This window comes from Rhamphochromis sp. 'chilingali' (assembly GCF_963969265.1).
Source record: "Rhamphochromis sp. 'chilingali' genome assembly, chromosome: 10".
NCBI lineage: Eukaryota > Metazoa > Chordata > Actinopteri > Cichliformes > Cichlidae > Rhamphochromis > Rhamphochromis sp. 'chilingali'.
In genome coordinates this window covers 15,746,067-15,807,014 of record NC_137937.1, presented here as the reverse complement: position 1 = coordinate 15,807,014, position 60,948 = coordinate 15,746,067, and the positions used below count along the sequence as shown (strand labels likewise).

Sequence of the window (60,948 nt, the reverse complement as noted above, 5' to 3'; positions counted from 1 at the left end):
ATGCTTTCCTACTGTCGTCTGGAATGAAAAAGCTCCCGTCTATAAATACTGAATAACAGATAATATGAATAAGAGATAGTCTGTTTATATTTGACTGTTCTTTTCCTGTGTTTGCAAAGGTTCTTCAACAAACTTACTTCAAACAGGGAGCATTCAAGTCCTCTGGTCTGTTACTCCGTCTTGCACGTCCTGGGTAATCTCTGCCAGAACACAATTTAACTACAGTGGCCTAAAAAAACAGGTTTACAGAGCTGAGCTCAATTAGCAGTATGGATAAAAGGTCAGTCATCAAACAAGTGTGTCAGGCCACACAAGGCTCATGCAACATGGTGCTGAATAATAAATAAAGAGAAGGAAGGAAGTGAGCAACAAAGTATATTCAACACTGACCATTGGCTATACATTGGAAGGCAATTATAAGGCTAACTTCAGAAATACCTCCCCCCCCATTACATTATATATGTAATCACTATGACAATAAATACCCAGGCTCATTTGGTTCTTGAGAAATACTTCATTGTAGCAAGAAAAAGGCATTTTCTCTGGAGAGAAATTATTTTACATCAGACGTGTAAATCAACACGGAAACATAAGTCATATCTTTATTACCCCATGTTACAGGGCACACACAATGTTCAAGTATGCCTGAGGAACTAAATGGAGCAATTACAAAAAAAATATATATATAATAACAGAATAAGAGATAAAATGCATTTAAAAACAAGTGAACTGGCATTGCATTTCACAAAATTCCATAAGCTCATGATTTTGGAACAATTCACTGTAAAGTGCTAACTGGTTCGAGCTGAGAAAAGCACACGTTCCCTTTGAAAGATCAAACATTACTTTATACACGGAGGTACAGTAATAGCCAATCATCAGGCAAGCAATTACCAACCAGAAGATATGGACCACATTTCATTTATTAGTCCTTTGATAAGATAACAGATTCCTACATTTTCTTGTTAATGGTAACAACGAGAATCTTGCCGCTGGTTGTCAGGACAAAGCCAATTACAAATGCTGGTGTTGTCACGGTACCGTTTTCCTCCTTGCCTTGGAATTACATGCACTTGACTGACATACAGTATCGATATCTCAAGTCAAGTCCTTTTAATCCTCTTATGGATAGGAATCCTTGAATCAAAGGGATGAGAGGAGAGTGAGGTGAAGAGAGCCTTTACTGAGGAGTGCAGGAGATGTTCCCCATATGCCTCCTCCTCTTCTTCTCCTCCCCTTGCATGTGGCAGGCTGGCCTGACAAAAGCAGGGATCTGTCCAGCTGATGCCCGCCTTCCTACAGGTCCTGAGAATCCACTGTTTTCCTTTGTGCCTTTCTCGGCATGTATTTAAAAAAAGAAGAAAAAAAAAAAAGAACAATAAAAAAACAAACAAACAAACAAAAAAAAACATATCTGGTGGTATTGGGTCAATACATTTTCCCCTACTGTCCACCTAAAGCAGACATCCACCCTCCCACCCCAATCCTAACCATAGAAAGGTAAAAACAAGGTGTACTGCAGAATGGCTTTTACTCCTCACAGTCTGTGGGGGGAGCTAGAGCCCCTAGGAGCTGAGGTGCGGTTGGTGGTCTTGCGGCTGTTCTGTCGTGTCTGATTCATTTTGTTGGCCGAAGGGATCCGAGCGTCTGGCTGGCGCCTCCCTTGGGGGCCCCTCCGTTTGCCCCTTTGCCCTGCACGGCCCCTTCTGGCCTCCGCTGGTCACTTGCGTGAGTGCAGTGTGTCCTGGAACTTGGTGCTGGTGTAGCGGACGTGAAATCCCTTTTTGTTGATTGTGTCGTCGGAGTGGAACTTGATCACAATGGAGTCACCGGCCGAGTAGATCTCCTCTGGAGGCTGTCAGGAGGGACAAAACAACAGATTCGTTTGTGGCTTTCTGCTTCCCTGAACTTCAATTCAAACTAAAAGGACTTCACACATGCTGAAGTCCAATCAGTGAGTCTGACAGAGAGCTTCTTGACTGCTACTGCTGTAAAAGCCAGGGGCCATGTGAGGGTCTGGGTCCAAGACTAGCCTTCTGCAGCTTTCTCCTCTTCTTTTTTTTTTTTCCCCTTTTGTTTGTTTTTTGCTTGAGCTTCATATTGAAGTGCACCGCTGCAGAAAGCTTATTTCTTCCCTGAATAGAGCCATATAATGTGTTGCTACACACATGCTTCAAAAAGAGGTAATTGCATTACGTGAGCACAAAAATATGAAACATTTGACCTAAGTGTTTTTCAGAACACCATTATCATGTGAAAATTGATTTTAAAAAATTAATTCGAGCAATCATTAGTTAAGGCGCCGAATCAGCTGCCCTGTGGTTGTCACAAAGACGAGCGTTGCAGTGTCAGAGCAGTCAAAGCCCGCGCAACCAACTGTAAACACACCGGACTGCCGATTAAAGCCGCCGGTGAAAATTCGCCACAACATAACGCCCTGTAAGTCTTGGTTTATTGGGAAAGGGATTTTAAACAAGAAGAAAGCGGCCCATTCTATTTTATTGTAGACCCAGAAACAATCTACTGTGTAACTGAGAAAAGCCTCGGGGCTGAAAGTAAACCTCCCCCACAACGTAATGAGTTTTTACTCTACTTTGGACTGAACTGTGTCAGTTTATTTCAACCTGTTTTATAAAAGGAAACTTGATTGAGGAGCTGCTCCCCGAGGAACCCGGGGTGTTACGTCCCCTACAGCGAATGACTCATAAGAATGTGCGTGAATAAGAGGCCAAAGCTTATTAGAAAATCTTGTAAATGAAATCAAGCTGTTCTCTAACCTGATGAAACTCGAGTTACTATTCCCCACAGGACTCATTGTTTCATAGACCAGCTGCAGCCTCCATCGGCTGATTATTTCACCGCTGGAAGTAAGTGCCAGAGAGTCCAGCGACACCCAGGGAGTGACCAGCTATGTTGACCTGTAGCCACCTCCCAAGCAGCACTCCTAAACTCAGGAGGAGCCCGCTGGCTTAAAGCCAGAATCAAAATCCCCAGGCCGGGTCAGAAAAGTCACCCCATTACAGGCGACAGGATCAGTTTTGACAGGATTAATAATTCCAACAACTCCCTGATAATTACATCCGGGCAGTCACGGTGCTTCCCTGCAGAAGGAGTTACCCAAAAAAGAATCTCAGAGAATTATTGGATAATGTTCTTACCCCTGAGCCACAGTAACGTCCCAGCCGTGGAGACTTTGTGTCAGGGCCATCGAAGAGCTCCATGTAATCGTAGCCGCAGTCCGCCTCTTCTTCGATCTCAAAGGTCTGGAAGATGAGCTCCACGCCGTAGCCTTTCTCCGCCGAAATCACCCACTCGCAGTCAGAGGCTCCGGGGTAGTTATTGTCTCCAAACTGGGCATGGGAGAACAGGTCCTTGGTTTTGACTTCCGCCTTTAGTTGACCTCCACACTCTGAACAGAAAAGTTGAGTTAAGCATTTTTGCAGAGAAAAAGAAGTGGGCTGATGGGAATCAGGGCCAGCTGTGCTTTTGTGTCTAGAGTCATCCTGTTACAAAAGGAGAACATGGTCTGAATCATCCCATTTTGAGACAGGGTGGTGAACATTGACCTACAAATCCTGGAAGAACATCTAAAGCCCTTCATGAGGTTTGATATGACTAATTGACTTAAAAATAACAAAAACCGATGTGAAACTGTACACTGTTTTTTTTTAGGAGAAAAACCCCTGAATGCTGTAATATAACTCTCACCCGCAGTATGGGAAGCCTCAAAGCCTTTTTTCTGCACAGAGTTATCAGAGAAGAAGCGAATGAACAACTTGTTGCCGCTGGATGTGATGGGTGGAGGCTTCTTAGTCCCACAGAAACGACCCAGTTTCTGCGCTTTTCCATCGCGCCCGTCATAAATGTCAATGTGGTCATAGGCACACTCCAGGTGGGCCTCCATGTCAATCTCATTGAAGGCCTGTTAGAAATGAAGAGGAAGATCAACTCGAATGATAAGGCTTAGACATTAAAGCCCTTTGTCTTTTAGCGAGATAGTAAGGGAATATTTCTAGAAGATAAGAACTTAATTAACTCGGCACACGGAAGATCAACGCACGACATTGTTTCAGCAAATAACAGACTCTATATCTGTGGCACAGTGGGCAAAAATGCAAAAATAATAACAGAAGGGGGAGCCACACATCATCATTAGGAAGGCCATAACAGTTTCTGACATGAGCACAGTAAACACAGATGTCCTCAGCGGATTTAGCAATTCAATTATGCAGATAAAGCTGCTAACAAATAAATAAATGACTGACAAGCAGGAGGTTGTGGCACGTACGATTTTGATGCGGTGACCTGGAGTGGTGGTGAGCACCCAGGTGCATGCCTTTTTGCTGGGGTATTTATCTGGCCAGTTGGGGCTGGTAATAATGCCGCTCACACTATTCACAGTGTGATCACAACCAGCTGCAAAAAAAAAAAAAAGAAAAAAAAGAAAGAAAGAAAGAGATAAAATGTCGACACGGTGCTCTGCGTCAGGCTAATCTACAATGGGCTCAAGCACTGCACTCAGACTGTTTATCGCTCTCACCAAAATCTAAGAAGAAGACGAGTAGATAGATCTATTCAAAAAGACAAAAGACAAAAAATGTTATGTGCAATACCTTCTTTGCAGTCGTGTCTGTTCTCATGCAGCACAAAACCACTCCTACACTGACAGCTGTAGCTCCCAAAGGTGTTGACGCACTCATGCTGACAGCCACCGTTCTCCTTGGAGCACTCGTCCTTATCTGCAGGACCACAGAGGACACAACAACGCTGACGACTGCTCGCTTTGAAGACTTGACAGGTTGCAGATCTGAGTGAGTGAAAGCAGAGACCGTGCAGAACCCTGCCAGAAGACTTACCTGAGAAGAACTGCGCTTTAAATCCCTTTTTGGACACCGTGTTGTCGGATTTGAACTCGATGCGCATGTTGTTGTACTGCGAAGTGATAGCTTCTGGTTTCTCTGCCCCACAGAACTTCCCGTGTAGCTTCGAGTCGGCCGACAGCCCGCTGCGTACCTCCACGTAGTCGTACTTACAAACCTGCACAGAACGTGTTATTTGGTTTAAATTACAAAACTCAAGGAGGAGAGAAATGCTTCATTTGCTATGATTAAGGAGAGATGCGTCGCAGTGACAAGGAGCAAAAGTATAGAACAAACCCACCCATTGTTCATTTAACATAACCCCAAATCTCACATCATTGCCCTCAGTCTCGAAGACGTCAAAGAGCAGAGTGATACGGTACTGCGTGGGGGCAACCAGCTGCCAGATGCAGTTCTTGTTTGGGGGGTACTCTCGGGGCCAGCCTGGACTGGTTATCGAACCGTTCAGCTTGGTGATGAAACCTCCACAAGCAGCTGGACACAAAAGACAGAAAAATAAGCAGCTTGATATGCGTGCAGGTGTCCACACACAAAAATAAATAAATACATGATATCACTGTATATTTCTCAAGGATTGGTTTCAAATGTTACGCTGCCATCTGAGATTTCCTTTGAACATAACAACCCTCGGAAAAATGTGATTACTGCCTGACCTTTCTGCCAAAGCTTTGTAGTAGCAACGCAGGATATAACACAACAGCAGCAGCTGGTGATACTCATTAGATCACTTGGCTATTCTTAGTTAATGACTGACGGAATTAACTAAGTAAAACAAAAAGCTGTGCTGACACATGGACTGTGTTGAAATCCAGAAATAATAATAGTGCACAATATCTAACAGATATCTATATAAGCACAGGTTTTAGGGATCATTTTAACTCAATTTAAACGCAGGTTTAAAATATAAAAAATGTATTTTAACCATGTAAAGCCTGAACCCTGAAGTTTACTGAAGCAAGAAATTGAATATTTGCGTATACGAGTGCATCAGTCATCTAAAACATATCAGGGGGTTAGTGCTAAAAAAACAAAACAAAAAAAAAACTGTCTGCAAGCTTCATGTGGAAATATTGCACGTACACCATGAATGTATATCCTTTCTAATATGCATTATTTTAATATTAACACATTAATAAGAGAACTACATTCAGTTATGTGCATTTTTAATTCATTTTAATGTGTCCGTCTTTAATTTCAGGCCCCGTTAATTCAACATCAGCGAAATATTTGTACACACAGCAAAGAGATGGGTAGCTGGCTGACTTCCTGTAGAGGAATGGTAATGTTGTGCAGCTGTGTGTGCTAGCAGTTGGGTCTTAAACAACAACATATAATTTGAGGTAAAATAAAGCTTTCATTGTTGTAACACAAATCAGAAAAGGCCGTGGCTGGCCAGCACCACTATTAATGCTGGCTGTTAGGAGCAGGACTGACTGTACTTATTGTATTTGGGTGGCTAACTGTGTAAAGTGCTTTAGCATGTAAATGACATGGTGAGCAGGGCTGGTGACTTTTCTCCCTGTACTTACCCTCACAGCTGCGCTTGTCAGCAGCCAGCTCATAGCCTGGGTCACAGGCACACTTGTAGCTGCCTAGTGTGTTGACACAGCGTTGCTCACAGCGACCGTTGTCCGGCTTGGAGCACTCATCCATCTCTGAACACACAAAGATATGGCCCTTTTAGCTGGCCCCCCTGGCTCAGTGGCTTACGAGAGAAAACCCTCCAAAACAACAGCAGAGTCGGGCAAAGAGGGTCGCACAGAACGCAAAGGTGCAAGAAGAACAAGGATATATGAAAGAAAATTTAAAAAGGTCATGACCTACAGAGTGAATGTTGGAACATGCTTTAATTCAGATGCTGACATTCTCTCCTAGATGTTGTCAGCACTTAAAAAGTTCACCTTTGAAGAAGTTTGCAGCAAAGCCGGCCTTGTTGACAGAGCCATCTGAGACAAATTTCATCCACAGATGGTTTGAGCTCGTTTTTATGTCATCTGGCTTGTCATAGCCGCAGAAGCGGCCCAGCAGAGGGCTGTTTTCAGAAATCCCATCGCGCACTTCTAGATAGTCATATGCACAGCTGTCGTGTCTCTCAATCTAAAGAAAAGCAGAAGATTTGGTGTCAAAAAGGGGAAAAATTAGTCATGAAATCCAGAAGAAAGCATGAACACTATTCTGTTAAAAACATTAAAAATGCATTGGTGTCTTACCTCAAAAGACTGGAAGGTGAGGCCTACGTGGAAGCCCTGAGCGACAGAAATCTTCCACACGCACACTTTGTTTGGCCTGTAGTCATCGGGGTAGTTGGGAGACTGGATCTGGCCATTGTCCTTCTTCACCTCCCCGCCACAGATGGCTGCATGTGACAGTAAAAACAACACTGAGCTATTTCATTGCTATATCATCAGTATTTTCCTTTGGAAAAAAAATAAGGTGCTCACTGCTGATTCACTGATTTATGCATTGGGGATTAACTGAATGCCTTCACACTCACACACATACATCATCCCTTTGCACGGTCTGCAAACAATAGAGCTGAATGTGAAACCTGGCCAAGATCTGATTAATGCAGCATAAAATGCCTGACACATCAGCAGTAGGAGAGCCAAAAAGGGTTTTTTTGGGTTTTTTTTTGCTACAGCCTCTACACATATTGTTGGATGTGTGATCCGACCCTGCGTTCAGCATGCATGGAAGAAAATGAGTGCTCACCTTCATAAACAGCAGAGAAACCTTTTCCCACCCAGTTACTGCTGCTGCGGAACTCAATCCACAGGCGGCTGTCAATGGAGATGATCGGCTCGGGCAGCTTATCGCCACAGAAACGACCTGGGTCACAGGTGAAAACATAAAATCAAACATTTGAACCTCACAACATCCGCAGTACTGGCAGAAATCTGTCTCCAGAGCTCTACAGAACTTCACACGAAGCACACTGCATCCACCAAAGACTGCACCCAGCTTTCACTTGCAGCAGTTGTTTTCTGAAACTGAATGTCTTTTAATTTTTTTTCCCTTACACAAAAGTTGACCAGGAGACATCTGGAGGTTTGTTGTTCGTTAGCTGCTCTCTGAATTCAGTTAAAACTGACCTTTAAGTGGTGCCTTCCTCCAGTATCCATCTCTGATCTCCACGTGGTCATACCAACACAAGTGACTCCTGTACAAATCCATGGAGGTGAAGTTCAAAATGATCTTAATAAAAAAATAAAAACCCATTATTGGGACAGCAGGGGGCAAAGGTCACATATTGCTAAATCTCAGATAAATATGATGAAACCAATAAACTGCATCAGCATGAAGGAGCCAGAGATTTGATTTGAGGTGCCTTTAAGCAAAGATCAGACACTTTCCGTAAGCTCGTACCTTTTCCCCCGGTGTGACTGATATTCTCCAGATGCAGTGCATGTAGGCCGAGTATCCATTTGGGAATCCAGGAGAGGAAAAATTCCCGCTGCTGTCCTGCAGGCTGTCTCCACATCCTGTGCACAGAGACAAACGCACAACTGCACGTCAGACCCGATGCTCTGCCAGTCAGTCTCTGTCTGAAATCACCTAAGCTACTAAAAAAACCACAACAGCTCTGAAGTAGATCCTCTGAAACTTGCGGCTGCGGAGACAGATGCTTGATGCTGGAATTATAACACTCAATGTGAAGAAAAGGGCAGTGCTTTCATGTTCAAAGGCACATCTGCTGATAATATTCAGCCACAACCCCTCATCTCACCCATCCCCTCCCCCACCTACTCCAGATGATGATCACACAAAGGAAACAAGAGAGTGTGAGACACTTTCTCTGAGCATCTTCTGAAAATAAACCTGGCCCACTATAAATAACCCGGCCCTCTGGAGGATGTGATGCATTATGTACGTGTTGCCAGTGAAAAAAAACAAAAAACAAAACAGAAACAACCTTTAGTTTGATTGGCAAAACTAAGTGTGCGATGACTGAGTCCAAAACAATATGCAGCCTAGAAGAATGAGTGCGTGAGGCTCCAGCCAACTGGGGGAAAGATGCCTTTGATTAAGGCACGAGGAAATAATAGAAGGCTAGATTGGCATCTTCAGCTGTCCGTCTTGGGTGGCGTGTAAGCATTTACAATCACCCTTGGGTTTTTGTTCTTTTACCTTGAACTTCATTTAGTAAGAGTTAAGAAAACACTCTCCTTGCCTGTTTGCGTTCAAAGCGAGAAACCGACGAGCCCCGAGCTTCAAGCTGTGTGAAATAACGCTTTGTGCGGAGCTCTGCCAATCCTGAGCCATTAACCAACACACATTTGGGATGACAAACACTCCTAGGAATGCTGCATGAATGGGAGATCCATGGCTCTTTAAGAATTTTTTGTTTTTTCCAAGAACACATGGAGAGACTCACTACCTCATCCCCCCACAGCGCGTGCCACATCATCCAGTCTTCCTCAGGAGACAGCGATTGCCATGATGAAAGAGACAGAGCACTTGCAGTGATGCACGTAGATACATTTAAAACTTCCACCTCTGCCCTGAAACCACACTGGATGATCCACTGTGGTGACCAAGCACTATGTTTACTCATTGAAACTGACTGCTCAGCTGTCCCAGCTTTACCTGCAATTAACTGTCTGACACCAAATGCATTCAGCAGAAGGCTGCTCTTCAACGTACATCTGCTAATGCTATAAACTGTGTTTACTTCAACAGCATCAGATTCTCTCTCCTCTGGAAGCATAAACACACAGAGAGCTTCAGAAAAGTACCAGGATTACATAACTCTCCTTAGTGTATAGCCACGTGGTTTACATTGTTGGGAGTAAACACGCGTGTCTGCACATCACAGCTTGTACAGTCATTTCGGTTATTGTCTTTAGAAGAACAGCTGTTCTTTTGCATCTATCTGGGAAAACAGACTGACTAACTTCCTGTCCCTGGGTAGTGTTTACACTCCTCCCTGCTTGGGAGTCTGGTACGCTATAGCTAAGGAACCGCACCACATCAATCGCCGATGTGCACAGCGTAAGCTGCATCTGCGGAGGCCAGGAGAAGTTACAGACCTCTCTCTTCCTCTCTTTCCTTCTTTCTCAGGGTTGTGCTATGCATACGTTCAAAAATAGACAAGAAAAACCCCATAGCAGACAAGAGCTGTCATTTTGGCCTTACTGGAGCACTTGTAGAGTTTGCGTGCCTGTGCAATATCCCCTTTGCTAAGTCTGGTTCTTTGGCCAATGGGTGGTCGCACGCCGTTCACATCGTAGCGTGGCAGGATGGTGTCCAGGAAGATGCCTCTGTAATTCAGAGAGAGAAAGAGAGAGACTGATGTTAATGTTGCATAAAACCTCAACTGCATGCGCACCCTCCTGCAGTCTACTCCAGCATGCACACATGCCACAAAACGTGTTTGTTCACAGGATTAGGTAACTTACCATCAATCAGTGCAGTTCAATCACTGTCAACATTAACTAAAGAATTAAGAGTTCTACATACCCAGTTAAAAAGGAGTGCTGACAGTCAGAAAGTCAGAAAGAAATGTGATTGCTTTTGTAGAAAAAAAAAAAAAGAGCAAATCCAACTACCAGACAAGACACACATGGAGTGCTCATTATCATGTTTACTTTCTGGATTAGCATTTAAAACAAGATTCAGGATATCAGAAAAAAGTAAAAGGCTTGTAATGAGATGCCATCAGAATTTATTTGTCTTTAACCAGCTGTTGCTCACCCACACCCATGTGGACACAAGAGGGTTTTCATTAAGATAAAGACCCAGCTGCTTGTACAGTAAGAAACGACCTAATTAAGATGAACATCAAACCTCTTATCTATGAATATCCCCACTTTTGATAGCGTAACCAGTCAGTATATGCTTTGACATACTTTACTGTTTGACCCTTGCTCACTCTCTAATGAGGTTCATTAAAATTACGATACCATCTGAAAATGTTTCCTGCACTTTTACTCAGCATACTGAACGTTCAGTGTCCACATGTGTGCGCCTGGGCTTTGAATCTCCCTGCATCCGGTGCTACTCTGCAGTTCTTTCAGATCTACTCATCTCTTTGATATGGGACTGCTGTTGAATTTCAGTCTTTCTTTAAGGTTGAGGTCACACAGTCCATTTCAGAGGTTAATGCTCAGATATCATCCTTTGCGCGCGCGCGCACACACACACACACACACACACACACACACACACACACACACACACACACACAAAACTAAGAGCTTAAGCCCTTCTCCAGAGTTACTGGGAGTTCAAAATAAATTCCATAAGCCACGGAGGCAGGGAAATGAACATCAGCCACATTCTTGATAAACATCCAAAATGAAAACTATAAAGATAAATAAAATTAGATAAAACATCTGCAAATGTTAAAAATGAGACAGGACAGAACAGTTAGTCCAGAAAGACTCCTTTTTACAAAGCTGCCTCACTTGACACTTTGCTAGTTTATCATCTTCATTTTTCTGTAAGTATTGGCAAGAAATGGTCTGGCTCCCTGGCTGTTCCCATGGTGACATGCCTATCAACGCCAGGCATGTGCAAACAGAGCAGCCTGAGCTAACAGTTTAGGCTCTGCCTGTCTGCGAGCTTCCAGGAGCCCGTATGCTGGCTGCTGAAGAAAAAAAAAAAATTAAAACAAAACAATGCCACTCCAGTCGGTGTCAGAAAAGACAAAAGGGGACACTGGCAGATCTCTATTTGAGCTGGCACTGCTCCACACACTCGTCCTAAAAAAAAAAAAAAAAAAAAAATCTCTCGAGCAAAAGGAGGGGGAAGGCAGAGCCATGGGTCGGGTAACACACCCGAGACAAAAAGCAAGGGATCAGCCCTGCTTGTCCCCAGGAGACACGGCAAAACATCAAGACAGGCCATGAAATCTTCCGAACAACACCCGCGGCAAAGGCCCTGGCTTCCCACGGTGATTTACTGTAAAACACAGAGCAAACACACCGGCCAACAATGGACCGACAAAGAATGACACTGGCACAGGTAAATCAGCCAATCAGCGCTGAAGAGAAAGTGCTTGGAATGACTTGTGAAAAGCCAACAGGAGCCCCTCGTCTGCTAATACAGCTCTGTGAAACATTCCCCGGCAGTGACAGCCACCGCTTCTCATTTCTAAGCAGCCTTTTTGGATCAGAGGAGTTTGTATAGGAACAGAGTCAGAGTTGGACTGAAAACAGATCAGGGTGGATTACCTCACATAAATATACCCCATTGTGCAGCCAGCTGTAGAACATACTGCAAATTTATAAGATTAAGAGCCTAAGTCCAAATGATGACCTGGGAGTGACCACAGCTAAATGGACATGTGCTGACCTGACTGAAATCCAATACAAGATAAAAACCATTCCCTCTTTAAAACCTCAATTCCATGGAAGTAGTGGGCTTTGTTTCCTGTAAACCTGGAAGCTAAGACAAGACAAAAGTTTGTTGTTTGCATGGAGAAGGAGTACAAATGTCTCTCTTCCCCTTTGTCTCTGTTCTGCAGTCTTTTTCTGTACACTAACAAACACTGGAAAAGCAGCAGTAATTCATCTCCGCTCGGCGTGAAGTGCATTAACAACCTACAGTTTGGATGCACGGGGCCAGGCAGGAATTTCTGCATACTGGCCTACATCCAGCCTCAGCCTCTGTTTAGACAAAGATTTACTCCCCACTGTCTGTTTGTTGCGAGAGCATGGCAGCTATCTGGGAAGAGGCCACAACTCTTAGACTGTAACCTCGGGCATGGGAGAGCCAGTGGTGGGAAATATAAAAATATATGCATGTGCAAAGCTGAGGGAAGGGCTAACAGCTGGTTCTTATATCAGGCGGAGGTAGTAATGATTATAGTCTGCGCTTACTTGTTTTTTTTGCTTTAACTTTAGGTGCCCAGAGATCAATTTACACCCATACTGAGTGACTGAAGGCTGTCTGGTAGATGGAGGGACAGTTCTACACACTAAACTAGTATCATATCCCGCACATGACATTAGGAGATGGCCATGATATTCACATGCCTGCAAACCTGGGTTGTAACAGCTTTCAAAAATAATTTAACATATACTGCCAAGTTGTCTTGAAGCCACTTGCAGTGAGTGTAGTGCTGCTTTTGTAATTACAATAATGAATCAGCAGCTGAAAGAGTCAAATACTCCTAGTTCCTCTATTCTGGCTTTGTAGTCATCCAGATGGTAAAAATACTTGAAATTAACCACAGTCCCTGATGACTAGGTCAAGAAACCAGGCTGCCTTGTGTTAGTCATGTACCTTTTTTCCCCCCACCCGCCTTAGATGGATCCTTCATCCAACACTGTAGCTAACCAGTGATGTGCTAAGCAACAGCACAACATCTGGCAGGCCTTCCCATAGAATACAACAGGGAGTGAAGAATGAGGTCAGCCGATGACAAATTTAAGTATCACTAAGAATACAAACAGTTCCTCTTTTACAAGCGCATGTTTTTCTAAGCAACAAGTTTCTGGAAGATTTAATGCCAAAATTTCAGCTGGTCCTCTGCAGTTCTTTGTACTGACATTACTGTCCCAAGTCTATGACGCACAAATTTCAAATCATGTGACTATTTAGTTTGTAAAGCATTAAAAAGGAAAACATTTGCATTTTTTATCCTATGTAGATTATTTAGGGATTAAAAAAATGCTGCTAGGTGTGTGAAGACATTCAGTTTGGAGGTAGTCATAACACCAAAGTGCTGTGAAGATGCCAAAATGTTCCACTCCAGAATATAGGTCTCTGCAGTAACCTTGGGTGACATCATTTGTCCCACCATGAAAATCTTTTCAAAGAACTCTTAGGACCATAATGAGGTGGTTTATGGATGAAACCCTTTACGAGAAGCTTCACACAACCTTGAAGGTGGTGTCCATAAATGCTGTTGTGATGAGGCAGGGCTACTGTTGCTGAGCTAGCTGCTTTATTGGGGCTGCTACTGCAGGAAAAAACAGCAGGAACCAAACAAAGGAGCCTTAATTTAAAACAGGCAGTGTGAAAGAGCGAGTATATCCCAGACAAACACTTTTACTACGCCTGCAAAAATTCACATCTCACTTTTCTTATTTAGAGTTACAATGTGTCTATTGTCATACTGCTAATCCGGCAAATGCCAAAATTAAAGCGAGAAGTGTAAATGATACCGTTTACAGGTAAACCCTATAAACAAAGACCACAGACCAGTCCAAAGAGACCCAGTCACGGTCTGAAATGGAACCTGGCATCCAAGTTCTTCTTAGTTTCCTCCATTTACCTGATATACGACTCCCAGTACACCAGCAGGTAACCTAACCTTGTCCAAATATCACTTAAAAATCATAGTACTACTTCTCCAGTTGACTTTAGGCTCAATGCAATGTGAGGATTTATTAATTTATTTCTTTTAAAATGTCATGCCAAAAGATATCGGGTAGAAATCGGTTTATTTTTGCACTTAGTGACAAAAGACACTAAATCAACAGCAAGCTTTGAAATTTTTTAGCAATTTCTTGTTAAGAACAAATATGCCACTGCTGTAGATTTCTGTAGATCAGGTTGCATGTGCTGGTCTGGTGTGTACATTTAATATAGAGTTTAATATGATGAGCTTGTACAGCTGCACTGATCTCTACTGGACTTTCTAGTAAAGAAGTAAATACGTGTTTTTTTAATTTATTTCTTCCTACAAGAATTGGGATTTGTGCCACATTACTGAGCGGCTTCTCGCAGACACAAACCTGGAGCATTACACACCAGTGCAGTCATGAAACATGGAAATGGAAAACGAGATGAGACCAAAGTTGGAAATGGTTCAGTCTGACTCGCTCTTAGACTAGTTCTCATGTCTGGGGCTTATGGAGTTGAACTTTGGGTTTGGCTCCTACCTGGAGAATGTATTCCTGGCGTAATGCATGATACTGTCAAAGTCATAGACTTCTCCTAAAGAGTCCACCTCTCCTGGCTCCATCTTCAAAAAGTTATATTCCTGTCCTGTAAAAGAGAAAAATTCAGACCGAACCCTTACGTCAGGCGTAAATATAGACTCTCAGGATTAGGTTCATGAAAACACTTCTGCAAGTTTGTGGCGTTTTATTCTTAGCTCAGAGTGTGTGAATAAATGTGTGACTCTTAATATTTTATCTAACTCTCTGTCTCCGTCTTTCACTTACACACATTATTGCTGGGGGATCTCGGAGAAACCTGAGGTCTTACCTGGTTGAATGTTGTCCCTGATAATGCTGACGTGATCATCTCGGTCGGGTCGTGTGTGTTCGTGCCAGAACCCAATAACATGACCTAATTCGTGCACCACAATGCCAAACTTGTCACAGTTTTTCCCTATGGATATGGCCTGGGGGCCCCCTCCGCGGCGACCCACATAGGAGCAACACCTATGAATCAGCAGGCAGACACACATGGAAACACAGGCAGGCAGTGTGTAAGTCAAAACACAGAGACTAGACTTTATGCTTCACTTCATTTAAAAAAAAGAAAGAAAAAAAGTAGTGAGTGGAAAAAAATGAGGTTAGCAAAGAGAGAAAAAGGAATGCATCTCTGACTCTATCTATCTCAACATGCTGCTTATGTATATAATAAAACTAGAAAAGAAATCACCTCAGAATCTCTGCTCTGTTTTATAGTCGACACATACAGGAGTGACATTCATTCAGCTGTCTGCTAGTGGAAACGCTGAGAGTAACTGAGGAAGCTGGCTGCAGCGCTCCATCTCGATGTGACATGAAAGGTTGAGTGTGGGAGCCTGCAGGATGGGCACACACATAATGGCCCTGTGGGCCAGACAGCCGCTCTCTAATTACAGCGAGCCAAGTCAGGCTCTCCTGAGACACGCCTTGAACTTTGCACAGGACAGATGGGGGCCTGCTGAATATGCAGCAGAGTCAAGCGTTCCCACTGCTAACCGCTGCTGCCTGTGCGGATAATGTCATCGTTGTTGCTCCAGAGGCCAGCAACTGGGCTAAAAATGGCTTTTAACAGTTGGCTAGAAAAAGTTTCATGAGTTGCATCCTTTTTCCTGTTGGTACTGAATGATATAAATCAGCAGGAGGGGTACATTTGAGTAATGACATGATGGTATCCGGCTTGTGGACTAAATCTGAGAGGTTGATGTGTTCCCTGGAAACCTCTTTAACAACTCTGACTTCCTTTTCTCAAAATCCTAAATGGATTTGCATTCTTCAACACCAAATGTTTTAATGAAAAACTGTTTCACGACGGCTTACAAAGAAAGAGCCCTGCACATCCAAACAGGTTGTCAATAGTCGCTTAGCAACGAGAGCCACCACCAGCACTTCCCCTGCGTATCTGTTTAAAGAGAAATGCTGAGTGGACACCGAGCCCGACTTTCAGCAGAGTGCAGCAAACAGGCAAAGGAAGTCTCTCCCTCGTGCCCTGTCCTGCACACCGGGTATGATTTAAGCACTCAGTGACTGATGCAGTGTGATGATCAGGCACAGGAAATTCCTGCCCACCGAATGGTTTGCGCTTTAAGGGATGGCAGGGGGGCAGAAAAAAAAAACAAAAACACCCAAACCCAAAACAATTCCTACTGACTGCAGAGAGACTGCAAGGAGAGGATGAACAATGGAGAAACTCTGCTGAGCAAGAAGCAAGGAAAAGCATTAGGGCGCTAAATAATTAGCTGCAGACACTGAACAGAAACAGGCCATTGTTCAGCTCCTACTGTACACGTGGGAGCTTAAAACCCCACTGACTCACCCACATGGTCGGTAGGTGAAAACAATATAGCTTTCCTCAGTCGTCTTCTCAATAAAGGTCACACAGGTGTGCTTCTCCCAGTGCCGCATGGCTTGGCGGAATATAGCCCGCTGGCTGCCTGAAAGGGAAGTCGGAGATGGTGAGAAAACGCACTCCAACAGCATTTCATGGAAGAATGGAGATGAATAGAAACACAGTGAACAGACGAGGCTTAAAAGTAAAGTCATACCAAGTTCAAAATGTGCCTTTCTCATCGTTAACCACCATCACACACACGCAATTTAAAGAGTCCCAAAATGTTATATTTATCATGTCAAGAATTCAATATTTGGTTTGCTTTTTAATAAATTGCACAACTACAAGCATACAATTTTTTAGGCGATGTAACAAGATCGCACAAGACCTCAGAAGTAAATACGGTTATTTCTAGAAGCAAAACACTATGAAGGGTACCACGTACTTTACTTTGCAGACATCTAGTATTATTTTACAGATTATAGTTTACCGTGATTTGTGACTTTAAATGGGAATGAATGATGCTAATTATGTTTACCACATCTGGTCACACGTGAGCACATTACATGTTACTTACCACTAAAGTTTCCACTGATGACATAAGGGATGACGCCGTCGGGCCAAATGCGCTCCGGTCTGGATGTGGCAGCTCTTTTCCTGCGCCGTGCACCTTGCCTGCTTTGACTGTTTGAGCCTGAGGATTTGAACCAACCACGAGACAAAATAAAGATCACTCAGAGCATTCCTGGGTGAAAAAACCCCCAGCCGTTCCTCCAACATTGGCACAAAGAGATAACAAGCTATGCTTCTACTTAATAGATTCCATTTTTTTATTTGCAAAAACCAAAGGGCTTTCTTCAAGGCTTGAAGCCGGTTATATTAATGTTGGCTGGTTATTAAAAAACTAATTTAAGTAATTACATTAATTCCATCAAAGAGACAGTTCAAATAACACTGTACTTCTCGTTGTGCGCTGAATGGATTTTTATTAAAGCCGAGTCTTTTCTTCTTTCAAATTAATTTTAATGTCACTCATCCTCACATAAATGCCACCATACAGACTAAGCCCCCACCTAAACCTGGTTATTATTATTATTATTATTAAAGAAACATCCTTATGCGAACCTCAACTTTGATAAACTTGCAGAACAAGCATGAGCTCAAAGTGCATGTGATGAATAAGCCACAAGTGGATGTAGGCTTAGTCAGTCGATCTATTAAATGATGCATATTTGCAGAAATACAGATGGAAGTGATTTATCTGATGAAGCAGTTACTGCTGTGGTTTTAATTGGGATCTTGCATTCTACGTTAGGACACCAATTTAACTTGTAGAAACAACAAACAAAAGGTGCCAATGATTTATACGTAATTGAGCAAAAAAACAATTAAATTCCTGTGGCAAACACCATCAGGGGGTTTTTCTTGTATTTGTAACATCATCCAGAATTATTATTAATAATTCTGGATGATGTGACTCTCGATAATGTGGTGTGTTGCAACTTCACACAAAATCCCCTATAAAAAAAAAGAAAAAAAAAAAAAAAAAAAGGAGAAGTGACTCCAAACATGAGGAAATCTGTAGGAGTGAAAACTTCAGCAGTCTGATGACCTTAAACTTCTGAGAAAGCCCATTAAACATATGCACCAAGTGAATTTAGTGCGTGCGCTGGGATGAAGTCATTTTTCTTACACAATCATATGTTTGTAAAGCTTAACAAAGAACTGTTGTACTGTCACATTATTCTTTTATTTGGCCAAATCATTTAATGTATTACAGAGAGCTGGGACAACGTCTACAGTTCCCAGATAAAGGCTCCAAAGCTGATTTCACTTAGTTTTTCATTTTGCAGCAAAGGTGTGTAAAATAAATGTGTCATCACTGTGAGTTCTATTAACAAAAACCAGCAGAATCCATTTGATATAAGGGTGCTTGTCTAAACCTTCCAAGGTGTACAATTATTACAAACTTTATTGGGAAACGTCACCTGGGTGACCCCGATGAAGGCCTGAAGCTGCAAAAACAAGCGCTGGTTGTTGTTTCATAGCTATACTTGAAACGGTGCGGCTCGGCTCATCTTCTCTTAGTATATTTGATTAACACGCATGCCGTAGATTGCAGCACGCTTTTTAAATTTGCTGGAACAATGTGTTCTGTTGAATTTCAGTCCGCAGGACTAAATCTTAGCAGCCTGGCGAGATCAATTAGCACGTACACTTGTGCATGTGTTGTGGAAAAGGCTGATAACAGCCAAATCTGCTCAGCTAACTGATAAGAAGTCCTGGGGAGGCAAAAACTTGTGCGTGATGTGTTAATTAAAATAAAACGATTAAATCTTCCATGTTCGTCCGTATTTAGACGGGGAATGTTCTGGGTGGTGTTTTTTTTAGGTCAAGGCTTTAATCTGAAGATAAAGTACCCAAGACTTTTAACTTGACCTCTAAAGTGACATGATAATTGAGAAAAATGACATATCAAAGTTATCTTCACTGCCAATTAGGATCCACACCTGTGCAGGGTGAGCAGGTATTGATATGCGTGCAGCCCGAGGCGCCAAGCGTTTCTATGAATGAATGTTGATCAGGGTGGAAAACAGCCACCTTGTGCAATGCACAGTTATACCGGCTGTGTTTTCCTATTTTGAGCTATACCTTTCCACTGCTTAACACTCGAATTTGCTGTAACTAAACTGCTCAAGCACACAGATAATTATTCAAAAGGTGAGGATGAACTTGCAACCTGCTTCTGATTCACGAGTCTCATCTTAATTCCCCACCTTGGGTCAAAATTTATACTAAAACTACTAAATACTAAAAATCAAACCAACACGGTGAATACTTTAAGCTGCTGGAAATGTATTCATAAACCCCCCCGCAAAAAAAAGTTTGCTTTTCTTGGCGCGCTTATTAACTCGAACAAACAGCACTGCTCAAGCACAGACAGATGTGGATATGCTTGTTGGTTCATGTTCGCTCAGAATTTACAGGATTGCGAAGTCCACTGGTCCCGGCTGACTCACAGCGGTTGATTAAATAGCACTTTTCACTGGAGAACATAAAACTGACAAAGCCCAGCAATCATTCTTAAACATGATGCTACAGGTGTAGCAACGTAATGATATCATCACAGTTGTAGGCATAAACATTTTGAAGAGGGCTCATTAAAAACACAAAGCTGCCTTCCGGCAGGTGCTGCTGGAGCCGACTCTCAGTTCGAGAGGTTGGAGCGGTTTTACGGCTGTAGTGTTGGGAGCACAACGTCTTTGTCTGCAATAATCACCCAACAATGTGGGAACCTTGTTCATTTCAGCTCTTTTGTTGCAAATTTAGACTAACAATATAATCTGCTTTGCCTTGGTGCTACAATAACTACATTTTACATCATACTGTAACCTCAGAGGTCTTTCTGTCTGTTGTTGTTACCTGTATTTGTGCGATTAACAACCTGGACGGTTCTCGCTGCCAGATCTATTATTCTGTCCACTTTAAAGAATCGCAGGTCTTCCTCATCCAGAGCAATGTCTCCCAGAAAGGCAGCTGAAAGAGACACACAGAGACAGCACATGTCAGACTATGTGTAAGGCGATCGCACAATATGAAGCATCCGTTTGTACAGTCCTGTAGCCTCAAGCTTTTCCTGCTGCTCAGACTGGGAAGTCCAGCCACACACACACACACACACACACACACACACACACACACACACACACACACACACACACACACACACACACACACACACACACACACACACTTCACTCCTTTCTGGACTCTGGCTCTGTTTACTCTCTTTATTGTGGAACCCAAGTAAAGTTGTGAAACAGAAGTGTGTCAGTTCAGATAACAGGAAGGCTGCCTTGTATTAACCCAGTTACAGGACAGAAAACAAAAACAACACACTGACTTGTGTAATGCATAGAGCATGAACTTGATAACCTACTGACATGATTTATGAAAACGAATCGAGTCCGGAAGGTAACATAACGTACTGTGCCGTGGCACACTTGGATAGTTAATGGAAGCTATCAAATATGCTACAATGAGACACCGACACTGCCTTGACCGAGTAATATGGGGCACCTTGAACACGTAATAGCTCTTTAATGGGGCCAAGGAGAGAGAGAAATAACTAAACAGTCCCACTTAATGAAGAATGTCCTTTATTAGATTTTTTTTTTTTTTAAACTAAAAATCTCCCGTTGCTAGAAGTCCACTCTGCAGAAACTGGGTGCTTGGTTTTACGGGCTTTTAACACCAGCACGTTTCCGGAATTTATAGCCAGGCCTGCATGCAGGACTTGGGAGGGGATGGGGAGTGGAGTGGGGCCATTTCTAGAGAAGGCAAAGAGGCTGCACTGTAATCCATCGCTAACCAGGACATGACAACTTGAGAAGGAAGAGAGGAAGGCGGCACAAGAACAGGGAAGGCAGCTGTGGAGCAGAAAGAAAATGACAGCCTTCTGCATGCTTGTTTGGTGGGTTAGTGTGATGGAGGTAGAGACCAAACCCTCAGGGGGCAAGAAGCCCAGAGGACCTTTAAAATGCAGAGTACATGGGAGTGATTTATAGCGGGCGTGTTTGTCAGAAGTTTTAGTCTGTGATCTTAAATCTGACACCCCAATGCAAGGTGTCCTTACCGCAGAACACACAAGAAATTAATTTTGTTTCATTCTGAGCTCAGGATATTTTTGGTTTCTTTAAATGCAACACGTACATTTGGCCAGATATGACAGTTTTTTCCCAGTATGTGTATAAAAGTTTTACTGAGATCTGAGACAAGAGAGAAAGGGATGGAAAGCACAATAGAGACACAAAAGAAAACCCCTACTTGGCTCTGGCATTCAAAGGAGTATTATTGAAACAATCTGGAGCTGGCTCTGGTAGATGCAGGCTGTTTTGTTTTTTGTTTTTTTCTTTCTTACCCTGAAGGTCCTACAAGGATGCACAGCTGAATGACTTAATTAGAGGCTAATGGCACAATAGGAAAAGGCGTTTGTGACAGCTGGCATGGCAGGACACGCAAAAAAAAAAATTCCAGAGGTCCTCTAATTTCTGCAAGTCAAAAAAAAACAAAAAAAAAACCACAACAAAAAAAAGAAACTGTCCAAATCTGAGACAAAACAGACCTCTCACAATCAGCACTCACGCTGACAGCCACTGCCAAAAACACTACTGTTAAGGGACAGCAACCAGATGTTGAGCAGTGGAACAAAAGGACTTTTTTTCCCACTTTTATCTTCGGATTATTCGATTCCCTGAACTAACCGAGTGCTGAAAAGAACAGACAATACTTAAACAACAAAATTCCAAGTTACATAAGACAACACAGACAATGTATAAAACACTACTGAAGCAGAAAAACTGGACAACACGTCCTTTCACGTGTAACGTTTCGGTATCTAACGTGAAAAGCAGCGATTTAAAAAAACAAACAAAAAATAAAAACGGGGTGCGGGCTTTCTCCCACCCCCTGCGCTCTCCGAGTCCCAATCATCCACAACTGTTCTGGAGACAGGCCGGTTAATCCGCAGTGTCATTGTTCTCAGACAACAGTGGAGAATGAAGTGAGCAAATGCACAGCCCGGTGGCATTATGAACTCATTTCCCCCAGGCGCAGCAGTCGTCCTGGAGACGCTGTTGCAGGTTTATGGAAAGACTCTCAGGGATTGTGAATTAATCCCCTTGTCTCCTGGCTTTAATTATCCACAGACACAGGGTTTTAGGATTCTTTTGTGTACAACTCTGGGCTGGGAATGAGGACAGGCTATGGAGAAAGGTGATAAACTTGCACGGAAACAGAGCGCTGACATGATGCAAAGTACAAACACAGTGAGATGGCAGGTTACAGCCAAATGAGTGCGGCAGATGGCAAGTGATCACCATGGAGTACAGTGCTGCATCTCTTTCCAAACATTTTTCATTACCTAATTGACAACAGCTGCAACTAGAATAATAATATTAATATCCATGCAGAATAGCTGGGTGAAGGCAGTGTGCTTTCTCTTCTCTTTTTGTGCAATAATCCATGCACCTTTTGCATAAGAATGCAACTTAAACACACATAAATACAGGACCGATCTTTAAATCAATGGACTGAAAAAAATAAATTGACATCTGATTAAGTCCAACCTCCCCCATCACTGTTTTTTTTTTTTTTTTAAGTTAATCTAAACCATCCTAATCCTTCTCATCTTGGACTGCCCATCAATCAGCATATCCAGTCAGATTACACATGAGACCTCAATCAAATTAATCCCATTGATTCGTGTAATGCCCTAGCCTCGACCTCTATGGTGTCAAATACTCCTGGACTATTCCCATAAATCTCCTTCCGTGAATACCAGACCACGACATCTGCCACTGAAACCTGCACAAACATCAATACTAAGCCTAAACAGACACTGAAATCAGCCTATATTTAGAAGGCCAGTTCCACTCGGGAGAACACGGTTTACAGCATCCCCCCAGTATGTGACCCAGTGATTACAGATGGGAAAAACTTGGCTAATATGCAAGCACGGAATGCATCACAATACCCGGCACCGCCTTTCACCACTGTGTTTGCTGACAAATGCTGCAATTTGAATTCCAATAGAGGTCAGTGGTATATTGAGGTAAGGCAATTACCATCTGATGAGTGTATCACTAAGTTTTCCCAGGTAGAAGCCCCCCAACCCTCTCAAGAGGAGCTTTTGTTTCTTTAGCAGCTGTTTGAAACTGAAATACACACAAAAAAATAGTCAGGTAAAAAAAGTCTGTGCAACAAGAATAAGGAAACAAACTAAGGAATGAAGAGTGTGATGCCAGTTAGCTGTCCTTTGTGAAAACACCAGCTGTTATTTATGCTTACCTTGACATTTTCTAACACTGCAATTTGAGCACAGGGCAGGAGAAAGAAAGAAACTGCATATTTGCACTGCGCTCGCTTAAAACAAAAAAATGTAACAAATGTGTAATTAGAAGAAAGCTTCTGACAAAAGTAACAAACTACTGCTCGAGATTCAGGCAATTATTTTCCAATAAAAGCCTGACGTCTCGTCGCCCACAGCTGCAATCAAGCCCGAGCTGCTGTCATCGCCCTGCAGCGTCTATCGTATTGACAGAGGGGCTTCAGTTGCAAAGGGCACACAGCGAGAGACTGCCGCCCCTTTAACATTTCACACTCCATCAAGCCCATTAGCAGATTGGATTTCCCAGCTCATCCTCGCCACTGATTACTGATATACCCCGCTACCAGTCAAACTACCTCTAATGATTCACCAGCTCTCCAACCATTTCTCTCCCCCCCAATGCCAGCACTACACACTACTTGAGCTCCTTACACAGATGAATAATTCAGTGCCAGACCGTAAGGATTCTCACCTTTGACAAAACGTATTTTCACCATCCAGGCTTAATATTTCAGTTTAGACCACTCTTTGCATAACACATCGTTTCGTGTGAGTTTTTCTCAGAACAGATGTGCAAACAAAAGTTTAAATGAGCTTGTGGGTGAACTTAATCTGGGAGTAATCCTTAACTCATAGCTTTCCAATAAACAATAACCATCTGCAGTTAAAGAAAACACCTTTAGTATTCATTACAGGTGGGGGAAAGAGAGAAAACAAAAACAATAACAATTCAACACAGCACAGATGAATCGTTCCGGGAAAACTAAACAATGAAGGAAAAACTGTTAGGTTGCTCATCATTCCAGACCAATTAGGCATCATTTGAGCCACTTGAGTGAGCATTGGCAAAGCATTCAGGCTCTGCACTCACCCTTGGCTTTTCTGTAATGCAAGATTAGTTATTACTTAGCTCTGACGACAAACATATTGTTCAAACTAAAGCCCTGAGATCACGCCTATAGATTGGCTCCCTAATCACTTGAACCCTGGGGAGAGAGAAGTGGCAGGGGCTCTTTAATGTAAAAACAAACACTCAGTGTGGGCTCGGCTATACGGCCTGGATTCCATGATAAAAGAAAAGCATCTGCTTAAGTGTTGCTTGAGGGCCTCATCTTGAAGTTCAACAAGGCAGCCCCATCACCCCAAAGCAGGAGCCGGAGATAGAGCTGGATAATGAGCGGCATCTGTTTTGAACTGCTGTTTTCCAGCCACTTGGATTTTTTAAAAGACACAATGTCCTTACACATGGGATGCCAGCATGTAGCTGATTTTACATCTACAGGATTGTTAATCTTTACAAAAATGCAAAAGCATCACAAACATACAGCTTAAGTCATTTCAAATGAATCACAGTCGGATACCAAAAGGTGAGGGGTGACACAACTCTCTGTTGATAGCGACAAATGCTTCATGAGCAGAAAGCAGACCGGGGTGAACGTACCAGGCCCCTTCATGAATGGGTCGCACTAACCTCACCTGGGATAGTGTGGCACGGTAAGACCGGCCTGCCCTAAATCTTGTTGCCGTGCTTTCTCTTGGCAAATGGTGAATGACCCCGTCTGTCTTGTTTTGGCCAGTCTGAGTGAAATGGAAGAAAACTACTTGCATAGGTGAGTGGATGAGAAGAGGTGCAGAGGTTGACCTGTCTGCAGATGAGGCCACAGCAGCAAAGAAGCCTTCTGAGGTAACCTATTTTCAGATCTTTGGGGAAATTATCCATAATAACTGGTGGTCTGAGAGGGAAACTGGACTCCTGCACTTCCTTCAAGTTGTAAAAAAACCCAGCTGGGGCAGCAGACTTTTGCCAATCACAGGTCGTTTAACACCTAAAGTCCAATTAATGTCCAAAGCAAAGGAGTCGAACAATCGAATCTCGTTAGAAAAAATAAATGTCTGCAGTGCACGTGTGAAAGCGGCTTTCATTTTAGACCCGTGCCATATGACGCGTGAGCATGTGCCAACGCTCTGAGCATAGCGGAGAGAGCTGCAGGAGAACTGTTGTCTGTTTTCAAAATTGCATTGTACATTTCTCCCTGCTGCAGTTTTAATGTGCACGACGGTCAGCCCACTCAGACTACGCTGTCACAGAGTATTTAATAGATTAAGATGTCTGCTTCATGAATGAATGCATGCATTCAGACAGTGACTACTTTTCCGATTATCATTTAAGCAGAGAAGACAACAAAAGCATGACTGATTCTCATCCATTTTTCATTTTGAAAACGAGTGGCGCTAATCTCAGTGGGTTGTTAGAGTCTTAAATGTTTTCCTGGGATGCTGCCAAGTTAGGAGTTCTGCAAACTAAGGAATTTTCCACTGGTTAACTCCTAAATAGAAGGCCTGATTTCAGTGTTATTGCACTGCTAGATTAAATCGGTATACTTTTTTTTTTTTTGCCTGGACTAAAGATGAATCATTTAAACCTTTGTTAGTGTAAAACTTAAAAAATAAAATAAAATGTTGACTTATTCAGGGAAGATAGTTAAATAGTCTCAGCTAACTAGCACTGCAAATAAGCAGAGCACAACAGCTAGAGAGTCCTCCTGCAATGATACACTGGTGCCAAATAACTTTTTAATTAAAACCCATTAAATTCATTTCCCAGACTTGACCAGGCTAACCACAGTCACTACTTTATGACTTCTCATGGTGGTACTTGCGTGTAAAGTGGGAGGGCCAAGTGAAAGGAAGAAAACTTGCTTTAAAGAGGAAACTCCCGGGGGGACAAAAATGGCAGGCAGCATGGGAAAGCAGAGATAATTGAATTGACTAATTATAAAATTGAATGATAACGCCCAGACACCACAGTGCAGTGAGCAGGTAAATCCCTGCCTCTGGCTTTTGAGCGCATTTCCTCTTCTTTGATGTTGTGAGCCATCGTAGAAGAACGCATCAAGCAGCTGTAGCGCGACACTATCATCAGGAGTCAAAGTACTGAGATGGCATCATATTGAGATGTGATTTCCAACCCCCGCTTACAAAAATCTGAATGGGAGTCATTCAATTTCATGTATCCGGCAGTAATTTGTGAAAATCCTTTCACTGTGTGGAAGCAAGGACAGCCCTACAGAGGACGAGCACACACACTCCTCACAGTAAGCGTTTTCCTGGGTGGAAGCAGCATAACATGAAAATGCTGACCTCCAGCCACAGAAAGAGATCAGATTGACTCATAGTGATGGGCTCAGGAAAAATAAGAGAAAAATCAATAATCCACAAAATCATTGCTGGTGCCTAAAGACAAGTCTGGTTTTATTTGTTTGGGGTTTTTTGCTAGAATGAATGTCTCCGTCTCTGATGTATTAAACTGAGTGAGGAGGAGTGAGGAGATGATCTTGGACATTTTGCTGCTTAGTAGGAAGAAGAAAAGCAGGTGGGTGTTGAAAGAGCTGGAGACTGGGAGGGTTCGAAAGAGTGGGAGTTCATGCTTGTGACCATCTCCAAAGCGGATGTCTTCAGAGAGGACCATAAACAAAACCGTGCTCACGACACCTTGGACAAACCACAGAACAAATAACGATAACATCCTGACCCAGATAAACACCAGTCAGGACTGAGGATTATTAAGCAATGAGACCTTTCTTTTCTGTATCAATATTTAACTAAAAAACAAAACAAAAAACTGCTTCTTCCTAGAACTGACATTGTCATTGTTTTGTCAGTTTACCGCTCAGCAACAAGAATCAACATTTACCAGTTAATCCATACTAGAGGTCCGGTACGAGCACTTGAATGACTCAGATAAGAGGACAGCGAAAACAGGAAGGAACATCTTCATCATTTGGACTTCACTCGCCTGTTTTTGTCATGTTTATGTACAACAACAACAACACTCTCAAAGCGCAGTCTTTAGATTATCCTTACTCCTCTTCTTTGGGTAGTTGGGTAACTAAAAGTAGGAGGACTGGACTCTGCTGTATAACTGTCTGACACATCAGAGACAGTCAAATGCTAAAAATCAGTAAGCACTTCCAGGACTTTAGAGGTCATTGTGACTGAAGCCAACTCTCTGTATCTGTAACCTGAATACTTTTACCAGATGGAAAAGGCAATCTGTTCAAACTTCCCCAAAGGGATTTGGCAAGACAGTGAGCTCACAGTACAAAGAAAGAAAGAAAAAAAGAAAAGACTACAATGACAACTCGGATAATCTTTGGCAAATATAGAGGGAAATTATGCAGGTCTCACCACAGGCAGAAGAAGCACATATATAAAGGATGAACCAGAAGTATGTACACCGCTGTGGAACATGACCAGTAAAGTATTTGCTTCATGATAAATTAAGAAATAGATAAATACTTAAATGTACTATTTTAAAAACAGGTCTCATTCTGCCTTTCTTTAGATATATTTCCAGCTCCGCTTTGATTGAGGTGTTTTTGTTGCTTCTCTTTAAAATTCCCCCGAAAAGGTGCTGCACTGGATTCAAGTCAAGTGACATACTTGGACAGGCCATCGTTTTTACTGTTTTTTCCCCCCTTTCTTCTTTTTCTTCTCTAGAGACTTTAATTTTGGCAGAGGGTTTTGGATCATCATTTACTGGAATATTGGTCCGTTCCCAGGCTTCTGGAGAATGGGAGCATCCTCACGAGGCGGCTTTTTAGTCATTTTAGTGCCACCTTCCCCACTGTACGGCAGTCCATATTGGATGTACCCACTCTGAGCTGGACTAACAGATCTTGGTCTGACCAAAGAATAGGGTCCTAACATTAATCAGGCTTCTCTTTATCTCCTTAGCTAAGCTTAATCTTGTGATTTTTATCGTTGTTGTTGTTGTCAGAGAGCAATTGAGAGTTAGAAATTACCATTGTGGAATACCCTTAGAGAGCTGTCACACAAACTGATCTCCGTGCCAACTCTGATGCACCCGTCCTTTTGTTTTTTCAGAGCCAAACTGTGCAAGCAGAGCACTGTGTGTTTACATGTGTGTGTGTGTGTGTGTGTGTGTGTGTGTGTGTGTGTGTGTGTGTGTGTGTGTGTGTGTGTGTGTGTGTGTCCGTGGGGTCATTTCAGGAGGACAGCCACTGCACCTCTGATTAGTGGCACCACGGCTAGTACCTCCTGATTTCTGCTGCGCCTGCGTTTCACTTGGTAACTGATCTTCCTGTAGGCTTTTCCATCTGTGCCAAGTCTCACAGTCACATTGTTCAAATTCACTGAGGACATGGGTCCAAAACAGGCACTTTTTCACAGCAGCCATTTTGACATGTAACCCAAAGTAAACACAGGTCTAATTGATAAAAAAAAAAAAAAGTAAGTAATAATTAAGCTCAAATTTAGTGTGTCACAGCGATCCCAGTTCGCCCGTGTGAGCCAAAGCCAGGGGTTTTTTGCCCCCATCTGAATGGAACTGGTCTACATGGGCTTATATTAATTACACCTATGTTAACCCTGCAAGGACATGTCAAAATGGCTGCTGTGGAAAGTTATGCCACTCAGGTCATTTCATGAAATATTTGCAAGGAAATAAGGCCAACTTGAAATCACAGTCGTCCTGAATTTGCTCCAGCAATCCAAAGCTTTTTTAACTTTTGTGTCAGTGTTCCCAGATCTGAGATAGTCTGTTGAATTATTCAGCTTCCCCTTTGGAGCCTGTGTCTTCTTTACAGTTTAAATACTCACACTTAATGCAGTTACTGTACAGTACTGTAAATTTATGATTTGGGGTTTTTTTTAGCTCTTACTGTGGAGGAGTGGAGGCTTACTTCTTCCCTGTACTGCAACAAATAAAGACAACCGCCAGCAGAAAAATATCTGTGCATAAATATCTAAACTCGACTGTACTCTACTTTCTCCCCTCCTCCACTTTGTTTTAAGTGGCCGTGCAAACAACCGGTAGGGAAAGAAAAAAAAAACCGAGAGGAGATCTGTGCACTGACAAAAGCGGCCAGCAAAGGGAGAAGAAGTCTGCAAATCAAAGTGTAAAAATCCTTTGTTTCCCCAACAGCGCAGACTTTTATTTTATTTTTAAGTATATAACAGAGGAGACAGCCTGCAGGAGGGATTTGATCACATTTTTAAGCACGAGTGCAAACAGCAGGCTCCAACTTTTTCAACCGAAAACTAAACCCCCCCAGAAAACTTTTCATGTGTCGCGAAATGCACACAGAAAGCCTTCAATCGATGCGTTTTCATCCCTACGATCCGTGGAGCCGCTCTTTGAGCTGGGTTATACTGTGTACGCCTCGGATGGCTCAAACTGCAGAAACTATGTCACTTACTACAAAACAATTGCACACAATGTTCCCTCAAGCCTTTTAAAAACTACATCCACTACTGTCATCTCTCCAAAAGCGTTGCTCTGGCCGCTCTGTGCGAGCTCCACGTTGAGTCGTGGCATTTTTTTTTTTTTACCTCCACATAAATATGTTTTTTTTTAAAAAAGAAAATCATACACAGTACAAGAAAAAGAAAAAACGATGACAAATCAAATCTCACCAGCTTTGCAGGGATCCTTGTAGTCGATCGTCTCTGATGTGGCAGTGGGCTCCACATAGTAGCCTGGATCAATCGCGTCCAAATCGATCGCCAATATCACGCCAAGACATGATAGAAGAACCAAACACCTCGCCGAGAGATCCATGTTTGTGGAGGGGAAACGGCGAAAGGCGAGGGATAAAGGTAGAGGAGAAGAGAGGGACAGAGGGAAAGAGAGACAGAAGTGGGAAAGAGAAATAGAGTGAGAGAAAATGGGAGGTTTTTCTCTTTTCTTTTCTTTTTTCTTTTTTGGTCGGGGGGGACGAGATCCCTCTGGAGGGCGGGTTTTAAATCCAGCCTCTCTCCGGTGTTTTCTTGGCTCTGGGGGCAGTGATTTCTCTCATCCAGCCGGAGCTTAGGGATAGTGCGGAGGACTGCCCGAGAAACTTTGATGATATGGCAGCCCAGCAGGGGCGGAGAAAATCCCCAATTACCACAGATGCACGTGTGAATTTTTATTGTTACCTTGTCTGCGCGTGAACAGCGTGTGAGTGACGAGAAACCGGCCGACCGGGAATGTCTCTTTGTGGATAATTATTATAGTGACGGTAGTTTCCCCTCTGCTCTGCTATACACACGGTCAGAGACCCGAATGATCTCCCCGGAACCACCGCTTTGTAAACACCCCCCGGTTTATAAAAGTTCAGCCGCACTCTGCGCGTAAATTCGTGATTTTTTCTTTGTTTTTACACTCCACGTTGTTTCCCCCTCTCCCTTTACTTCCACGAGCGCAATTATTCACACGCGCACACTACCGAACGGCCGCCCACTCGCATTATGACATGCACGCGCAAACAAACAAACAGACCCTTCTGAAGTAAAGGAGTCACGAGCGAAACAGAAGCGGTTAGTGCGCCACCTGTCGGTAATGTACGGAACACATTTAGACAGATTCACAAAGAGTTAAAATAAAAAAAGTAAAAATAAAAACAACAACAAAGAAGAGAAAACCACGGAGGATAGTCTGAGATGTGGGACGCTTGTTTCCGCTAGTGAGGGGGAAAAAAGACAATCATAAGTCAAAATTTCGATGTTATCAAACTTCTGAGAAAATAACTTGAAATTTCAAGTTATTATTATTCTTATTTCCAGCAGAAGGTTTGTTAATCTTAGTAAAACGTGTGGCCCTGAACCCTGAAGGGTAGGCTGTACCTGACAGGTGCTCTAGGGTGGCTGTAAGTCAAAATGTGGAGCAGGTGATCTACTAACCCGCTGGTTGTTCGAGCCCTGGCTGCTCCTGTCTACATGCCAAAACATCCCTGGGGAAGATACTGAAGCTCAAGTTGATGCATCCATTGGAGTGTGAATGTCAGACAAAAAGCATGGACAGAAGTGTATGAATAGGTGAGGAAGGCATGTTTTCTGTAGTGCTTTGAGTGCTCGGATAGAGTAGAAAAGCACTATATAAGAACCAGCCCATTTATTTTATCCTACCAATGGAAATTTCATCCACTCTATAAGTCTGTTTATTCCTTGTGACTTCATACCTGTACAGGGTTTGGTTTATGGAAACTTGTTTGGGGTTTTTTTGCCATAGAAAAAAAATACAAAAATGTGTATTATTGCAATGTATTATTATGTTGTTTATTGTAGAATAATAGCCCAAAATTTTAAATGGTAATTTATTTATTTCAGTGGCAGAAAGAAGCTTCCACATGCAGTTTGTTATAATTATTATTATTATTTAATTACAAGCTACTAAAATGAAAAATGTATAAGCTTTCTTAATCCTAGAAAAAAGGGAGCCCTGAGACAGTGCATGGTAAGATGCCATGTGTCACAGCTTGCTTTATTCTATCTGTGTAAGTTGGATCAGTTTCTTCCTCATGAGATCATATCTCATTTGTGCTTCAAGCAGTGATAAAAAAAACCCAACAGATTCCAACTGAAGTCCTCCGATGAACCACTTTTCCACCTATCCAGTTTGTGTGGAGCATTTCTTGAGTTCGTGTTGGATATTAATAGTTTGTTCATTCTTTTATGTTATTTATGCTTGTAGCATGAGGGACCTAAAGCTTACACATATTAACCATTAAATTCATTCTGTTACCGCTTTTCATTCACATTCCATCTTTCCAATACTGCTGATTTCCCCCTGCGCTGTTCGGGCCTTGTACAAAAAATATGTTACATATTTGTACCTGTGAATATACACACATCCTGCTTCATTGTTTTGCCTGCTTTACTAACATGAAGTGTAAAGTGTAAGTAAAACACTTCTATTCTCACTGTACTTCACCTTCAATGTCTGCAGGACAGTAAAGCTGGCCTGCAGACGTGATTGGATGACTAAATCTCAGATGGATTGCTTCAAGAGGGGCTGGTGGCAATGATGTGAGGAAATACCAGCAGCTGCTGTTGTCTAAATGGGATCCTTCATGCTATCTAATGTATACAAAGGTTTACATACAGAGGAAGAGAGACACTCCTATCTATATCTTATCTGACTGCTGACAGGCTGTCGTCTACAATAAGTGGGCTGTATTTATGCTGCGGCTGTAAAAACAGCAGTGCGACTATCACGCATTGGAGCGAGCTCCTCCATAACACTTTGAACAAGAGCGGAGTTTCTCAGCTCGCTCTTTAGTCTTTAGTCTTGTGTGTTTAGCACACAAGACTAAATGTTTACATTAGCTAAGTAAAGCAAAAGCATTGCATTCAGGTAAATATGTTTATTTCAAACATAAGCTCTGCGTGCAGTGAAGTCATGAGACGGTGCAGATGGGAAGCAGTACCCTGGTCCAGTGTTTGAGGCTATAGAAAAACAGGTTCAGGTGGAAACGAGTGCAACAAAAGCTTGGAGTTTTACAAGTGCAAATACCTCAAACTAAGCATCGCAATACGTGTCTCCCTTTCAGAAGCACATTACATCAAATTATATTATTATTAAAATTGCTACATAAAAAGAAACAATTATGACAGACACTTATTATATGGATTACTGTTATTGGATCTATATGGTCATATATGGATACAGCAATGATAGAACTCAATATATTCTGAGTACGCTAAGCACTTCAAACATTATCTTTGTTGAGATGCACAGCTGTCCTTTTGTAGGCTTTACCTGGGCTGCACCACCACACTCCAGGTAGTTTACAGTTTACCTTCAGCATATAATTTTCTCCCAAGAACATGTGATCATGCTGTCAGTTTAAAGTCAAAGGTGTAATAAAGGAGTGCAGGCTGTAGCACGACGACATCCCCTGAAGTTAGCAGTGCCTGTTCTATCCAGCACAGACTCGGACTTGTCCACAACTGAAAGCAACTGCCTGGCCTTTTCCCACCATCTCCACAGGGGAGCCCTCTGTGAGGCGTGGTCTTCTGCACACTGTGCGGCGGTGTGTTCGTCACTATGGGGAGGGAGCAGTCTCATCAGCAGGCTGTGGCTCCTAAGGTACTTTTGCACATCACCATCTTGCATCAGGGATTTGCCCACAGTGAGCCGAGATTTCAGTGCTGCAAAAGGGCACAGTGCAATTAATTAACTCTCAGTCCATTCTTGGTTTATATTAAATTCTTCGGGGCAATAACATGTTTGACATTTACTTTAAAGTCTGCTCGGAATCCTCAGATATAATATTGAGATATTTTCAGCTGCATCCAGTTTCAGAAGTGGAGCACACTGTGATCCACACTCTAATACTTATCTGAAAAAGACAAGGCATGGGAGGATTTTGTGTTTATTTCTACAGTGCTGTGCAAAGGTCTCGAGCCACCTCTCAGTGCTTTATGTTTTGCTATGGAAAATGGGGATTTAATGGATATGGTGATTTACTAAAACATGCAAACATATATGGAAATAAGGCAAAAAAAAAAGAAAAGATTTTTGCACTGTTTTAACAAGCTTCAAAGTCAATATTTGGTGTGGCCACCTTTATTCTTGAGCAGTCTGAACTTCCTTAGGAAAGCATCCCTCTTATTTCTTTAACTAGTCTTCAGGAATAGTTATCCAGCTTTCTGTAAGCACATTCAAAGCTGCCTTTTGTTTTGGTCTCTGTCAAACTGATCCCACACCGCTTCAATAATGTTTAAGTGTGGGCTCTGGGGAAGCCAATCCATGATTAATAGTGATCAATTGTTTTTCTTTTACTTTATTAGAAGTGTGTATGAGATCATTGTCATGCTGAAAAATTCCCATGACAATCTAAACCAGAAATAAAAACAAACAAACATTTGTGTTCATTACTCCATGAGACCAGTTCTTGTGCACTTTGCCATATCTCAACCTTTCCTTTCCTTAAGAATGGCTTCTTGACAGCCACTGAGACCATTTCTGACGAGACTTTAGTGAACAGCAGATGGATGAGCTCAAGGGCCAGATGTATCTCTCAGATCCTGTGTCAGTTCTTTGCTGAATTTTTTCCTATATCTAAAGAACATGACGTCCATAGGCTGCACATCATGATGAGTGATATATACATGTACATAATTACCCTGGTGGTGCAAAATAGTGTGCCTGTTAAACTATATTATTTTTGACATTTTTCATTGATTCAAACAAAGAAATGGGAACAAATGTGTTTTAACGACAAACTGCTAGTAACAGATTGCCTAAAGATATGATTTAGGAATAGATCTTTGCCAAGTTGTCTCTCATGCGTACACACAATGTTGGTTGAGCCCTTCATGTAGGTGCCTTTTTTGCCTGCATGCTTCGTATGTCAGTGTTAAGTGGCTTAACAAACGAACAACTTTCTCAGAAAATGGTCAGGTATAAGGACTGGACTCAAAATGAGTAAAAAGAAAGTCTGGCTATGTGAAGGCAAAATATTAAGAAAGTGAAAGAAATTCACTTGCTTTTTTTAACTTTTGCCCGTTTCCTCAAACGCTGTCATCTCTTCATGAAAAAGAAAAGCTGTAACTGACACTTTCACCTCAGTGTGTCATTTCTAACAAACACTTCAGTGTTTTTCTGTTAATGCACCTTCAGTCCTCAGTTTATGCCCCAGTGGCTGTATGTGACCTAAAATACACAAGGCTACAAGATACTGTGAACAACTGGGTCAAAGGCTATACAGTAAAGCCGGTAATTATTTTCTAGACTGCCTCCACAACAAATTATAGACTAGTGACAACAAAATCATTTTAAAAGTAGGCACTGGGGTGCCATGTCAGTGAGAACCATTACAAGCTATCAAACTGAAAATTTTAATGGGCTGCATGAACATTTGCAGTGATAACAGAAATCTGTCAAACTTTGTGTTAGTCAGAAAAACATGTAACCAAGAATAAGGGGGAGAAAAAAAAAGCTCCAAGTTAAGTGTGTCTGTTTAGGTGCTGAACTGAGGCGCACCTTGGGCTCATGGGTACGAGCTGAAGTCACAGCTTCACCACCAGCTTGGCTGACAGATCCCACTCTACTCGGATGTGCTCCTCGAAGGGTCACCGTTATAGAAGTGGGGGCTTTCTGCCCTCCTGACAACAAACACCAACATACACAGAAATAACAAGCTATAAATGATTTACGTCCAAATACACCAGATTAGACTAAATAATAATTTGCTGCAAACATGCTGTGATGCAAGTCATCTAAAGGATAGCTGTTGTTGTTGTTTTTTAAAGCACGTTCATGATATTAGATGACCATGAAAGGTAAAAGCAAATTTGGAGGTTCAGGTAAGTGAAAGGGGTGAGAAAGCCAACTGATTTACACTCAAAATAAAATGACAACAAGACGACAATGAAAACACAAGTTTGATTCCAGTCTTTATTACAACAGGAACAGCTTGGGTAATGCCATGTGCCAACGTTATTGCTTCTCAACACAACTCTCTAGGAGGTCAGCGTTAATATAAATGAATAATTGAAAGCAGGTGATTTAATGGGTTTACAAAATAGGCAAACAAAAAGAAACAAACATGAAATGATCGCTTGAACAAACAAAGCTGACGCAGAAAGCAGTTTTGACTGAAAAACAGGAGTCTTATTAAAATTTGGTCAACCCTCTTAACATTGATCTTAACTTAATTCACAATTATTCAGGATCAAACTGTTTCATGCCTTTGTGTGTCCGACATCAGATGGAAACTCTAAATTGTGACTTTCCATTCCGTGAACATGAAAACATGTACGCCACTAATCTGCCATTGGCTGCTGTACGTGTAAGCTGCACATTCCTCTGCAAACCTTACAACAGTTAGGCTCATTCCAGGCAAACCATCTCTGCAAGTATCAGAGAGGTCCTCTACATTCCTCTACGTCCGGCCTACAGACCTCCTGCACTACTGTTTCCAAAACAAAGGATGAACAAACTCTGGGCATTCAACGTGGCCGTCGTGTCTTGGCAGCTCGAGACATACCGGTGGTCTGGTTGGTGATGTGCGCCAAGCCAGGCAAGCTGCTAGCAAGTTTGGCCAGCCCACCATTAGTGAGCAGCTGATGGATGGCGGTGGTTTTAGCCACTCCTCCTGTGGTGACCACAGGCACTGCCCGGAGCAGAGCACTGCTGCTGGTACCGGCGGAGCTCAGGACCGGACCCTGTGGAATGGCACAAACAGCATGAGGGAAGATGAGTGGACAGGAAAGATGATTTTATCATCTTTTATTCCATTAGGTCACTTAAAAGGAAAAAAAGCAAGAAAAAAAAAGCAGTTTGGTAGTATTGAAGCCGATTAGACGCGATGACGACGTCTATTAACAAAAAAAAAAAAAAAAAGTTTTTCCTTGGCAATAAAACATATGCTCCAGTTTCTCTTTTATGTACCTAAACCATGGAAGTTCCACTAGATCTGTGTGTTTTCAGTTCTTTTAATCATTTGGGTAACCAATTACAAATGTGGCATATTCAAAAAATAGATTAACACATAACTACACACTTTAAAAAAATAAAAATAAAACCCTCTTTGAGTGTTATAAATAGTCTACATAATTTATCGCAAATGGATGGTTCAAAATCTGGTTTAGGAATCGAATACAACCACTCCAAGTGTTACCTGGGTGCCACCTGTGTTGGCTGCTGTTGAGGGAACGTTAGGAGCTTTGGTGACGATCTCCTGAAGACTGAAACTTAGGCCTTGTAGAAGACTGCTGGCGGAAGGTGCTGCACACACACAGATCAATCATTGATTGGGTTAAATCAATCCCAACGAAACATCACAGAAATTATTAAGGGAAAAAAACAAAACATTCCAAGGCCTAAACTAACAGCACACACACACACACACACACACACACACACACACACACACACTAGCCAGGGCAAGGTTTGGGTCAGTGACTGACAGCGATGGTGCAAGAGGTGATCAATGATGATGTTTGCTAAAACATGTTGTCCAAATTCTCAGCTCAGCGATCAAACTGGATCCCACACAATAAAACCAAGCAGAACTGCACTTGTGTTTTGATGTCACTATGTTGAGATCAGCTGCACAATTAAGAGTGCAAACAAGCGTGCAAGGCAGGACAAGATGAAGATACCTTGGGCAGTGGCTGGAGCTTGCGCCTGGGCTGGTGTGGAAGGCCCCGACACCATGCAAGGCTGCACGCTGCTGAATGAGCTGGAGCCTGGGGACAGGGCACCAGACACCTCTGAGAGACTACCAGACCTGCAGTGACACACATAACCACCAGTCTACTCAGGAGCTACCCCAGCAAGTGCTGCTTTGGCCATCACTCAGCTCCCAAACTCCAAGTACACCTCTAACCAATCCCTCTGCACCAGACACCCCACCAAATGGGAGTGGATGTGGGTGTAGGGATAGTTAGGGTTTCAAGTGCTCCAACCTCAATGTGTCAGTGTGTGTGTGTGTGTGTGTGTGTGTGTGTGTGTTATGGCGCTGGCTTGCTTACCGTTGGCCTGTAAGAAGTCCAGACAGCTCCTTGGCACCAGCTACAGTCTGTCCCATTGTCACAGTTAAGGGCTTTCCTGAGACACCCACTGCAAGAAAAAAAAAAAAAAAAGAAAATATGAAGGACAGTCAGTTATCTCGCTTTGGTAAAAACAAAAAAGGAACACAAAAACAAAAAACAACAAATAAATTATGATCATTTCTAGAAAAAGGGTGAATCTCAAAACAACCACCTGGTCATTAATGACAGGCAGAATGTTTGTTTTTTCAAAATAAAAGGCTTAGCAAAGCCCTAGTTTAAATTTAATAATGCATAATCAACAAAAAACACATTTTTCATCTGCACAGTTGAATGAACTCAACCTGCTCAAAGCATCTGTCTGCCCACAAGTGATTTTAATCAACGCATGAAAGAATGAACTATATCTTTTTATTCTGACAAAAACAAACAAAAAAGCCCAGACAAGTTCTCTCAGTGTTTAAAGATTCAAGTTTGTATGAAGCTATGTATGACATGAGAGGCAAATTACCCAACACCTTATAGTGGGTGACTGCAGGAATGTATTGCTGATTGGCTGAATCAGTCACTGCCTTCTTTTTGTGTGTGTCTGTGTGTTTTTTTGTTTTTTTTAAGGCTGTTTATTGGAATTTTATTTCACAAACTAAGTGGTTTGCCTCACTGACAATTCAACCAAGTAAATAATTAATCCATCTAGTGCAATTCAAAGCAGTTGGCATTTTTTGGCCATTTTGGGAATGTCCATGTTGCACTGATTTAAGCAGCAGATAAATAATTATTTTAGAGAAAAATAACAGTTTTTTACCATCTATAGAAACTTCACTTAAATTTATTTTTAACAAAAATTATGTTTTATAACTACAGACTGCTTTGGGCTATAAACTATCAGAACCTTTTCTGTAATTTTACATATTTATTGCACAGAAAAACTTAGATACACTGTTGAAGCTATACGTTTTTAAAAAATCTTATATTAACCCTCTGCGGTCCAGGGTATAATTGGCCGTTTTTGATTACTTTTGATTTCACCTCTACATTTCACATTTAAAAAACTGTTTATCTTGCCTTGTTTGGTATCATTATTTTCAGCACAACCTCGAATATCTGGCATTGGAGTTGTTTTTTCATTTTGACATACTATATTAGCACAATTGATCTAAACTCAGACAAAAATGTTTCATTTTAAATATTTAACGTGTTTAACGAATCATTTTCATAACTTGAAATCCAAATAGAAATTATACATTTCTAAAAATTGTGCACGTTTGGCAAACAAGAAAGGTATGGTACCATTTATCTAAATCTGGCCACAACCCTGGCCTAAACCCTGCAGGTCTGACAACAGGAGGTGTATCGGTCCAGTTTTCTATGTGGACACAGCGTTTACACTGGAATCTGCCCTTGGTGGCTTTTTTGGAGGAAATGTGACATTCGCTAGTATACCTGACACACAAAACAAAAAGTACACAATACAGTAACTATAGCCTCCAAACACACTAAATGTCACTAATGTCTCACATGTGAAAACTCGCCCTCTCTCTTTCTTTCAGTCGCCCGATTTCTCTCGCGGGCGTCACTCCTAAAACTTCCCCTTCTCCCTAAACAACCAAGTGCCACATGCTGCCATATCATTTTTTGATTGGCTCACATGGTACACTTTAACACCAATAGGGAACGGGTGTTTTTTATTTTTTCACTCGCAAGCGGAGAGTGTTTGCTAGCACTGTCCTTAGAAAACACCATTTTTACCGTTTCTTTCTGCCGTGCACACCGCTGTTTTGTTCAGAAAGAAACATCGCGTGTATTTTTTAATCATAACTCTGGTGTTACGTGGCCCATCGACACAATTTAAAAACTGGTATATAGTTTGAAGTCCAAATTGAATTGGAGACTCTGGGTCGCTGCATCTTGTAGCCGTGTTGTCTTAAATTGGTCATGTGATTTTGACGCGCCGGTGCGTCCGTCGACCCCAGAGGGTTAAGACAGCTCAGAAATTAAATATGTAGCTAATCTTCTTTAAACTGACAGTAAGATGATTTACTGGTCAAGCCCACTTCAGATCAAAGTAACTTGATAGAAAGTGAGCTTGACCTCCCTCACTTAGACCAGAGGTTTTATATGCAGCTGTGGTCATTTAACAGTGAACGCTATTGCCAGCTGTTTGTTTACTTAGATGCTGCCAGTGGAGTAGTCCATCTGGTTGCTACATTTAGGCCTTCCTACTTGCTGGTTTCATCTGGTTTAAACTGCAATTATCCAAAGTTGGTCTATTGGACTGTGGATTTTTTTCCCCCGACAGTGAGTTTTTTCATGACTGCATATGCTAAAAGTGTTGTGTGGAGAGCAGGGCTGGGCTACGGGTGACATTCAGAAGTCGACCCTTGTGGTTGTTTAGTCTAGATACAACGCCGAGCAAGTGTCAGCTTGTTGTGTGTGAACCAGTTTAGTTTATCATCATCTTTAATATCAAGAATATCAAAATTTCATGAGTATCAGCACCAATTTACACAATTTCTGATTACCAATACTCCTAAATCAAACCACTGTTAAAGGATCCCAGGTTTTGTACCTTCATGTGCAGCAGGACTGAGGCTGCCCCCTGCTGAATCGCTTTGGGAAACAATAGTAACCTTGATCTTTGCTCTCTTGGAGGCTTTGCTTGGAGTGGGACTAGGTGTCTGCCTCCTCTTGCCATGGGACCGCAGTTCATCTCTGTCCAGGCCCTCCATCTGATCAGAGGTCACCGGCACTGCACGGCACAGACAAACACACAGACGAACACACAACTATCAGTGAAGTACTGAAGTGACACGAACCTGTGGTATTTTATCCTTAACTAACCCCAAGCTTTGAAGTTAATATTTGCTCTCAAAAGCTTTATAAAGTTTTAATGCAGTAAAGTAGTCACATTAGTCTACAATTAAAGCAGCGGAAACAAAGGAAGGAGAGTGAAAGGGAAAGAGGAAAGAAAAAAAGGAAAGAAGAGGGATAGACACTTACCAAAAATACAAGGAGGAGTGCCAGGAGGAAGATTTTTCCTCACAAGCATGTTTTGTTTCATAAAAGCAGCAAACTGAGCTGGAATGAATTGGAAAAAAGAGCCGGAAAGGAAAGTTGTAGGAAGAGAAGAGACAAGAGGATGAGAGGAAAGTATTTCAGTCACGTTCCATCTTCCCCCATCAGATGTCGTGACTTGATAATCTCTTCAAAATCTTTGTTTTCTACCATCATTTTCACATCTTGCATTCTACCCTGTCTGGTTACCTTGTAACACCTCTGCAAAAATTCCACTGGAGTTAAGATCAATGGCTCGTTTTAACAAGTTCAAATAAACAAGTGGGGTGAACGGGACAACTGTGTACACACAGGTACCAAGGATCACAGTGCACAAGCGTATTTACAGAGCCCTTTTCAATGAATTCAGAGTTGAGTGAGTTGGTGCACTGACCTTGAGCCTGCTTGTGAGTGAGCACTGTGCCGGAGCGCTGCATGTGTGTCTTGAGCAACTGTGTAGCAGTGATAAGGCTGGACTTCTGTGCCGGAGAAAGACCAGATGTCTTGGGTTTGGGACTGGATGTGGGACTGCTGCAGACACTAGACAGATCCTGAGGATCGAGCGAACATGAGCACCTGGTGACTCATATGCAGACAGTGTAGCTTCTTACAATCATAAGACACGATGCTATGACTGCAATTCCACCATACAAGGTCTTATTATTAAAACTCAACAGCTACTGTTGAATGATAACAGTTATGATACACACCATTGTATAATTTACCATCATTTCATAAAACATTTTTTATTTCATAAAAATACAGAAGACTTCTTACCTCAGATCCTGACGGCGAGATAGGAACTCTCAGTGCAGGGGAGGATGGTCGTCCTCTCTCCATGTCAAAGGGAAGCTCCCGTCGAGGCCTTTTCTTCTTTTCTGTGTCCATGTCTCTCAGCTCACCTGAGCCATGACCGTGGCCCTCCGCCCGTGTAAGCACACCTGAAAGGAAGTCAGCGATCTCATCCTAAAGACCAGTGAGAGAAGAACAAAATATAAATATTCAAAATATAAACTGCAGCAGATGAAAAATGCTTTCTAGCTATGAGGGCCCACCTGAATGCAGCGGTCCACCATGGTCTGCGTCAGTCCTTCTGATTTCATCTTTGCTGAATTGATTCTGTGGAGTGGTTTAGAGTCAGAAGTGGAAAAATATTAAGTGTCATACTTGACCATGTAGCCAATCAATTGTTCAAACTATTAAAATGCGTTTTTGCATCACATATATGTGGTCTCAGAACATTTCATCAAGAAGTTCAGTGTCATATACGCTGCAAACAAAGTAGTTACACTTGAGCAAAGAAATGCCATATAACCCCCCAAAAAAACTATATTATTGCCCAGCAAACTTATCTCATTTATGTGCCATCTCTTGAGTTAAGTGCCTTCTTATCTTTGAACCATTCATAGATTTGTTTTGAAAGTGGTCAGGTACAAGCATTGGTCTGAAAATTTCAGTCAATTTGTTCTGAAAAAACTATGTGAGACCTTCAGAAAGCCTGGAGAACGATTGCTCATGAGCACTTTAAAAGCTAAATATATAGAAAAGAAGGACTTGTGCACAAAACTGTACATTAAGCTTTTGAGTAAATCTTTCTCATCCCAGTGATAAGTTCGATACAGGCATTTACTTGCTGTGAAGCGAATATCTTCCAAGCTTCACTGACATAATGAGGAATCTACTTGCATTTGACTCGTTGAACATCATCTCTGGTCCCTGCTAAAATATTATGTTTTTCAGATCTTTAAGGCTGTGACTGACCTCAGATTGTCATCCGCGCCTCCAACCACCACCATGCTGTTGTCTGCCCTGAGCTTCTCTCTGAACTCCTCCATTCCTTCTGTGCTACACTGGAGCGCGTTCTGGCCGACCACAAACAACACTGGTGTCTTCATGTCCAGGAGCGGGTCATCCACATCCTGTAAACCAGCAATATGTGAAAAACTGGCACAAGCAAAGTTTTGTTTTTCAGTTATATTTTTAAAAAAAAAAAAAAAGAAAGAAGAAGAAGAAGAAGAAGAAGAAGAAGAAGAAGAAGAAGAAGAAGAAGAAGAAGAAGAAAAAGAAGAAGAAGACAGTATTTTTTTCTAACAGTTGAGTAAAACATCAAAGATAAAAACCAGTGCTGAAGCTAGATAATGCTTTAGGTCATACCCCACGTGGCCCATTGACTGTTAGCAGGGGGAAGCCAAGACAGACCACAGCCGTCAAATACTCCATCAGGGACACCTGGAGTCAAAGTTTATTATTAAAATGTATTCTATTGCACACCTTTGACAATAGTGCACTTTTATTAGTGCCATCACATTAAATCACTATGATAAATACATGGTAAGTCTTACATGGCAAGCCATAAGAGCCCCAGCGTTCCAGCCGACCAGGATAATGGGTTTGTGAGGAAAGTGACTGTGAACCTGGTGGTTACATTTATAAAAACATGCAATCAGTGCAGGTACAGACGCACAAACAAAAAAAATAAATAACCATTATATAGCATCTCTAGTTTGGACAGTGATCTGAGTCATTACCTAATAAATACAATTAGAAATGTGCATAATTAAAAATCTGCCACATTCATCTACATGAATTTAACAAAATAAAGATCACAATCACATCGCAGCTATAGTCACTAATGCATCAAATAAAAACCAACATCCTACCTCCATGACCTTGGCCCTGACAGTACCCAACATGTGCTCTAGGCACTGGGTGATGCCAATATTGGCCCCGCTGTTCACATGAGTGTGTATTGGGATGACCTAACACAAAAACAGCTGTTTTAGGCAGTTTTCTGTGACAAAACAGGGAAGAAAAATATTTCTGTAAACACAAAGCTTTGATCTGATGGGACATCTGACCTTTCCAAAAAAGGAGAGCTGTGACTGCCAGAATCTCATTCTCCGTGAAGTGGAGAGGGCGGGATTGGTTGGGCTTGATGGTGCAATAAGGATGAGCGGGGATCCTGGAAGCTTGCTCTGCAAGGAGAAAAAAAAAAAAAAAAAAAGGATTCAGGGGTCACATGTGCAAAAAGTTAAATGAAAACGTTTTCTGTTGAAAACTGAAAGCGACTGATTTAATTTTACCGGCTTGTTTTGAGACAGAACTCCAACAGCTGGGTCCCATGGCCGTTTCAGTAGCAGTGACAGCGCCTCTGCGCTTGGAGCGCCGGTCTTTGCCGATGACAGCAACATTCTGTCGATCAGCGAGGGCAACTAAGCAGACAGAGGAACGTAACAATGGATCAACAGTCTCATTAATTAATGGCGACCTGTGTTGAGCTTAAAGTCAGTTTTCTGTGTCATGAATGAGGCCCTCTGTTAACCCAAATCACCATAGTAATTTATGCTGAACACATAAAATGGAGCAGGTTATACGCCAAGTTTGGGTTGAAAAATGAAAATAAATGAATAAATAAATAAAAAATTAAAAATAAATCACTGCAGATTATCTTTTATACTGCTGGAACTGCAGCTATAAGAATTAACACCAGCAATAGCTCTTCATTCAATAAAATTTATTTCACTTCAATCTGCCTGCAAACGAAAGCAATTTCCAAACTTCCTTTATTAGTCTGTGGGACGGTAATACTTAACGTTTAAATGGATCCTGTTTAAAGTGTCAGCGCTCTAATGTGCAGCCGTCACCGTAGGGAAAAACTAAAAAACACAGCAGCACTGAGAGCTAAAACAATTACCTTGAATTAAAATCTTTATTGTACTGCTTTGAGCACTAAATCACCAAATTAAAAATTTTCTGCAGCATTAATCTTTTGTCTTATTTGCAATAGTGTAGCACTGAACTTTCTAATGTTCTTTATAGATTGTTAAATCACCATTTCACCATCATTATCATTTGAGAACATCTCAGAAGCAGGCTGGAATCATAGAAATTTTGTGCGAAAGAAGAGTAACATGATGCGTGAAACACCCCTTTTATGTGAGCATGTGCAGATCCTGAAGCAAGAAACCTGGCTGATACCCACTGAGCTAGCTAAGGCAAAGAAACCCTGGCTGGGTTGAACTTTGTAGCCTATCCCTCTGGCACAGGCCTAACAGAAAAATGTACATCAGTTCATACTCTTTATTCAATTACGTACCTTGCTTTTGAGAGTCTGCAGCACATCCAGGTATGCAGCAAGCATGGCTAGGCTTAAAGACTCAATTAGAGTGGTGTGTAACCACTGTGTCAGTTTGGTGTCCCAGTTCACACTGGCCAGCGCATGCCGCACCTTCCTCGCACACTTGTCCACAGCTATCCTTCGCAAAATTGGCTCATTGGAAGTCTGTGAGAAACAAGATCACAGAACAATTCAGTCATTTTTACGTCTGAAATATAACCTACAGAACCAGGGATCCCCACTATCACTCAGCTGGCGAGTTCAGATGGTAAGCCCTAAAATTAGTTGTCATATGGTAAAAAACTTTTGTAAATTTCTCCTCTCATGCTTTCAGTTGCTTCTGTGTGAACAGATTATCCATCAGTGCATCACCCGGTAGCTTTCTTCATTTTTGTTTATTAAATTTATTAACCAAAGGTGCAATAGGGCATGAATTTCTCTGGGCAGAACTAGGGACTCAAAACCTAAATCACACACGGGCAAAACATGACCCGAGGGCCAGAGCGAGGCTGCACAACACTTTTAGACACCTGAAGCCCTGAAAGAAAAACTAAAATGAACCCCGCCAAAAAATAAGAATGAAAGGGAGGATTATGTTAACGAAGCTTGGGGAGAATAACTGCAGCAAGTCTGTCCTGCTATTTAGTAAGTCAAACAGGGGGTGCTTCACTACAAACTTTTTGTGATGAACTACAATGTATTACAGATCTTAGCATCCAACCCCCATTGGGCTTGAATGCATCTTTTGCAAATCTCAAACAGCAGTAACTTATCCTCATAACTTAGCTGCAGCCACATATGTAAAACTGAACAGATAATTAAATCAGACATTCATATACAAGTGTGTTTGTTTATGGGCTTCACAAACAGAACAGACTGCATTTAAAAATGTTCTTAATTTATTGATGCAGGAACATATTCTATTATTGCATCAGCTGTGTATATCCATATTTAGATATTAGGCAACAACATATTGGCACAAAGTGCCATTATTATATATAATATATCATTTCAACTGTTAAATCTTTTCCCACAGTCAAACAAAGAAGTTGTGAATAATTCTTAGTACCCTTTAGTACCCAAAACAAACAAACAACAAAAAAGACTTACATTTTCATTGGCCAGACGGGCTAGTCTTTCCGCTTGCAGAGCTTTAATGACCTTGTTGAACAATTTGTTCTGGGCCACTGTCCATCCAGTCCTGAAGCAGAATTATTTCAAAGAGATTTACTGCAAGTGGATAACGTTACATGATAAAAGGTGGAGCATTGAGGTGGTTGCTTACTTGTTTACATGTTCCTCCCAGTCATCAGGGGGCGGCGGACTCTCAGCAACTGTACGAGCAAACAGGACATGCCGCTCGCACTCCTTCATCACACTAAGGGCTTTGTGGTTATCATATAGAAGAACAGGTGTTGGCGTTACAGTTTCCACATCTATTAAAGAATCTGAATCTCTGCAGACAAAGAAAAAAAATACCGCATCACTACAAGTGATTAAAAATGTGCATCAGATTACTAATTTTACCATGGCTAAAGAGAAGCAGCCTAATAGGAGCATTTTTAACTCACAAAACGGGTTCAGGCTGGCGACGTGGGGTAACAAACAGCGTCCTCGTGGGTCGAGCACTGCTGGCATCTGGGTGGGCATTCCATGGTTTGGCATAGCTGTGGTCCAGAAATACTAAATCTAACTCTCTTTCATGGGCTGAGAGCTGGAACAACAAGGATGTGCCCATCTTTCGAGCTGAGGTCTGGAAGTCTTTATCTCCACCACGATGCATCCTCTTCCTGGGCCCCAAAGGGCCCCGGGAAGACCTTAACAACTGGTGCTGATTCAGGACAAACTTGGGAAAGAAGGGAAGAATTGTTTTTGTATTTTATGCAAAATAATCGAAGAATATTATCAAATTTGTCTGCCAAAAAATGACTTTATCTTAAAGTGGTATTGCTAATTTTACAGAAATATTAGTTGTGAAACATAGAAATCACACACACGCCCACGCACACATATGTGGGAGGAAAACTGTGTGTGTGTGTGTGTGTGTGTGTGAGAGAAGATTTGTATCAATTTTAATATTGAAACTCTTACATCATAAATCCATAAAGTTTGTGGTAGGGCAATAGCTCCAGACAAAGCCTTTAAAGCCCTTTAAGTGTTGACATATCAGAAAGACAACGGAATAACTGAACTACAGTCAGCTCTGTGGAAGCGAGCACATTCAAGGGTCTGCACTTACACAATTTCTAGTTTTTTTATGCATAGTGACAATGCGTTGAGCTCCAGGGCTTTACGCTATTTTCCAAATATAACTTATTTATAAGTTATTGATTTAAAAAAACCCAACAACAACAGCCTAAAAAGCCACAAAGCAACAATAAAAGCACTAACAACAACAGCACTACGAGCGATAGCGAAACAGTTTCAGTCCTGGTACAGAGTCAGACTGACGCTTAACACGTTTATACTCTTTAAGCACCACCTATTAGCTTCTACCATGTACTGGATATTATTTTGCCATTATAAACCACATATTGAGTCGCGTGTGGCAAATAACCAAAACATTCCACTTAATACGTGGGTTAAGTGTAATAGGTTCAATATTTATCACAAATACATTCGCAAATTCACCCGCGACTGAAAGCTGCGTAATGACCTAGCATGCTAGCATAATCATAGCGAGCTACAAGCTAAGCAAATGGTGTACCGCTCATTACCTCTTACTTTGATCACTCCATGTTGTCCGCGACGGCTTCAGCTCCTGCTTCGAGCAAAGCAAATATAAGAACGGCGTATTTACCGGGCAATGAAAGAGGTTATATTAAACATAAACATTTAGCTCGTAAAAGCCACTTCCTTTTGTTCGCTTCGTTGCCTTGTTAGGCTCCGCGCCCTCCCTTTCTAGGCCCTAAATTCAAGCGGCTCAGTCAGGCCTGCTGTTTCTACCAAACTGGCAACCCTGATCGTGGCGCGTCAGACAGAGAATGACGCAAAATATGGACTGGATTGATAAAAGTCTGGATTATTATCGGTCCCCCAGAAATAAAATACACGATTTAATGACATGAAATGTGCGTAACTGTAACTTGTTAAAAATGAATCCTACCATTTCCAAGATATATATATATATATATATATATATATATATATATATATATATATATATACACTGAACAAAAATATAAACGCAACACTTTTGTTTTTGCTCCCATTCCCCATGGGATGGACGTAGAGACCTAAAATTCATTCCAGATACACAATATAACCATCCCTCCCAAACAGTGGTCACAAATCAGTCCAAATGTGTGGTAGTGGGCACATCTGCTATATTGAGATAATCCATCCCACCTCACAGGTGTGCCACATCAGGATGCTGATCTGACATCATGAGTAGTGCACAGGTGTACCTCAGACTGCCCACAACAAAAGGCCACCCTGGAATGTGCAGTTTTGTCTCACAGCAAAATGCCACAGATGCCACAAGCAATGAGGGAGCGTGCAATTGGCATGCTGACAGCAGGAATGTCAACCAGATCTGTCGCCCGTGCATTGAATGTTCATTTCTCAACCATAAGCCGTCTCCACAGGCGTTTCCGAGAATATGGCAGCACATCCAACCGGCCTCACAACCGCAGACCTCGTGTAACCATACCAGCCCAGGACCTCCACATCCAGCAGGTTCACCTCCAAGATCGTCTGAGACCAGCCACCCAGACAGCTGCTGGAACAATTGGTTTGCACAACCAAACAATTTCTGCACAAACTGTCAGAAACCGTCTCAGGGATGCTCAACTGCATGCCCGTCGTCCTCATCGGGGTCTTGACCTGACTCCAGCTCGTCGCCGTAACAGACTTGTGTGGGCAAATGCTCACATTCGATGGCGTCTGGCACGTTGGAGAGGTGTGCGCTTCACGGATGAATCATGGTTCACATTGTTCAGGGCAGATGGCAGCTGAGAATGTCCCAGTTCTTGCATGGCCAGCATACTCACCGGACATGTCACCCATTGAGCATGTTCGGGATGTGCTTGACCGGCGTATACGACAGCGTGTACCAGTTCCCACGAATATCCAACAACCTCGCACAGCCATTGAAGTGGAGTGGACCAACATTCCACAGGCCACAATTGACAATCTGATAGACTCCATGCGACGATGTGTTGCACTGCATGAGGCAAATGGTGGTCACACCAGATACTGACCGGTTCTGGGTCCCCAGACCCCCAATAGCGCAAAAAACTGCACATTCCAGGGTGGCCTTTTGTTGTGGGCAGTCTGAGGTACACCTGTGCACTACTCATGATGTCAGATCAGCATCCTGATGTGGCACACCTGTGAGGTGGGATGGATTATCTCAATATAGCAGATGTGCCCACTACCACACATTTGGACTGATTTGTGACCACTGTTTGGGAGGGATGGTTATATTGTGTATCTGGAATGAATTTTAGGTCTCTACGTCCATCCCATGGGGAATGGGAGCAAAAACAAAAGTGTTGCGTTTATATTTTTGTTCAGTGTATATATATTTCATGACTTTCATTCTTCAAAGGTTGATTCTGTTCATCTGGACATAGCGTATTGAGTGGGAGAAACGTTTCGTCACTCATCCAAATGACTTCTTCAGTCTCAGCTGACTGCAGGTTTCTCCAATCTTATCGTACATTTACATATTGACTGAAATCAGCACCACTGAATGAACAATGTGCTGGGAGGTCAGTTCCTTCATCATGATTATGCAAATTCTCATGACCATTGATCAACAACCACTGATCAATGGCCATGAGTACTATTCTCAGAGAGTTGGGGAATGGCTGCAATCACAGCATTGCAAGATGGTGAAAGATGTACCCGTAGGCCCCCTCCTCGATTCAGAGATGGTCTTTCCCTTTTCACGTAAACAGCCTCCTTGACTCCGCTCAAACCGGCGATCCCCCCTGTCCAGGATGTGTACATCCTCATCATTGAAAGAGGTAATGTAATGATGCGATTTGCTCTAAGGAATTTCCCTGCCACCCGTCTGCACACCCCCTATCCCTTGCTAAATTCTTTTTTTAAAAACTGTAAATAACAAGAAAAATACAATTAGTAACCGACTTTCACTTTCAGAACTCCAGATCGGTGAATGATGACAGTGACAGTAACACCGGATCCTGTTCCGTTTCAGCTTTTCATTAAACCAATAATAAAGCCACTGTTTCAGTGTAAAAACTACAATTAATTAAATACAAGAGAAATGAACCGGTTTCAGGGGAAGGAAAAAATCTATAAATGTTCCTATTGTGTGTTAAACAACTGACATGCTCCATGACCTCACAATTCCCTACAAAAGTGAGTTCTTCTTTTTACGTGTACACACGTCAGGTTTCAAATTGCAGCCATGCAGGCGGTTGTTGTCTTATAATGCTTTAATGCTCCTATAACACTGGGGCCACTTTGGACTTTACACATCTGCTCCAGACACATCCGCCACCAGACACAGCCTTGCAAGGCTGTCCTATGTTGGTAATAATTAATTAATAATTCTAATAAAAGTGAGCACAAAAGAGAGGAAAACACCCTGCAATGAGCTGAAACATTAACTTATTTGTTCCTGCTTAAAACAGATTATTATTATTATTATTATTTGGTTTTCATATGTACCTGTTTTCAGAGATATTAACTTTAATAAAAGGAAATTAACTAGACAGGGCAACACGGTGGCAAGGTGGTTAGCCTTGTTGAAGCAAGAAGGTCCTGAGTTCAGTTCCACCATCAGGGGTCTTTCTGTGTGGACTTCCCATAGTCCAAAGACCTGCAGTTAGTGGTTAATTGGAAACTCTAAATTGTCCATAGGTGTGAATGTGAGTGCGAATGGCTGTCTGTGTCCCTGCGACAGACTAGTGACCTGGCTAAGGTGTACCCTGCCTTTTGCCCTAAAACAGCTGGGATAGTGCGACCCTGAAAAAGGATAAGTGGAAGTGAATATATGGATATAATTCTTTTCTGTCTCTCTTTTTTGTCATATTTTTCAAGGAACCTATTTTTGAGAACAGCATAATAAAAATGAAAATTCTGTTTTTGGTGTGCCACTCCAATATTTTTAGTGTCCCCTATATGGCCGCCGTGAAGCCAGTGTGAATGTGCATTAAACCTACATTCTTTTTAAAAGCCAAAATGGAGCAATAAGTTGCAAAAATACTAATAAGCCTACAAAAGTTTACAGAAAACGACCCTTGCTTTTTACCTCATTATAAATGTTCTCGATATGGTCTCAGTCACTAATTTTGAGTAACAAGTCTGTTTTATGACTTGTATTCAGTCTAAGTTACAGAAAGGACGGTTTGAGGCATAGATTATACAATAAAGGCATAGATCATATCACTAATAAAGGTATTCTCAAGGGTTGGATAACTGCCAAAAACAAGAGACTCCTGGTGATTTTTAAAAAAAATAATTTTGGGTTCAGATTAAGATTTGGGAAAACCAACAAATCAGAAAGGAAGGAAATCAATGAGGAAAATATGTTTTGGTAGCAGGCTGACTAGGGATGACAGCTTTCAATTAAAATCATGTGTAACATTTTACAAGACTGAAGTCACATGTCGTTAAATTTTCTGTTCTTTTCTAACAATAACCTGTCATAGCTTGGTTGTATTTGGAGCTGAAAGTGTGCTGCAGTGACATGCCTTTATAAAAACTGCCACAGCAATATTTATTTGTGTTGCAACTATAACGTTCATAATTGTAATTTGATTACTTAATCTATCCTCCTGTCCAGGTGAGATCGCGTTTAAAATATAAAAAGCTCAAAAGTATTTCATATAATATCAGTGTGCAGTGTCCAAAACCAATGGCTGACACCACTATGTCCATCTACTTGCTCTCTGACCATCACAACCAGCTTTACATAGTTTCTGTTGTAATTTAACTATTCTTCTAATAATGTTTTAATATTAAAACTTCACCACACACGCGCACAAGTTACGAGAACTACTGCTCCAAGCAACTTCATCCCCTCGATGCTGGAATTTCTTTTGCATCCGTAAAACACCCACCAAGTGTGAAGCAGCTTAGTCTACTATTATCTGATCCCTGCTGGGTTAGAGTTGGCAAAGGTACAGACATTCTTTTTTAAGTAGAAGTACAGCTACATAATTAAAAAATGCTCAAAAAGCTCAAATACTGATTCAACTTCTTACTCAAGTAAAACTGAAAAAGTACAGGCTCTGAAATCTCAAAATAATACATTAAAAGCAGCTCTTTGTTGGGCATTTCCATCTGTGCAAAGGACTTCATGCTATTCAATATAACACAATATTAGAATTGTATTAGAACTCTAGTTCAATTGAATTTCTAATTCTAATGCATTAAATCACCTTGAACACAAACAAAGAAAACTAAAAACTTAAAAAAAAAACCCTCTATTTTAAGTTGCCTAAATTTTAGAAGGTGACTTTGCCTCCACACGTAAACAGAAAAGTGAGTATAGTCAGGGGTTAAAGTGGGATTCGGCAGATGGGGGTTTTAGTGATCATGCGTGGGGAAAAGAATCACAACTCACAATAATTTCCATGAACTCTAGTAGATTTTCTTTGTGAAAATCTACACTGATCTACACTGCTGAGGTTTACTCCTCTTTATGAATTTGCAGAGCTGAATTAAACAACATATTGCCAGGTGTGCTGTTTATACTTTTAAAAAAATCTTTAAACCAGAAAAAAACCCATAACTTCACATCATATACAGATACATACAGCAATAGAAAGTAGAGATATTTGTGTAAAAATGTAGGGAATATAAGTGAAAAGTTTTCAGAATAAATAATAATACTATTAATACTCAGAAATATTAACTAATAAATACTCAAGTAAAGCAAAGGTACTTGAAAAGTCTCCCAAAGTATAATAATGATGTGTTTTTCCTTTAATAATTCCCACGTCTGTTATTTGGTGAGTGACAGATTGCCAGATCTCTGCCTGTGGAACTGAAGGTTGAGATGCCTGAGCTGAAAAAGTGACTGAGAGTTGGTTTCATATGAATTCTTGTTCAAGAATCTAAAACGACTAACAGGCATTTTGAAAAATGTCACGAAAGTGATATGAAAGGCATCATTTATATGAAACACCCATCTTCAGACTTCCAGAACGCCATAAAAAACAAATCACTTCAATACTGCACTAAAAACTGGACACCGTATTGTTGGTTCGTCTTTCTTATGCACTACATATTCACATGCCTCTGGGTCAAACACTGACACACAGTCATCAGGGAACCGTTGTGGGGTGGCACACCTGTGATAACGCAAAAGACACACAGTTAACAGTGCATCATGTAAAGTCAAATATAATTGATTTTTCCATCTATTTAAATACCAGTAATTTAATGTGAACACTCAGGCACGGCAACATGCAAGTACAGTCCCAACAATTAGCTCTCCATCTAGATCCCACTGCATGCCAATTGTTATTGTCATCCTTACAATGGGTTGATAGATAGATAGATATTATTCTGGCACAGTTCCTATTGAACTAAAAAAATGTGAGTGTATGTTTATCTCTGTCTGTTATTTCTGTTTTTTTCTTACCAGGTTCTAATTTTTTTGTTGATGCACTCACTATTTGTCAGTGACAGCAGAGCGCACAGCGGCAGAGCCAAATATTTCTTCAGAGGAAAGCAAACATTGCAGTTTGATTAGGCACCATCTAAGTAATTACTTCTGTACATTTAATTACCAGTAAACATTAAGTTTTATAAAATTGCTGCTTATTGCCATAATTTATATAATTTTAGCCTGTCAGAAATGTACAAAACAACTGTTAACTATAACAAAAATGAAACTCACCATCCTGGAAGTCAGATTTGATAGAGCTGAAAAGCAACAGTCTGAGCAACAATTGACTGTTCCTTTTAAACACCTTTGGATGTAGATGTAGATGGGAAGATTCGCTACATACATGTGGAAGAGGTCAAAATGTCTCAAAAAGCAAACAACCAAAATTGGTGCTCGAGAAAGTCGTTTTTCTATTAGTTTGTACTCATTTTAAGAATTAGTTAAACAGTCAAATCAACAAATATTCAGATCTTCTTTATTTCTTTTAAATCTGAGAAATAACTTGATATGCCAAGTTTAAACAAACACAGTTTGCATGCAAGCGTACAAGCTTACTGGAAGTTACGGGCAGTAGGATAGACCACCCCTCCCTTGTGTTTAATTTCAAAGGTCAGGCAGCATTTTTTGGAAAATGATTTAGTTCTTTCTTCAAGGTAAATAGATATTCAGTTCTGATATCACATGATGAGTTGTCACTGTGCTTTACTATTACAGGTATGTTTTGTTTCCAGTGAGGGACTATCAAAATAAGACAGGAAGTAATTAAAACATGAAAACACTGAACACTTAGACAGAGACTTCACCACGCAACACGGAGGAGGCAAGAAAAGTGATAATTGAAGAGACGCACAGACATCTGCATGAACACAATTACAATACATTAGCCTAGACAAGAAAGGATAAACACTGAGGGAGGAATAAACTAAAGGAAGAGAACTAAATACACTAAATGTAAAACCCCAACCAAACCACAAAACAAAGAGATAATACAAATAAATAAAGCCTCGAAGTCCAACAACCTCTCCACACAGGGTCAGAGACCCAGAACCATGACACTGAGTACTCAGATTGGGTGAAAATGTCTTAATCCCATTTTCCGCATTATAGCAAGCTGACAGTGTAGCTTAATATGTGTTTGAATAAACTAACTGGGACTGAAGATAAACACCAAGAACAAATAAATCAGAGCTTCATGAGACATCTCATCTCATAGCTGAAGGGATGGTGTATTTGGTGACAGAGTGAGAGATCTCTGTCTTGGACTTTGGAGCTGGGGTGGAAATGGAAGTTGGGATAGCTGAGTCAAAAAAAGTGTCAGAGAGTTGTTGAAGAAGTGGGTATAAGACAAACTCAGACAGGCGATAGCAGTCATGACTAAATAAAAAGAATCACCACCAACATTTTTCTTTTAATAATTTCATTTAGTTGTTTTTGCATTCAGTGGTACTCACCAAAGACATATTTATGGATTTTTATTCAAGAGTCTAAATATTGATTGAATCACTTTCCCGTTGCAGCAAAAATTGGGCATAGTTCTGTTGGGTTATCTCTCTTGTGCACTACATATTCACATCTCTTTGAGTCAAACACTGACACACAGTCGTCGGGGAACTGTCGTGGGGTGGCATACCTGTGACAATAAAGTAAAGTTAACACAGTTAACAGTGTATTATGTAAAGTCGAGATGACTAATGTTTTCCTCCACTTAAATAACAGTAATAAATGTACTTACGCAGCACAGCATCCTTGGCAAGTACAGTCCCAGCATTTACTGTTTCTCCATTTAGATCCCACTGCATGCCATGTCTCATCCATATCATCCTTACAATGGGTCATACCTATGAGTGAAAAAAAGATCATGAACATTTTTCAATGTTTATGTGTGTGCACAAAGAATATACTTTATGTCTTTCAGTATGTATTATTCCTTTTTTCTCACCATATGTCTGAGGCTTAACAAAGCACTGACTATTTGTCAGTGACAGCAGAGCGCACAGCAGCAGAGCCAGAGCCAAGTATTTCTTTGGGGGGAAAATTGCAGTTTGATTAGGCACCATCAAAGTACTTATGTATATTTAATTACCAGTAAACATCACACTTGATAATAATGTTGTCATTACTTTAGCCTGTCAAAATCAGCCGTTAACTGAGTTTCTTCTGAACTGGCAAAAATAAAACTCACCATTGTGGAAGTCTGATTTGTCAGATCTGAAGAGTTTTGAAGAGTGAATATTGTGTTTCTAATGCAGGGCGCTTTCCTTTTAACAACTGCATGTACAATGACCTTTGGAAGTAAACAACTGGTGGTTTTGCCATATAAATGTGACGTAAAGACAGCTTCAACTCAAATGTCAGTATTCTCTAATGATAAGTGGCTGTAAGCCGGTTGAATTTAGAGATAAAAGTAAGTCATACCTGTTGCAGTGGAACAATGAGATGTAGTCTGCAACTGAATATGGTAGTATAGCAAAATACAACACAAACAAAACAATTGAGATTCAGGGGGAAAAATATGTAATTCACGGTCTGTGAAGCAAAGGTTTATATCTAGGCTGCATTGGATATAGTTTGTCAATATTTCTAATCAGATGAAAAAAAATGTTAAATGAGCTGAAATACACCAAATCATTGTCCTGAAAGCCAAAGTGCAGAACTGTTGAAAGCTGAAAAGAAGAAGTTTTAAAGTTGGAAATAGCTGAACATCTTTAAATGTACATAAGAAAAAGCTGATTAATGACAAAAGAAAATTTAAAGTAACAAAAAAAATTCTGGATGAATACTGAAAGCTCATATTCTTTAGATCACTTGAGTGGAATTATGGATTTCAAATGTCTAAACTCAAGAATCTCTGCCTGTGGAACTGAATGTTGAGATGCCTGAGCTGAAAAAGTGACTGAGAGTTGGTTTCATATGAATTCTTGTTCAAGAATCTAAAACGACTAACAGGCATTTTGAAAAATGTCACGAAAGTGATATGAAAGGCATCATTTATATGAAACACCCATCTTCAGACTTCCAGAACGCCATAAAAAACAAATCACTTCAATACTGCACTAAAAACTGGACACCGTATTGTTGGTTCGTCTTTCTTATGCACTACATATTCACATGCCTCTGGGTCAAACACTGACACACAGTCATCAGGGAACCGTTGTGGGGTGGCACACCTGTGATAACGCAAAAGACACACAGTTAACAGTGCATCATGTAAAGTCAAATATAATTGATTTTTCCATCTATTTAAATACCAGTAATTTAATGTGAACACTCAGGCACGGCAACATGCAAGTACAGTCCCAACAATTAGCTCTCCATCTAGATCCCACTGCATGCCAATTGTTATTGTCATCCTTACAATGGGTTGATAGATAGATAGATATTATTCTGGCACAGTTCCTATTGAACTAAAAAAATGTGAGTGTATGTTTATCTCTGTCTGTTATTTCTGTTTTTTTCTTACCAGGTTCTAATTTTTTTGTTGATGCACTCACTATTTGTCAGTGACAGCAGAGCGCACAGCGGCAGAGCCAAATATTTCTTCAGAGGAAAGCAAACATTGCAGTTTGATTAGGCACCATCTAAGTAATTACTTCTGTACATTTAATTACCAGTAAACATTAAGTTTTATAAAATTGCTGCTTATTGCCATAATTTATATAATTTTAGCCTGTCAGAAATGTACAAAACAACTGTTAACTATAACAAAAATGAAACTCACCATCCTGGAAGTCAGATTTGATAGAGCTGAAAAGCAACAGTCTGAGCAACAATTGACTGTTCCTTTTAGACACCTTTGGATGTAGATGTAGATGGGAAGATTCGCTACATACATGTGGAAGAGGTCAAAATGTCTCAAAAAGCAAACAACCAAAATTGGTGCTCGAGAAAGTCGTTTTTCTATTAGTTTGTACTCATTTTAAGAATTAGTTAAACAGTCAAATCAACAAATATTCAGATCTTCTTTATTTCTTTTAAATCTGAGAAATAACTTGATATGCCAAGTTTAAACAAACACAGTTTGCATGCAAGCGTACAAGCTTACTGGAAGTTACGGGCAGTAGGATAGACCACCCCTCCCTTGTGTTTAATTTCAAAGGTCAGGCAGCATTTTTTGGAAAATGATTTAGTTCTTTCTTCAAGGTAAATAGATATTCAGTTCTGATATCACATGATGAGTTGTCACTGTGCTTTACTATTACAGGTATGTTTTGTTTCCAGTGAGGGACTATCAAAATAAGACAGGAAGTAATTAAAACATGAAAACACTGAACACTTAGACAGAGACTTCACCACGCAACACGGAGGAGGGAAGAAAAGTGATAATTGAAGAGACGCACAGACATCTGCATGAACACAATTACAATACATTAGCCTAGACAAGAAAGGATAAACACTGAGGGAGGAATAAACTAAAGGAAGAGAACTAAATACACTAAATGTAAAACCCCAACCAAACCACAAAACAAAGAGATAATACAAATAAATAAAGCCTCAAAGTCCAACAACCTCTCCACACAGGGTCAGAGACCCAGAACCATGACACTGAGTACTCAGATTGGGTGAAAATGTCTTAATCCCATTTTCCGCATTATAGCAAGCTGACAGTGTAGCTTAATATGTGTTTGAATAAACTAACTGGGACTGAAGATAAACACCAAGAACAAATAAATCAGAGCTTCATGAGACATCTCATCTCATAGCTGAAGGGATGGTGTATTTGGTGACAGAGTGAGAGATCTCTGTCTTGGACTTTGGAGCTGGGGTGGAAATGGAAGTTGGGATAGCTGAGTCAAAAAAAGTGTCAGAGAGTTGTTGAAGAAGTGGGTATAAGACAAACTCAGACAGGCGATAGCAGTCATGACTAAATAAAAAGAATCACCACCAACATTTTTCTTTTAATAATTTCATTTAGTTGTTTTTGCATTCAGTGGTACTCACCAAAGACATATTTATGGATTTTTATTCAAGACTCTAAATATTGATTGAATCACTTTCCCATTGCAGCAAAAATTGGGCATAGTTCTGTTGGGTTATCTCTCTTGTGCACTACATATTCACATCTCTTTGAGTCAAACACTGACACACAGTCGTCGGGGAACTGTCGTGGGGTGGCATACCTGTGACAATAAAGTAAAGTTAACACAGTTAACAGTGTATTATGTAAAGTCGAGATGACTAATGTTTTCCTCCACTTAAATAACAGTAATAAATGTACTTACGCAGCACAGCATCCTTGGCAAGTACAGTCCCAGCATTTACTGTTTCTCCATTTAGATCCCACTGCATGCCATGTCTCATCCATATCATCCTTACAATGGGTCATACCTATGAGTGAAAAAAAGATCATGAACATTTTTCAATGTTTATGTGTGTGCACAAAGAATATACTTTATGTCTTTCAGTATGTATTATTCCTTTTTTCTCACCATATGTCTGAGGCTTAACAAAGCACTGACTATTTGTCAGTGACAGCAGAGCGCACAGCAGCAGAGCCAGAGCCAAGTATTTCTTTGGGGGGAAAATTGCAGTTTGATTAGGCACCATCAAAGTACTTATGTATATTTAATTACCAGTAAACATCACACTTGATAATAATGTTGTCATTACTTTAGCCTGTCAAAATCAGCCGTTAACTGAGTTTCTTCTGAACTGGCAAAAATAAAACTCACCATTGTGGAAGTCTGATTTGTCAGATCTGAAGAGTTTTGAAGAGTGAATATTGTGTTTCTAATGCAGGGCGCTTTCCTTTTAACAACTGCATGTACAATGACCTTTGGAAGTAAACAACTGGTGGTTTTGCCATATAAATGTGACGTAAAGACAGCTTCAACTCAAATGTCAGTATTCTCTAATGATAAGTGGCTGTAAGCCGGTTGAATTTAGAGATAAAAGTAAGTCATACCTGTTGCAGTGGAACAATGAGATGTAGTCTGCAACTGAATATGGTAGTATAGCAAAATACAACACAAACAAAACAATTGAGATTCAGGGGGAAAAATATGTAATTCACGGTCTGTGAAGCAAAGGTTTATATCTAGGCTGCATTGGATATAGTTTGTCAATATTTCTAATCAGATGAAAAAAAATGTTAAATGAGCTGAAATACACCAAATCATTGTCCTGAAAGCCAAAGTGCAGAACTGTTGAAAGCTGAAAAGAAGAAGTTTTAAAGTTGGAAATAGCTGAACATCTTTAAATGTACATAAGAAAAAGCTGATTAATGACAAAAGAAAATTTAAAGTAACAAAAAAAATTCTGGATGAATACTGAAAGCTCATATTCTTTAGATCACTTGAGTGGAATTATGGATTTCAAATGTCTAAACTCAAGAATCTCAAGTGAAGTTAAAGCTAACTGTTACCATCAATGTTGGTCCTTTGGTGTATTTGTAATGGCTTCCAATGTGACACAGACATCCAAAAGGTTGTGATTCAGTTGGGGTAAGTAAAAGTTAGTAGTGTGTAGGTAACATCTGTGCAGCTCACTGATGTTTTGGAGCCCACAAGGGGTCAGCATTCAGCAACAACGGCAACAGTCTTCGTGTCTTCATGCATAAGCCATTAGCAACATCTAATCTACTGTCACGGTAACTATCTCTTCAAGTTTGATGAATGAACTTTGTTTATGGAAATCAGAAATTGGTCTACACGGTCTTCACAGTTATGCAGATGTCACCTAAATGTGTTGCTAGTTTTACTTCTTCTCCTTAATGTTATCTTTCTTTCTTGTTGTTCACATGATCACATGTGACAGTAACTTTCTCTTTGCATCATGAAACCAAGATAAATTCTTTGCATGTGTCTTCAGCATTATTGGGTTTCTGCAGCTCCTGGTTTTCGTGTGTAATACGTTCCAGCACACAAGGAATCAGACACCATGAACTGATTCCACAATATTTGTGGTCTCTTTATAAAGGGTGAATTATATAAAGGCAGTCACTGATCACCACTAGATGGTGTGATAGGGCAGCAGACTCCAGTATTTGCTCTGCATTGTGTTCTTCGCATCATATTCTAGAAAGGAAGAGAGAGAGAGAGAGAGAGATGAAAAGAGTTAGACTTCTAGGGTTTGTGGATCTTTCTGCTGGATGGCCTTGCCCTTTACAAAAACAGCAAATATCAGTGGGAGGGTGCATGGGGCTCTTCTCATCTCTACATAATACTGTGTTGGAACCACTGATGAGAGGGTCCCAACAACAGTGAGCTCCATAGCACTCGTGCTTTGTCTCTCTCCTCCTCTTCACCCTCTGAGTTAAGCTCGCTGCTCTCTATTGGATCATTGCTTTTTACACTTCAAGGATCCGTGCAGAACTGAAAGAAGTTTCTGCAGGAGGATTAAAACTTTGAAAATAACCGATGCTGGTTTCCTTCATCATCTGATGTTTATGAGACTTTTGGGTTTTTTTCTGGAATAATGCCTTTGTGCTGGA

The 60,948-nt window shown here is 41.2% G+C and overlaps 3 protein-coding genes and 1 long non-coding RNA gene across 9 annotated transcripts in view; 2 read left to right on the top strand and 2 right to left on the bottom strand.

The window, feature by feature from the left end:
• Positions 1-413: 413 nt before the first annotated feature.
• Positions 414-30,187, bottom strand: bmp1a (bone morphogenetic protein 1a). Of its 3 annotated transcripts, none has more exons than XM_080894636.1 (20): positions 29,908-30,187; positions 20,004-20,117; positions 17,158-17,274; positions 16,566-16,683; positions 15,042-15,220; positions 14,714-14,819; positions 10,017-10,141; positions 8,247-8,362; positions 7,973-8,075; positions 7,593-7,709; positions 7,091-7,236; positions 6,782-6,977; positions 6,410-6,535; positions 5,161-5,354; positions 4,857-5,037; positions 4,614-4,739; positions 4,289-4,416; positions 3,709-3,922; positions 3,159-3,409; positions 415-1,855 (listed from the first exon to the last, which is right to left on the bottom strand). In XM_080894636.1, the coding sequence occupies exons 1-20, from the start codon at positions 30,050-30,052 to the stop codon at positions 1,721-1,723; spliced, it is 2,937 nt and encodes a 978-aa protein (XP_080750762.1). In that variant the 5' UTR covers positions 30,053-30,187; the 3' UTR covers positions 415-1,720. The 3 variants fall into 3 exon arrangements, with proteins under 3 accessions (XP_080750761.1, XP_080750762.1, XP_080750763.1); XM_080894637.1 differs by having other exon boundaries at positions 417-1,855; positions 5,194-5,354; XM_080894635.1 differs by having other exon boundaries at positions 414-1,855; positions 4,614-5,037; positions 5,194-5,354.
• Positions 30,188-30,839: 652 nt separating this feature from the next.
• Positions 30,840-33,055, top strand: LOC308404553. Its single transcript, XR_013973148.1, has 2 exons — positions 30,840-31,290; positions 32,201-33,055. It is a non-coding gene; the product is annotated as an uncharacterized lncRNA (long non-coding RNA).
• A 2,587-nt stretch (positions 33,056-35,642) lies between these two features.
• On the bottom strand, positions 35,643-47,888 carry kansl3 (KAT8 regulatory NSL complex subunit 3). 4 transcript variants are annotated; one of them, XM_080894639.1, is made up of 19 exons: positions 47,651-47,888; positions 46,498-46,772; positions 46,212-46,382; positions 46,037-46,127; positions 44,906-45,091; positions 43,893-44,021; positions 43,668-43,784; positions 43,470-43,568; positions 43,152-43,223; positions 42,964-43,038; positions 42,571-42,728; positions 41,865-41,928; positions 41,587-41,775; positions 41,204-41,360; positions 40,325-40,504; positions 37,738-37,825; positions 37,366-37,493; positions 36,882-36,988; positions 35,643-36,426 (listed from the first exon to the last, which is right to left on the bottom strand). In XM_080894639.1, the coding sequence occupies exons 2-19, from the start codon at positions 46,707-46,709 to the stop codon at positions 36,211-36,213; spliced, it is 2,439 nt and encodes an 812-aa protein (XP_080750765.1). In that variant the 5' UTR covers positions 46,710-46,772; positions 47,651-47,888; the 3' UTR covers positions 35,643-36,210. The 4 variants fall into 4 exon arrangements, with proteins under 4 accessions (XP_080750765.1, XP_080750764.1, XP_080750766.1 ...); XM_080894638.1 differs by having other exon boundaries at positions 47,644-47,887; XM_080894640.1 differs by having other exon boundaries at positions 36,289-36,426; positions 37,366-37,452; positions 47,644-47,887.
• A 13,035-nt stretch (positions 47,889-60,923) lies between these two features.
• The window catches only part of antxr1a (ANTXR cell adhesion molecule 1a), a 26,324-nt gene continuing 26,299 nt past the window's right edge, over positions 60,924-60,948 (top strand). The window contains exon 1 of the mRNA XM_080893816.1: positions 60,924-60,948. This exon is cut by the window's right edge and continues 142 nt beyond it. Coding sequence (XP_080749942.1) covers positions 60,933-60,948 — 16 coding nt within the window. The 5' untranslated portion in view covers positions 60,924-60,932.

Bases quoted from the DNA above. Each gene is read 5' to 3' on its own strand.
- bmp1a (XM_080894635.1), bottom strand. From the start codon at position 30,052: ATGGATCTCTCGGCGAGGTGTTTGGTTCTTCTATCATGTCTTGGCGTG. The intron at 6,536-6,781 runs GTGAACTTTTTA...TTGTGTGTTCAG, and splicing joins TGCTGCAAACTTCTTCAAAG to AGATGGATGAGTGCTCCAAG. The intron at 5,355-6,409 runs GTAAGTACAGGG...TTTTGTGTCCAG, and splicing joins TGACAAGCGCAGCTGTGAGG to CTGCTTGTGGAGGTTTCATC.
- kansl3 (XM_080894639.1), bottom strand. From the start codon at position 46,709: ATGCATCGTGGTGGAGATAAAGACTTCCAGACCTCAGCTCGAAAGATG. The intron at 43,569-43,667 runs GTCAGATGTCCC...TTTTTGTGTTAG, and splicing joins AGCTCTCCTTTTTTGGAAAG to GTCATCCCAATACACACTCA. The intron at 37,494-37,737 runs GTAAGCAAGCCA...GTGTCACTGCAG, and splicing joins GGACTTCTTACAGGCCAACG to GTCTGGTAGTCTCTCAGAGG.